A 72089-nucleotide genomic window follows, 5' to 3' on the forward strand; every position below is an offset into this window, starting at 1 on the left:
CCAAGTTAAGGCATCTACTGAAACGTTATTGTAGACCTGATTTAGATATTAAGTTAGTCTTCAATACGTTTAAGCTCAGAAACTTGTTCAGTGTGAAAGATTCAGTACCACCAGGTCTACGTTCGCGTGTCGTTTATAAATTTTCATGTGCTGGCTGTAATGCCAGTTATATTGGTGAGACCACTCGCCACATCTGTACACGGGTTCGTGAGTACCTCTTGTCTGACAAAACTTCACACATTTACAAGCACCTACAATCATCAAAGGCCTGTCTCGACTCTTGTGGTACAGAATGTTTCACCATTTTAGATTCTGCCGCTTCGAAATACAAAATTAAGATCAAAGAGGCATTGCATATTAAGTGGGACAAACCCATCCTTAATCAGCAATTGAAGCATCTAGAGTTGTCTCTTTCCTTTTGATTCTGTCATCATAATAATTTTTCTTATTATGATCATTATTTTTCTTTTCTCCTTCTTTCCCCATCTGGCGCGTGCTATGTCACGTTTTTTCGTATTTAATATTCAAATTGTAACGTAAACAATATGACGTAATTTGTAACGTAATCTCATATAAATTCAAATGTACAACCGTTAAAATCGCATTTACAACTGAAGATGACATAAGAATGTCGAAACATGTCTTGCAAACTAAAAGTTGTGGTTTCTTTATTAAGAACATAAGATATGTAGTTTTATCTTATGATGGAATAAAGACTAAAGCTTGAACAGAAGATTGCATAACATAAGAGTTCCGCTGCGAAATGATTGTCATCTAGAATCGCAAGATTGATCTCTTAAACATAAATTGACATCGCCATCCTGCACAATAAGAATCTTGTGATGAAATGTGCCATGCTACACAATGTAATAACAAAGAAAAGATGGAATTATCTGAATACAAGTGAGCGAAGAATATCTTGCTTACATTTCATTGGTGTTCTGTTCTCTGTGAGAATGTTGATCTCAAATCGAACTTGAGTGAGTTCCTTCATTATTTCTTCCAAGCAGACGACAGTGTTCTTTTGGCAATCTATTGGGGCTGCAAGCGTTGATAGAAGAATTTGAAAATTGACAGAAAGAGCCAGAAACAGCCAAGCCGAACCTGGAGGAAAGAAGTCATTATGCGGTGTGAAGTCATTCGAGCTATATAAGTGAAGTTATAAAAAGAATGCCGAGTTACAGAATGAAAAAAGCAACAGACAAACAATTTAAGAAACTATGGGTGCCTTTGATTGCGATTCTGTATTTATATTTTGAAATCCGGATTTCAGGTTTAGCAATATAACATTAAGAGGCTGAGAAATCTGTCCTCAGTCGTTTTCATTAATAAATCGAACACCAGATATCACAGGCTTCCCTGACGTGACGACAAACTTTAAATCCTGTAAGCATTGTTTACTTTGAAATCTATCTATCAGTCATTTCACTTCATGATATGATATGGTATGACGAGAAAAACCTGGAAGCATGCATGAGCGCGGTCGTTCGATTTGTTATCACTCGCGTGATTACGGACCGAATTGGACTCCACTAGGTCCTATTACCATTACAAACTTACAAACTCAAGGTGGACACAGATTGCAAAATGGACCATTGGGATTTCAAAGAGAACAATTTCTTACTTCGAGTCTGATACTGAATATCATCATTTTCAACTATGCCAGAGTGTTAGAAGTTAAACTTTAGTGGTTACACATCTCAATTTTTCTTCTCGTTAAGGAAATTCTTGTTGGAGAGGGCTTTGACACCTCTCCATTTTTTAATAACTCTTAAGAGGTCTTTTCATAGACATTACTCGGCAGCTTCTGCTAGTGTTGAACACTTGTTGAAAACACTGAGACATTGAGACAGCACTAACTGCTTTCCAAAGGACCAGAAATGTAACGCTTTGTTATACATCCAGAGGTCAAACGTAGTAAAAAGGCAAAACATAAAGCATTAACGACAGTACAGCTTTATTTCTCGTACACACTGCAGATATGCCTTTGAAGAACCGTATTTCCGGAGTCCTTTTGCTGCATAAGTTTTCGATTGGTTTTCAAAGAAATAAACAAGAGCTACTCTTTTAGCCAAAGGCTGCTTAACTACATTTCTAAGAATAAATAGCGAAATCGCTAGAAAGTCCAAATTGGAGCGTTTCAAGAATGTCACGCCTCTATCACACCATTGGCCTCAGCTACGCTCTGATCACGTACAAAACCTGAACAATGACCGCATACAATAAACGCATCCTGATCAGGACACATTTTAACTAATGAAAGTTCCTGTGATTACTAATCAGCCAATCATAATCGTCTTGGAGCAAGGGAATGTATGACAGCTAACAATCATTCCTCAGAGATGGCTATTTACTATCTCGTATCCACTAACCGCGAATATGTCAATGCCACTTGCGATCACCAAAGCGGAAAAATAATCGAGAGACGAATTCGTTCTACATAGTAAAAGTGATCAAGGGTTTTTTTTTAACCGAGCGAAGGAAGTGATCGACGAAAACCTTCGTTTTAAAATCCTGAACTGAATTTCTGCTCCGTACGTATGAATTACGAATTTCAAACTTACCGAGACACGTTTTTGTTTCGACGCTTAAAACTTTAAGCTTATCCTTAAGCATTCTGCATAATTACTAAAGGTTATGCTGTGTGTTGGGGAACAGGAGGAAACCGATATTATGGCTGCTCAAAGGGAAAATTTTCCTGTGGTCTCGAGAAATTGCAGGTAACTAGCATTTCTTTCTGTTGTGGCTCGAATTTTTGGAGAACATAAAACCCTAAGGTTGTTAGAATCTTTTTCAATACCACTTACCTCTATATTGCTACTAAATATGAAAGCTGTTGCCATGAAATCGCCGCATCTTTTTTTTTTTTTTTCTCAAAACCGAATGAACTTTCATTGCTGAAGCCTACATCGGTTTTTTTCAGATTAGAATATTACTTTTACTTCACATGCTTTTTATTCTCTTTAACATAAATTCTGATTCAAGCTGTCAAACGATTCCAACTGGAAGCACGCTAATTCAGAGTCATTTCTTCGCCGTGATGCTACTAAGAACAATTGATAAAGTCAAAACGAGTTAACTTTGTGAAATCTTTTAAGTCGGTACTGTGACGATAAATTTCTCTCCTTGCATTACTTTGGCGTTAGTTTTTCGGTCGGCGAGGTAAAGTTTCTCTTCGTTGGGCGATTTACTTCGAACTGCTTGAGTGAACGAACAACTTTGGACTTTAGACAGGCCAAGAGAAATTTTACAGGACTTACTTTCTCTTATCTTGGATGCCTCACAATATAATTATACGAATGTAATTCAGTGTTAATCCTGAGTTAAAATGTTTAAAGTGGATTTTTAAAGTAAATCGTTACTACACCTTCCAAGCTACTATCCTCGTTATAATGTTTTTACACGAACAAATCAAAAACAAGGAAAAAAGAAAAATGGGAAATATTTAAATCTTAGGCCAGGCAAAATTCGGCACGAAGGGCCAATTATTTACATGATACTTTGAAGGAAGCTATTTAGTTATACTTCACCACCAGAGTAAAATTTCGACGGACTGCCTTTCATCAGGTAAGCCATCAAAAAACTTTCTGAAATGTCTGGAGCTCGAGTTCTGTTCCAAAAAATGGATGACACATGGTGGACTTTTCAAAAGTTCTTGCTGTGTGCAAGATTAGGAGTGGTATGGGTTGAAAGTTGGTACAACCCTTTGCCTCCTCAAATTCAATGCCTTCAGCTTAAATGTCGTGAATGTACAAAAGTCCTCTATTTGAAAAAGTAAGCATTACATCTAAGCACTGATTCAGTTTTTGACAAACCTATCCATAAAAGGCAAATTGTATATCAAAAAGCAACATTTCACATACCTATTCCTTGTTGAATGCCTCTCATTGTAATTGTTCGGAGGTTGTATGCAATGTTACTCAAAAATGCTGCCAAAAAGTAATAGTTGTGATGACGTCTGAAATGAAAATTGAGCAACTTTAAAGAAAATGTACGGGTGACAAGGTTTTGTCGAAACTGACTGGACTCAACTTTCCGCTGAGTTTAAGTAGCTGACAGAGCTGCGTGCACATATGTTCTATGCACCAATTCCTTTATGAGTTGTGAAATTCAAGCACTTCTGACGATATTAATTGCATCAATCGATAGTGGTCGTCAGGGGTTCGAGAACTTACTAGTTCGTGAGAGCTGCATGTGGCATTAAGGAGAAATATATGCTCGGTTTCAAATTCGATTAGGGGATTTGTGACTAAATGTGAAAATGTCGTTAATCCTCCATACACCGGATTCTGAAACGGTCAAGACTTAGCTTGATGTAGACCGGCTTAAGAGCTACGAAATAAGTTTTAATCGTATTTATAGATAATATCTATAAATATTATTTCAGAGTAGTCGTTGCGTATCACAGCAGTGGTCTACAAATTATTGTATGAATAACTAAGAATATTGCCATGAAAATATATTCCTTCTGCTACAATAAGTAATTCCAAACGGCAGGAGTACGATAACCGTCTTCTCAATGGAGGATGACTCTAATGACGGGGTTGAAATTGCGCTAGGTACATTTTGAGATTTAACTTGTTTTTCTTAAAAAGGAGTAAAGTAAACATAAATTCCAATTCCGTACGAGTGCCAGTAAAAGACGAGATGAACTATGGTACTGAAATGCTAAAAGTTCCTTCGAATACAGTACGTTTTTATAGTGCAATAAGCATTAAAGCTACAAAGTATAACGGTTCAGCTGTCAGATAAAGTTAACTTCGGGAAATCTCATTTGTTATCATTCAGTTGTGCATCACAAACCGGGAAATCCTGTGGAACCGGAAATCTTGTGGGAGCGGCTGCTTTATTTAACACGCCTGAAATGATGGAATTGAGTTAGCAAAGTTCGATGAATCTGTGATTAAGGTCAACCCACAAACTGAAACAGTCTCCAATCTGTTTCCGTCAATGAGAAAGAATTTATGATAAGTAATCTGATTAGGTTGCCAAATAGGAAACAGAACTGGTGGTCTATTTTAATCACTTCCGCAAAAAAAAAAAACAAAAAAACAGAAAAACACAGATGACAAAACAAAACAAGGCCACCCAATTTATTCAATTTGCAAAATTCTGAAATACAGCTGTCGATTGAAATATTTACAATTGAATTACTTAAACAGCATGTCTTCATCTATCCGCTATCGAGTGGATACCTTAAGCTCTTTGCGTTCAAATTATTATTAGACGCCTTCACCTAACTGGGCTCACCAGTAACTGATGTGTAATTCCTCCTTGCTGATGTACGGCTTACATTTCAGTGCTGATTAATTTGGAAGAAAATATTGTAAAATCAATCGAATTTCTCCTATTTGATCAATTCTTGTAGTTCTCTTCATCTGTCTTCCTTGGTAATGCATTGAAATTATAAAGGGAAGTGTTATCTGGAAGGGAGTTAGAAAGTAATTCAAGAGCAAGAGCTTCTTTTTCGCGCATTAGTTATTGGTGCGGCGAAAATTTTTGCAGTTACGGCTTAAAATATCAAGAGATTGCAAACCCTTATTCAAAGTTTAGTTTCTTTATCAATTTCTTTGTTTTGCCTTTTCGTCTTATGATATTAAATAGAAAAGGAATACCGTGGTACAATGGTATAGATTCTTTTGACGCTGTTTCACTCCAAAGTTGCAATTGATCATGAACGCAAAGTTTTTTCGGCTATCGCATCATATCAATGAGTATACATGTAAGTCGATTCTCGTCTCTCCCTATTTACCCTGTCGAGCTCGAACTGCACGAACTGCACATAGTCCTTTTTTTAATCACACAGAAGGCTTCATTTATAAAGATGGACGACATTTGAAGACCGATTGTAATTGAAACGAGATGGCAGATTTCTTCCTCAAGACATGTTCCGTGGTATGTCTATGACAGCGCGTCGAATGTGTCTCATTTTCTAACGGTAAATAATGGGGTTCAAATTTGAATTAACGAGTGTTAAAGTCAGGGAGATACGATAATCTTTTTCGAAAGAAACCAGGGTTTCTGATAACAGCAGCGCATATAAAGAAAGGAAAAAGCAAACTATTAAAAAACAAAACAAAACAAAGCAAAAAACGGATATATGTAGAATATAGCGACTGCGAATTTGACAATGGCGGCAAAGTATCTCACGTCACCAGAATGAGCTTTATCATGTAATCGCATAGATTGCATCTGACTGTTGTGCCGTCGAACAGTGAAATATACCTGATGTAAACCAAAAATGTAAGAGTGAAGCCAAGGCTACTCTCACGAAAACAAAAAGACTTGCACTAGAATTATCAAAGAAACAAATGCTCTATACATCCACATGGAGATCACTACAATAATCACACACTTGTCTGTCACAAGTTCCTGTGTCTGAGACGAAGATTAACAGCTAAGAACCTGTCTAAAATAACAGCCACAACACCGAGGAACGAAGTGAGCAGAAAGAAATAGCCAGAAGTAATCAGCATTTGATGAGCGTTGCAGCTAGGGTTCTCCAGTTGAAGCCACTTGACCAGAAAGTATAAAAAGGTTGAGCAAATAAACCAGCGTCAAAATCAGAAATAGCAAGACTGAGCAACAATGTTTTAGAATTCTTTGGCAAAGATGAAGCTTTTTGCATGGAGTACATTATCGCAATGTTCAACATGATAGCGGTATAACTGAGGAAAACTTGAAGACACCCTTAACAATGAGAGCTGATCGAAGCTCGCTCAAGTCAGAAAGAGAGGAAAATTGCTGCAGAATTTCTGCACAAAACGTCCCGTTCATCATTATTAATATAAAAAAGAACTTTCCTACCCTTTGTCAGCAAATCGTATTTTGGCCAGTGCAATTTCCATATGAATTTTCACAAAAGCAAAGCTAGTATTCATGATAAGTAGCCTTTTCATTGGTTCATGGAGTTTGATATAAAGCTTTAAGATATTTGGCTCTCTCTTGTTATCAACCACTAGTGATTTTTCTGGCTGAATTGGGGTTTTCATCAAAGTTTTGAGCTTTTTTTTGGTGGAGACTTAAATACCGTTATTCTTTAACCACATAAGAATAGGTAACAAGATATTTTTCAGGCAATAAAGAGAAGAACTCATTTTTGGCAAATTAAGGAATTAATTAAAACTTAATACTGGCAATTCATTGGCATCTTTATCTTATTTCAAGGTGAACGAATAACGAATTGACCTATTTTAGCCGCAGAAACTATCGATTACGTTGTTAAGTCTGAATAACCAGCAATGGCAGAGAGGCATATGTACATAATCAACTCACTCGGTGAAACTAAATTTATCTTGTAGAATCCCCCACCGACTCAGCACAACATTGTTTCCAGAAACGTACCTCTTTAATCCATTTTTGGTTTCTCAATGTTTTGTTTTGTTTGTTTTTTTTTAGATCAGCCGCCGTTCGTAATGTCGCCGGGCTATCTCACTCATTTCCCATCAGTCTCAATAAAAATGAAATTGACGTCGCTGTTGTGAATAAGCCGGTTTATGTCGACTTTTCAAGCATGGTAATGAGTGAATTTACCAAGGTAAGAACAAGTAGAGTACCTTTTTTGGAGATTTAAATCAAATAGAATACTAAATATATCATGGGTTGGAACAATCTCAGGTGGCCCAAGCTCACGTCTCGAGAAAAAGCCAACGATTAACTCATGAAAGCGTCACGCGTTGTGTGACTCGGTGTTAAGTTGCGAGAGGAACCGATGAAAGTTTAAACAAGTTACGAATTATTTATTATATATTATGGGGAACCAAATATGGTCGATTTACAACGATAAATACTTCGACATATGAATATTTACTCGTGAAAATCAATAAAACTTACTCACATCCTACGTGTCCGTTGTAGTATGTGGCGATATCTGCCGTTTTGAGCTTGCTTTACTATTACTTTTATTTTTTGTCGAGACGTGAGCTTAGACTGTCTATGGCTCAATTAGCTGAAAAAGTTCGAATGATAGTTTGACCGTGGTGGGCATGTCCATTCTTTTGATGTGACGGAAACCGGTGTTTTGGACATCTTTATTTATTGCGTTAGCTTGCACCGTTAAACGACGACAAAAAAGGAACTTCCACCAAAAGCCTTCTTCCTAATTAATTTTGCTGTAAAAGTTGGCATGAGTTTGAAGTCATAACCTTTCTTTAGTTTTATAACAATAATCGGTTTTTCCCGACGCCGAAATGTCGATATCTACTATCCGGTGGTTTTAACACGTTCATTAATAGAGGATGTTTTGTCAAATGCAGTCTACAGGCTTTGGAGAGCCGAAAGAATCACTTGAACCACTCTGGAAACTTAAAAGTCAGTTACATTGTGGTGATTTAAGGCTGTTTATCTCTTCCTTTGTTAAAAAAAAAAAAAAAAAAGCAAAAAGTCTTCTGCTTTAATCCATGTGAACTTAAATTTTCAGTAGTCTAAGCAACCACAGCTTCTAGTATTTTACGTAAGTCCATTGCTGATATGAAACGATGGTCAACGTAACAGCTGACCGATCATGGCGTGTCACAGTATTATACACAAAAATAGGTTTCCTTCAATCTAAATTAGAAATATTCAAAATATAGTTTGTATCGTAGCCAAACGCGTAATGAAATGTGCCAAAACTATTTGGCCATTTTTCTTTCGATCCATATCAGTTTCCAGGGCAATCGACAATTGAATTCGAATCCGACAAAAATGTTTTGCGACAGACATCAAGTAAACGAAAAAGGTTGTTCTCTTGCCGCCCTTGGAGGTGATAAGCCACTTGATTTCTTTAGCAAAAAAAAAATGTTATTGGGTTAGAAACATCGCAACACTTGATAAAAATATTTTAACTCGTGAAATAACTTGAACTTCTTGTTACATAATTTAGGCGGAGCCATTGAATATCATGTTTGTGGCCTTAATGCACGTGCTATATATCTCAAGCGATCTAATAAAAGATATCAAAGGTCGCACAGTTCGTAAGCTTAAGAAATAAAACTAGTTCCTGGAATCCCTCTACATCACTAACTTTAATACTCTCAAGAAGTTCAAAAGAACATCTATGAAAATTTCGGCAAACGTTTCTGACTGCCGGCCATTTAGTCCATTCAAGACCGTACTTGGCTCCGAGCATGTGGCCACAGCATAGTGTGCACTGATTACTGCAATGTGACTGGAATTTAGATATCATTCCTACGATATTGCTGCGAACTGCCAGCTTCCATTCTTCGTCAGTGACCCAGATAATATTACACATGTTATTCTAATTATTCTATTTCCGCTCTCATCGAGCCCTTTTAAATACAGATAAGACTAGAGAACACTATGTATCTTTAACGACTTGCTGTTCCTCAAATATCATACCAGAAATATCAGTAGTACACATGATACTTAAAAAGATCAATACTATAACTCAGAGGATGATAACAGCTTCAATCAAAATGAAAGCAAATGAAGCGGTTGTAATATCGAGAAGTTGTAATAAACACTCGTAACAAACTTCACAAAACTAATTCTGACATTCATCATGGACTAAGATAAAAAGTTCAAGAAATGTCGTTTGCATTGGTGGTGATTTTAACATGTGTAGGCACCATAACTGTTCGAGGTAGATGATGGTTTGATTCATGGATTATAAAATTTATTGAAGAGGGTAAGAGGAAGGCAACTATTTTAGTTGAAATAATCCGTGCATATGGTCTGCATTCAGGAGAACTTGATCAGTAAATGGAGTAAGGACGATAATGGTGCCATCAAACACTTTTGAAGTGTCAGATATCAATGGACAACTCAGTTTTATCGCTCTTGTTTGTTGAAATAAATGTATCAGAGAGAATTTCCCAGTGCAACCTGATTTTCTCTGCAATTTCATTTCTGTTTAAGCATCTGATAAGGGGACATTTTTTTAAAGTAGCTTAAATATCACCATTTAAGAACAGATGCCATGTTAACATATCATGGAAACTGTATTTCTGAGATACAGTATCAGTAAGCTACTGGGATACAGATGCGAGTGTGTGTTGAGCTGTCTTATTCATTAACCGTAATCTATGATCTTATTTTCATTCTAATTCCGCCTTAGCGAGCCATCCTAAATGTAGATAACACGACTATTAGAATAAACTCGGTTCCTAAGCCACATTACTCAAGTAAAAGATTTCCCGCAATGAAAAGGCAAACTCATCGAATACTCTGACACAAAACAGTTTATCACTACATGTTGTTTATGGATTTATCGATTTACGATGTGATTGCTTACCCCTCTGCATTTTATGTTCTGCTCCGCTATAATATGAGTATGCCACTGATAGCACATATAGTCACAAGATATATGCGCTTTTGGTTCTTTCATAACTAACGATCAAACGAAGAGGATCGAGGGTTCTTTGGAAACAACACACCATAAGAAAAATCAATAGATTCAAAGAGAAGATCTCTAGCATCTTATGGCATCTGCTCCATGGCAGATAAGGGAAGACATTCTGTTCAACTAATTTATTTGAAACTGATTTTAAACGTATCACAAATTCTTCCTCTGAATTATACAAAGTTCGCACGAAACTTGCACGTCTTCGCACACAAGTAATCACTAAAAATTTATTGCTATCCAGTTAAGAACCTCGGTGCAATTTCATCCAGGATCCTTGGGTCATTATAGATTCAATAGACAGTTGTGTCTCTCTTAGTCATTGTATTAAGGTACTGTATCAGAAAGAATATATTTCCATATCAATATCCATAGTTATTCATGTAACTGACAAAATGAAAGCTATCACTTGTAGGCCTCTGATGTGATGAGAAATTATACTCTAGAATACCTTTAAAAATTATCATTTAACCTTATTTCGTGGTTCTTAGGCCGGACTACATGACACTAAGTTATAAAAAAAATTGTCGTTTCCGATTCCGGTATATAAAAGATTAACGCCATTTTCACCATTTAATCACAAATCCTATCAATGAAGTCGAAACCTACCACAAATTCTGCTTGAACTCTACACGCGATTCGTACGAACTCGCACGTCCTTGAACAAAGGTCGGCCTTGAGAAATTATTGTTATCCATTTAAGTATATCATCCTTCCAACAAAACATAAGTTTCCCTTGCTTACGTTTAAGAGTAGAAAATTCTTGGTAAAATCCTATAAAGTATATTTTGTGCAATTTTAACTGCGTTTGGAAACTTTTTGGACATGACTTACCAAGGATTCGCCGAAACTATAATCAGTTTAACGGTTCACGCTCGACAGTCATTCTCGAGAAAACTAATACAATTGGTGTTGTGTCTGGCGATAACGAAAGTACTCCCTCAACTAAAAGGGGCATTGATGCATAAGTGATAGCGGATGCAACACTTAAAGAAAGACAATAAGAGGTATTCAACAAGGAATGGGTATGTGAAATTTTAAAGAGACTTTCGTCGAAAACTGAGGTAGTTCTTAGATTAAATGCTTACTAGCCCTAATTTATAACCCATGGAGTTTGTATATGACTCTTAAGCTTGCAAAAAGCAACAACTTTCGAAAAGTCCACTCTGTATTATCAAACGTAATGTAACTAACGTAGGTTACAACAAAAATAGTTATACTGTTACGAACGCTCAATTTTTTTTGGTGCATTTCATTTTGTGCAAAATCCGGGTTTCAAAATCTAAATCAAGATTTCCCAATCAAAAGCACCAATAGCTTGTTAAGTTCTGACGGTTGTTCATTTCATTCTGTAACGTGCACGACACTGAACATAAAATATCATAGCTTAAATAACTTCACTCCGCACAATGTCTTCTTATCCTCAGGTGCAGCTTTGCTGCTTTTGGCACTTTTTGCGAATTCTCAGATTATACCATCAACCAGTGCAGCTCCAATAGATTTCCAGAAGAACACTGCTGTCTACTTAGAGGTAATTATGAAGGAACTGACCGTTCGATTTGAGATTAAAATTCTTACGGAGAACAGAACATTGGTGAGAAGTAAGTGAGGCTCTTTTTCTGACTGCACTGATTACTCAATTTTATCTTTATGATTATACAGTGTAGCATGAAAAACAGTGGTCTTATGCATGACGACTTCAATTCCTTTTTTGAGGGATCGTTTTTGCGAGTCTGGATGGCAAAATTTCCTGCATGCTTGGAGCTCTTATCTTCAGCAACCGTCTTTTCAAGCTGCAGTGTTGCTGAACATTGACAACTGATTAATTTTAAATGCTCTAAACTTTTCTTGAATTTAGTTATTTGTCGAGTTTTTTCAAGGTGACTGTTTTTTCAATTTTTGTACTATCACTTGATGCGCTTTTTAAAGATAAAAGATATATGAAGAATCCAAGTCCCGCCTAAAGACTGTGCTGAGCTGTACAAATCCGGTCGAAGGATCAGTGGTGTTTACACAATCGATCCAGATGGTTCAGGCGCCTTCAGTGTATATTGTGACAATCCAACAGCTGGTGGGGGATAGAGAGTGCTCCAGAAGAGAATGGCTGGCTCCGTTGATTTCAATCGCACTTGGGATGAATACAAACATGGCTTCGGTAACTTGGTCGGTGAACTTTGGCTCGGATTAGACAAGATAAACCGTCTTACAGGAAACAAGTACCAGAGTACCAGCTGTACATTAGCAATTTTATTAGTAAGTAACTCATATACTACTTCTGTCTCACCTAAATCTCAATATCAGTTTTACTCCACTTTTTCGAATAGTGGTATTACCAAATGCTAAGGTACTCCTAAGGTAAACCCGAACGTTCTTATTGGTTCCTTCTTGGTAGGAATTTTGGTCCAAATGCTACATAATAAACAACTTACTAACGTTATTTTAAATATTTTTTATCTACTTTTTCTTTTTCTCCTTTTTTTTTTAATTTTTTTTTTATATTTTTATTTTTTTGCAGAAAACAACAAGTTTAAAGCTACAAAGGCATTTTACGGATCCTAGAATTATCCAAATTTCTTTTGTTCTGTTTCAGAGCAGATGCCACAGTTCCTCTGATTCCCTCGTTCCTGACAGAGATTTCGTTTTCGTTACCTAGCATAGAGATCCCGCTGGTTGTGCTCTAAAAAGTGGTGGATGCTGGTGGTATGGCAACAGTAGTAAATGTGCTGTTTGGTCAAATCTCAGTGGTATTTATCCGCGTTGTGGAAATAAAACCTAGGCCGATATTGAGTGGGGAAATAAGTTGTTACCAGTGGCAAGAGCAGCGCTCCAACATCAACTGAAATGAAAATTAGACAATGGAATTTACGCGCGATGCCTAAAGTCTACATATATGAGGTTGTTTTTGCAACAGGAAAATGCCGATGACTTTTTTTAATCTCTTTAATTCAAGAGGTTCAGATTCTTAGAATACGCAAATTTGATTAATGACGGCATCATTGATTCGACCACATTTTTGTTGGGAATAAAATTTATCGTAGCCAATTGGTATCGGAATTGCTTCATTATTCGCAGACTTTTTAAGATTTGTTTACAATCATACGAGTAAAATGTCACAAAAAGTAATTTAAGGAAAAGAATCTTTTTATCGCACCAAATTTAATTCAGAATAATTCTAATGCATCGCCACATGTCATAAGATAGAGTTTATATATGTTTTGTTCTTAATACTATTCTTCTTATCTTTTCTAATGATTTTTTAAGCTTTGCTATTTCAGTGCTATCAATAAGGACTAGATCGCAAAAGGTACCCTTAGAATGTAGGTTTTTATTTTGTGAAGAAATAAAGTAATATGACGAGACCGTGTAAGATAGTGCCAATGCGTTAAACCAATAAAACTAACGGAACTATTGGATACCACATTGTGGTCTCGGTGCATGAGCTGCAAAATCGTGCGTATCATATGAAATATAATGATTACTGATTGATTCATTCCTACTTATACAATACTGCTACAAGTTATAGATTTTTACAAGTAAAGGTTTTTGGATGAGAAATTCAACATTATCAGAAGTGTTAAATGTTTCCGCCTAAGTTATTCGAAGAGATGTCGCAGTTATTTTCAAAACAAGTAGCTGAAGGTAATTGACACGTAATACTACTCTCACACAGTTTTGCGATTTGTGGGCTCGATGTATGTGATTTATTTCTATAGCGATCTCAGAAAGTGCACCCAATCTCGTACATCTCGCAAAACAAGAAAAAAATTTATACTTTTCAGGTTCCTTAAAATACTTGTTTTCAAAGTAAATTCGGCGAGATATTGAATATCACGTTTGTGGCCTCATTGCAATGGGAGTGCTATATTTCTATAGCGTTCTCATAAAGTAAACTCAAGCTCGTAAATTTAGTCATCTAGACAATCGATAAAACTTTTGTGAAACGCTGGAAATTATTAAACACACACACACACACACATATATATTCCCGCTGACTTGTGTCTGTTTCTTACTTTGACGGCGACAAAACAATGTTATGCGTGTTATTTTTTTAAATTATTTTTTAACTCCGTTCTCAACGAGCAAATTTGGAATGAAGACCAGTAAACAACGGGCCGTAAACAGTTCTTTCTATACCATTTCCTACGATATGAATGGACTGGGCAAAACCATAACTAGTCCGGGCCATATCCAATTGGTCTATACCATTTCCTCTGATGTGATTGGTTTAGACAAAACCAAAATGACGAGGCCGAGAGAGGATTGGGACTTTCTCTTGCTTGCTTTTCGTGGCAAAGAGGAAAACAACAAAATTGACAAGAAATTTCAAGAAAGAAAACATTCACCTAATTATTTCTGTATTACAGTATCACAAATCTAATTTTGAACAGACATGTCATCTCCATTCTTGCATCTCGCAATGTTTAGCATGCGTAATTTTCTTGTAGTGTCTTTTTCCTTTTGTTTGTTTTTTTTTAATTAATTTTTTTTTAAATAAGACTCGATCCGCTTCCGGTGAGATTTATGAACGACACCTTGTCGAAGGTAGCGACCGAAGATTCGTCGATGAAATAATATTTTTTCTACCATCTTATCTGAAAGTTACACATGAACGGTATAGGAATTGTTTCGTATCAGGATTAGATCTCTGAAAACTTCAGAGAAAACACCTCGAGCAGCTCTAGCCGCCATGTTATTTCTTTTGTTGATTTGAATGGCGCCCTCTAGCTTTTTTTTTTTCCACACAAGAGCAGCCTTGTTCAGAGTGACTAGTCCTCAAAAGAATATCGGTTTGAAGTCGAAAAAAGGTTTTTTTATTGTGAGTTTTCCGGACCTCAGACTGCATACTGAGCAGTCTCGTTTGGGATGAATACTCTTGGTGTCCTGGTCGACATCATTTAAATTAAACCAAAATCTTTTTTTTGAAGAAGCTATTGTTATTCTTACCTAACAGCAATTTGCCATCGAAAGGGTAGCATGTGCTCATAAAGGAAATATGATCGTCCATGAGCTGAAACCAAAAACGGAAGGGCCTCTGGGTGTAGGAGTTCGATAGCCAGTGGAAGCTTGACTGCTTCATTTTTGGAGCATTTGACATTTCAGTATATGTGTATTAGCGGTCTGCACCATCTTCTTTGCCCCGCCAGATACGGATATGTCTGCAAGGTAATTTCTTTTGCTTTATTAGAGCAGTCAGTTAAATAGAGAGTTGCGAGGTTTCTTTCGAAACAACTCGTGATCAAAAAATGACCGTGTTTAAAAGACGAGTTTGTTCGATAACTGACGACGTTTGCATGATGATGATGATGAAGGAAAGTTCTAGAAATGTAGTTGCAAGAATAATCTAATTTTAATGATTTTAACATTGGTAGGCATCATTGGTGAGTTTGAGTAGAATTTAATCGACGGAATCATGAGAACTGATCGAAGTAACCCACGGTTAGGGTCACCGCAAAATTCCCAACGTTGCCTTTTCTTACCTTTTCCTTTTATTATCTTGAAGGCACAAAGGCTTAGAATCTATGCATTTCATTCCTCCTATCTTTGAGGCACAATTCGCTTTATTTTCATCCGTTTCATCTCCCTTAATGACCCGAAATCGTTGCCTCCCGTTTGCTCACGATGCAGTCAAAGTACATACTTATTGAGATACGAATGTCTCAGATTTTGAGCAAACATTATTCGTGTTAAACGTGGCAACCGAGAGATAGCGAGTACATTTGTTGAAATAATCTGTACGTGTCGTCTGCCTTCAAGAGTGCCTGATGAAAGAACTCATGTACTACATCCAATTAAAATGCTAACATGCTGAATAAGAGGAAAAATCATAATTATAGTTTGTCTCGTTGCTCTTAAGATTAGCTGACGCTTCCACCACTTAACTATAAATCCCATCATTGAAATCGATGACATAGCTACATTCTTATTCTACACTATCGCAGTTCTCACGAATTCGCAGTCTTCAGACAAAGCTAGGTCGAACGGCTCTCCGCAGTTCTCCCGAGCTTAGAGTCTTTAAAAAAAGCAAGGTCGGCCGGCTGTTAAAAGTTGTTGTTGTCGAGTTAAGAATGTCGTCCTTCACTGCCACCAAAGCGATATTTCTGTTCCATCAAATCGTTCATTTTCCTTGCCAAACTTTGAGAATAGTAAGAGCATTATCAAAAACATTTTGCACAATTTTTTACAGCGTCTGACCACAATCCAGTCATTACTGACCAACGACTGGCCAAGATACTGAGCATCTAAGTTAACATGGCTTTCATCTCTTTGTAAATTTTGATAAATTCAAAACAAAGGCTCTATCTCTGGTCAAATGAACTTCTTACCTCCCCAAATTTGACGGCAAAAGAGATCCGTTTGTTGTTTTTTTATCGCAAATATACATTAAGTAGGCACATAGAGGAACATGAGACACACTTTTCTTGTAAGGAGTGAGAAGAAGGAGCTTTAAAGAACAATTAGATAAGTGAAGCCAGTGCACTCAGCATTTGATAGAGACCCATCAGTTTCGGCAAAGCATACCATAAAATATTATTAGACGAATTCCTTTCTGCTTAGTCGTCTTCTTTATCTTTATCGATCCTCACTTGTGAAAAGAATGTTCTAGAATACTTTTTTCAAGTATATGACGACCGATTGTCTGGAACGTTACACTGAGAGATGTACAGCGATATACTTCAGAGACTGAGCATTTCGAGGAGATTTAATGATTATTACACGTTGTTTAATGAAGTAGTTGAGTTTGTAGGAGTGAAGTATGCTCTCTATCCCCTAGATTATACTGCAACATTTTTGGAACTATAGAACTTTTCATACATGTAAATTAATATTGTGACATTTTGCAGAGCTATGGAACATTTCATTTGTAGCCCCTTGGAACTTTCTAGATTTCGGTACGCGTCAATAAATAATAAATACCACAATGTGACTTGAACTGAGGAATCTAATACGATGTTGAATCAAGCTTCTGTTGTATAGCTGTCTTCATCATTAATATTGATTACATGGTATTACACGTGTTTTCTTTATCTCTCAAATTTCAATCTTAACTTGAGACTAATTCCTGTTCCTCAGCAATGAAGTAAAAGATATCTCTGGATTAGAAAGTGAGTTCCTCGTACACCTAGGTTAAGAAATTTATCGGTACACGAATCATCCGAGTGATTTATACATTGTCTGGGTATGTTAAATTGCCAGTCCCGCTGACAATTATTATGGTATAATGCATTTTACTCTCGGTTCCGTCATAATGCGAGTGTACCATGACGTATATTGTCATGAGATATGCACCCCCACTTTAACGAAGCTAATGATTAAATGACGAGGAGAAAGATTTCTTTAGAAACATCTCAACGGAGGACATCTCTAGAACTTAACCGTAGGATCCTCATAGATCTTATGACATTCGCTTACTAGTGCCGAGGTCAAGATATACTGTTTAAATAATCTAGTTGTGAACCATTTTTCATTAGCGTGCAAGCTAATTGAATCGGTGAGATAATTGGTGGCCGTGTTTTCACGTCGCCAGATATAATTATAGTGGTAATTCGTATGAACAATGCAAGAGGAACACGCTCACAAACAAATCAGTTTGTAGTTATGGCGGAACTGAGATGCATACCGTAATCAAATGTTGCATGACACCGTGTATTTCCAAACTTGAAAGAAAGGAAATTCTCCTTGAAAGGTTAGCTGGTGGATAATTTTAGGTAGAGAAGATTCAAAGATCTGAAAACGCGTAATCATTAACCTTTTTTTTTACGCAAGTGATTTAAATAGACCCCCTGCTCTGTTTCTGATTTGACAGCCTTATCAGATTACTGACCGTAAATTCTTTTTCATTAAGGGAAATAAGTTGCATACTGATGCAGTTGATGGCTTGAGCTTAATTCAAATTGAATTTTACTTTGCCAATTCCCTTAATATCAGGGGAAGTTGGAAAGGCGACCTCTCTTACAAGATTCCGGATGACATATGCTGAGCCGCTAGAAAAATCGCTCCCTTGTGCTTTTTTTCCTCATGAAATAATTTTTAGTTCATAATTGAATGAAAACAAATGAGATTTCTTGAAAGGAATGCATTTTCTTCGCCATGTCATAGTTATTCGTGCGACTGACAAAAGGAAATAAATCATTTGTAGGCCAGTGACATATTATCCAATTACTACTCTAAGATATTTAAAGATAGGAATTATTTAACAATTGGAATTATCTTCATTTAGCCTTGTTTTGTGACTTTAAGACTCATTGCTTGTACTATTCAACTCAGAGCGGCCGATGAGACAAATCGCGCGTCAAGACTTTCTTGCCAACCATTTTCAGTTTGTTGAAAGAAATGAACTAATCCTTGGGCATCTGTGGGGTTTATAATAAGACAATTATTCATCTCAATGTCGGTGAAATGGTGAATTTTTAACCCCTTCAGTATATAAAAGATTATGATTTTCGCGCGATTCCATCGGCTACTTTACATCACATGATGCAAAATCGTTAGACATTCATCACGCAAGGATCCTTGACTACGTCGATATTTGTCCTCCGATTTCATCCAACTCAAGATTTTCACTTTTCGTCTTCATTACTTTGCATGATAGAAAAAACTTACTAATTTTCTTGATTCCAGCGATAGTGATATGAAAATTTATGGGAAGGTTATGAAATAAATAAACTCCTTTCTGGCTGGCGGATATGTCGGTGATATGTCAGCTTCACTTCTCGGCCAAACATTCATATCTCAGACAATATATCTCTGCCGTGGACATTGACAGCCGACATACCAGCCGCCTTAACGAGTCTATTTACTAATTAACACCACATTGAGCATCCGATCACAAATGCCATCATTTGTATCCTGTCTAAACACTATACGCTGTTTAAAGGTTGACCCGAATAATTTGTTGCTATCCAGTTATTATTTGCGACTTTCCCTGCCACGAAACTGCTATGTCCGTTCCAAAAAAACCTCAATTTCCTCTGTTAACATTTAAGAATGGAAAGTTAAATCTTTTGATATATTTTGCACGATTCTGTCCTCTTTTGAAGCATTCATGGACGTAGTTTACCAAAGACTAACTGAAACAGCAACCGATTCGATCGATCAATTTGATTAGTGCTGTCTCTGGTGATAACGGATGTACTTGACTATCACGACTTGGAAAGGCATAGGGGCATAAAACACATTTTGCACGCTGCTCCGTCAGTTTCTTTCAGAAAAGCTCAGCAGAGGGTTGAGTCCAATCATTTTTGACAAAATCCTGCAACCATGCAATATCTGTAGAGTTGCTCAACTTTCTTTTCGGTCGTCATCAAAGAGATTATCTTTTAGCAGCGTTTCTAAGTAACACTGCATAAACGCCAAAAGAAGTACACTGAGAGGTATTCGACAGGAAATAGCTTTGTTAAATCTGGCTGTCTGGTATACAATCCGGCAGTGTATAGAAACTCTCGTCAAAACTCGGGGATTAGATCTAATGCTTACTTTCTCAAATTTTGACCTTTTTTCATGTTATTTCATGCTAAACCTTATTAAGTTGAAGAGGCTGAGAGCTGTACCAACTGTTAACCCAAGGGGCTCCATTTGCGACTCCAACCAACAACAAGAACCTTTGGAAAGCCGAAGGCAAGGAACAGAAATCAAACTCCAGACGTTTCGGAGTGTTTTTAGATTGTGGTTTCATAAAATAAAGAACAGTCAAGGTTGTTAAACAGACGCTCGTGGTATCCTCTTACTTTCTATTCTGGCCTTCATCTTGCCACCAAAAATATGACAATGGCTACGACTCTGGAATCGTTTTGGGACGGGAACGGCCGTTGAAAAAAGGGGCTTTAAGCACCTTTCATTGGCAAAGCACTTTAGTTTTACCTTTAATTTACATGAAATTATTGTATTTTTTAAGTAGGAGCTATTAGTCCGGGTTTACCTCAACTCAGGGAGACAATCTTATGCATCACGTAAAACGCGCCGCTAAACCCAGGCCTTTGAATAACAGTTTTCAAAAATATGACTTCAGTAGGGCATTTCTCAAGAGAACCAAATCAGCCTGAGTCCATGGTGTAGTGCAGCCGTTCCTTGCAATTTGTGTTATCAACTGCATTTGTCGAGCTTGCCTTTGGAAGTATTTGAACTTAAGTTCGAGCTTCCAGTATGCAGTGAAATAAACAGTAAATAACCCAAACAAAGGGAAGTCTCAAATACAAACTCAGTTGAAAAAAGTGACATTAAATCCAGACTTATCACTATCCATGAACATTTCCTTGTCATCCTTCTATATCTTGATCAATTAATCACCCCTCGCAATTCTGTTCCCTGCGATCGACCAGGTTTTCGAATAGTTGTTAGTGTTTGCTATAATACTAATAATAACAAACCACATCAGTTAAAATTAGGTGCAAATTTCAAAAACTTTAAAACGGAAAAACCTATATCTGAGAAAAGGAAGCATAGGATATTAGCAAGTAAGTTTCTCAACACTGTAACTTGTATATTGAACAGTCAGATGTTACATACCTATTCCTTGTCGATTGTCTCTCATTGTGATTCGTCGGTTGTTGTTCGTAGATATTATGGTGGTGGTTTACGGAGTAGATCGCGTGTGGTAGCTCAGAGAACCCATAATGACCGACGGAAAATAACAACTGATGGTCAGCAATAGATATTAAAAGTCACGTAAATGTCATCAACGTTGATAGATTCCTTGTCTTAAAAACAGCAACGTATTATCTTAATAGACGGCTTGCTCTAAATTTTGAATCCGATTTAACAGAGATTTTTAATCCATGGTGAACTAATAGGAATTTTTATAATTCATGTTATAGTTACAAATTCCTTAGTTTCAAAAGATATTGGAAATTTCCACGAATTAAATCTGGACAGCCATGTTGCTAAAGGCAGCTGGCTTTTAATTTGTCCATTGGATCATTTGTGTCTATTGGGTTATTAGTTTCGACTAAATAATTTGTGTCTATTAGATTATTTGTGTCTGTTGGATCATTTGTCTCTATTGAAGCATTTGTGTTCATTTGATAATTCGTGTCTGTTGCATAATTTGTGTCTGTTAGATCATTTGTGTCTGTTAGAACATTTCTGTCCATTGAAGCATTTGTGTCTGTTGGATCATTTGTGTCTGTTGGATCATTTATGTCGGTTGGATCATTTGTGTCGGTTGGATCATTTTTGCCCCCAAATGGTTTTGTTAATGTGAAGTATGATGTGTGTGTTTTTGCTTTATTGTATTTACTCAGTATCACGATACCTCCATCTTCTCTCATTTTGACTGAAGTCGTTATCAGTCTCCGTGTTGTTGCATTGATCCTTTAAAGTATCGCTTATACATGTTTTTGGTATTTTTGGTATTTTTCAGAACAGCAACTCTCTAATAGCAGTCTTTTCTTGTCTCATCTGCAGTCAAAATTGCTCGATAAGAATAATTAAGATAACATGCCTAATATTTTTTGGGTTAATTTTCAATATTTATTAGAAAGAATACCTCGGTCCAAATCACATTTCAGTCATCATTTTCCATAACTCTGTTGCCAAATGCCCGGAGACGGGTACGCTTTTCAATGCACTTAATGCCAAGGAGTCAAAATTATTCTATTGCATTTTTTCAAACTTTTTGACAGTATCAAAGATATGTTATTTGATGTCGAAGGATCACAAAAAGTGATGTTCGTTCTCTAGATGAAGAAATGTGCAAGACTAAGCATCGTGGCAACTGTTCAAGGGTGTACATGCTCACTGTATTGGTTCTCTACAATCGTGCGATGATTTGTAATTTGATAAAATCATAGTCATGGTTCCAAATCGCCAAAACCCTGGTCATAATTGTTGAGACTTCTTCCCTATACTTCTTTTCGACGCTTGAAACGAGAAACATTGGGCAGTTGTTCAAACCAAACTAATGCGGAGCTGGATTTTTCAACAAAATTTGGCGAGCGTAGCGGTCGACGAGTCCCAAAAGATTCCAGCAGAAGGAATCCCAAACGTAACTGAATACGTCGCTTGGCTTTCCAAACGGTTGATATTATTTTTTAGCTGTTGATATTTCAGAAGGTATTGTCAAAATATAGTATTTTCATTTTAAAACCGTACAATTTCAGAATTTTAAAAATTTTCAAATCAAATGTGACTGCACTTTTCCTTCCTCATATCAATATCAATACGCTCTTTCGTTTGACATAATTTTTTCAAAGTTCATCCACGGTTTATTACATTTACTGGGCAATGCGATATCTTCATTTGGTCTCGTTTTGATTGAAGTCGGTTTTCATCCTCTGTGTTTTAGCATTTCTTAAACAAAAAAGGCGACACAGCAACTTTTAGAATATTTTGGGAACAGCAGTACTCTGATATTGGTGTCATTTGCATTCAAGTTTCTCGATACGATAGGGTCAGAATTAAAATTATGTAAATAAGTTACCTAATATCTCTTGGGTTAACAAAAACGTATGAGAGAGTTCTGAAAGCTTATTGATTTGTAGTTAGTAGATCTGCGACGGAGTTCCGTTTTCAAGAGCACCGTACCTCATAGAACAGTTTCCTGCATAAATTGCATTTGCATAAATACTTTTTTAAATATTATTTGGATAGAGACCGGAACAGTTCCATGAGACTATTTAAGGGCCAATACTAGAAATGTTGTCTTGTTCAAGTTTCTAACTTGCCGCAAGATTGTATCAGAAGGAATACATCACTCAGAAATCATTACATTTCATAAATTTTGCTAGTCAGGGAATCCAGAACGTGCTCCAAGGCCAGAAGTGAGATATTCAATGACTCCGTTAGATTTACCAGTTTACCGGATTAGCAATATCTTCCCTTGTTTCATCATATTCCCGACACGTAATCTATATTTAGCGATTCACTCCACGAACGAAAGTGTCTTATCAGTTATACACGTAGAGAGAAAACAGTCAGCGCTTCTCGTACTTTGCTTTCTCTGTCACAAACACTTATTCCAGTTGCAACAAATAATCAGACTCTCCTGAAAACTTGTAAAGCTTGAGGTATAAATGATAAAACAGTTTGAAAGAAATATCAACGCATTTGAGCACAATCCAAAAGAGGAGATATTTTCAGACACGATAAAAGTTATTTCGGGCACAATGGGCGATAATAAGACTGACTGAAACCTTGACATTCGTTCATGATGGGCTTACTAAAAATTAATGACAAATACCAGAAATTCTATCGCTTGCTGTAGAAAGATAAAAGTGCGAAAATAAGGCCTTTCACCTGTTTAATTTCAGTCATACATTAATTCGCTTTTTTAAATAATTTTTGTTAATTTTACTGTCACAGAATAGTCTGCCTTATAGCCCGATTGTCCCGAGAACCCTGCATGAAAAGAAACTTTCGAAAATTATAGAAAGCTTTTAAAGTATTTATATTCTAAAAATAACTAAAGTTTTAACATATATGTTTCACTGGGCACATAAAAGCTTCTAAACACAAAACTGACTATGTTTTCTACCAGCCTTTGCATACCACGTACATCCAAACAAACTGGACTGTATCACTCAAGTCCTAGTAAATTTTCGATGTGAAGGAAAACAGCAATGTGACTTTAAGAAAGAAATTTAAGAATGTTCCATTTTTCACTTTCCCTAATCAGCCGTCTCATCACTCTTTAGAACAGTGTGCAGAGAGTTAAGGGTAAACCGAGAATGTATATTCTCTTGTCTGTCAATCAAATTTTCAACCCTTGAACTTTTATGCATGTCGTCCAAGAATTCCGTAAGAGATTGATGTCAACATTTCCTACTTTGGGACATAATTGTTTTGTCATTCTGTTTACACGAAAGTAATTAACAGGAGTTATCTCCCTCGATATGCTGTAAAGACCTTTGAAACATGTTTAGCTGATACTTTTGCGCAAATGAGCGGCTACACCAGGCTCGGAAGGGTACCTCGATACTTTAACGTGTTCGTCAGATCCTCCCTGAAAATATCAAAATTGAAAACCATTGTAGGAGAGCATAGGAGAAGGTCTTCAACAAGAGAATTCCAATGGCAACTCAATCGATAGGTGTTTTATATAGAAGTAGAAATAATGTAAAGCAGTCTTTATTTTTTTCACAAATTATAAACCCACATTTTAAAGATACCTTTTTTTTATCTAATCTTTGATAGCACTGGAATAATAAAGCTTAAAAATCATTAGAAAAATAAAATTTATAGTATTAATAACAAAACATATTTAAACTCTATCTTGTGGCATGTAGCGTTCCATTGTCTATAGAATTCTTCTGAATTAACTCGGTGTACTGAATTTTTTTTTTCCTGATATTATGTTTGGTGACATTTTAGTCGTTTTATTGTAAACAAATCTTACGAAGTCTGCAAATAATGAAACATTTCTGATACCAATAGGCTATGATATATTTTCTATACAACAAAATTGTAGTCGAGTCTATGATGCCGTCATAATCTAATTTGCGCATTCTAAAAAACTGAACCTATTGAAGTGAAGAGATCGAAAAAGTTAATCCAAACAGCGTCAATTAAGCAGATGCACATTTCATATGTGTAGACTTCAAGCCACGTGCATAAATTCTACTGGTCTAATTTTCATTTCAGTTGATGTCGGAGCGCTTGTCTCGGCACTGTGAGAATCTAAGTATCCCCAGTGGATAGCGGCCAAGGTTTCTTTTCCACAACGCGGATAAATACCATTGAGATTTGACAAAACAGCACATTCAGCACTGCTGTTGTCATACCACCAGCCTCCTCCTCTATTTTGAGCACAATCAGCAGGAATCTTATCCCAGGTACCAAAAGCGAGATCTCTGAGAGGACTGAGGGAATCAGAGGAAACATTGGCATCTGTTTCAAAACAGAACAAAAGAAATCCGTATAATTCAAGGGTCCGTAAAATGTTTTTATAGCTTCAAACTTGTTGTTTTCCGCAAAAAAAGAAACAAAACAAAACAAAGGCAAAAGTATATAAATAAATAAAATAACTTTAGTAAGAAGTTTCTCAGGTGGGACTCGCACCAAACTCCCGACCGAGTAAGAAACAATCAGAACGTGCGGGTCTACCTCAGGACTACCCTGTTATTAAATAATACCATTATTCGACCAAGTGGAGTAAAATATCGAGATTGAGATGAGAGAGAATTAGTGTATAAAAATCGACAGATAAATGCTAAAAATCGGTTAACTTACTTATGATATCACCAAGGTATAGCCGGTACTTAGCTGTCTCGGTCCCAATCCCAAACCAGCCATACTCAGGGTGAACAGTTTTGCCAGTTTTTACACCTAGATCTATTCGAAGCTTGTTTTTCGTCTTGTTTCGGGTTAGGCGGTTTATCTTGTCCAGTCCGAGCCAAAATTCACCAACCAAGTTACCAAAGCCATCTTTGTAGTCATCCCAGGTGCGGTTAAAATCGACAGAGCCATCCATTCTCTTCTGGACCACTGTCCATCCCCCACCAGCGGTAGTTTGGTCACAATATACATCAAAGGCGCCTGAACCATCTGGGTCGATTGTGTAGACACCGCTGACCCTTCGACCAGATTTGTACAGCTCAGCGCAATTCTTAGCTATTGAAGATAAAATAAAGATGCTTGGTGTTGTGGGAATTTCTACAACGAGGGGTTGGTATCGATTTGCACCTGATGAAAAATGTCTAAAATTTCTAACTTGGAAAGAAGACGGAACCTACATTTTTCATAGATTTTTTTTTTCTTATTCATCGTATTGAATTAAATGGTATGAGCACAAAAGTATATTAACTTAATCTGTAGACGTACACTGGTTATTAGCGAAAGGAGTGCTACTTGATTGAGTCATTATAGTCAGTATTACATTTTTATCGTTATTTTCTTCATTTCAACAATCACAACATTTAAGTAATTACAACAAAATAGAGAAAAATGGAGATGGGCATAATGAAGCAGGCTAATTAGATACCTTTTACGCTAAATAACATTTTTCCGTACGATAAAACAAAAGCGATTCATATATAAGAGAGGGAATAGGAAGCACACTTCTAACAACATATATATCAATAGTACATGGTCAAAGTTTTTGTTTCTGTGCGTTTGTCAAACGCACACCAACAAAACCGTTCTCTCACATTCTGGAACAAGCTCCTTCATTCCTCGGTTCCTCCCTCCAGAATCGGCTCCGACCCGAACAATATACTGTTTCTTATTCTAATGTTATCGTTTGCTGCTCCTTTCAGAAAAAGTTACTGAAAAAAATTGAAAGTGTTATCCTTTTTTTCCTTTCCATGTGCAGCTACACTGCTGTTTAAAAGGGTATAGTAAAGGATAAGAGCTCCGAACAGAAAACTGTGTACTTTAGAGTTGTAAAATTGGTCCTTTGAAACACAAATTGGATTCACCATTGTGTAGAATAAGTCTCCCGTAATATAAGTAACGATTGAGAGAAGATGGAATAATGAATAGGAATAAGCGAAGGATATCTTACTTACATCTCAACGATGTTCTGTTCTCTGCGAGGATGTTAACCTGAAATCGAACTTGGGTGAGTTCCTTCATTATTTCTTCCAGGCAAACTGCAATGTTCTTTTGGCAATCTATTGGCAATGCACGCATTGGTGGTAGAATTTGGAAAGTCACAAAAAGTGCCAGAAGCAGTAGAGCAGAACCTGAAAGAGAAGTTATTTTGTTGTGTGAAGTTACTTCAGCAGCGATATATTATACTGTCACATTTCAGAATGAATTTCTGACAAAATACAGAAAGAAACTATGGGGTGCTTTCGATTGGGACATCTTGATTTAGTTTATTATATCCGGATTTCAGATTTTGCGACAAAACATGAAATCAAAAACTAGATTTTTAAGCTCAAAAATCCGTTTTTAAGGTGGATTATTATTATTAGTTATCCAACTTGAGATAAATGAGTCATGAATTTCCTTCTTTTGCATTCTTTTAAAAGATGAGTGCTATATTTTAATCCCATAAAGCATTTGTTATTTTAAAATTTTATTTCGAGCTGAACCTGAAGAGAAGAAGTGATTGTGGGGTGTGAAGTCATTCCAGCTTTGATATTCTATGATCAGTACCACGCACATTACAGAATGAAATGAACAACCGACAGAACTTAACAATCTACGGATGCTTTCAATTGGGAAATCGCGATCTAGATTTTGAAATCCGGATTTACAAAAAGTGAAAAGGCAAAAAAAAATTAAGCCTTTATAACAGTATAACACTACTGCCTAAGTAGTGCACATCACTGCGAGGATCACTTTCATTCATGTCTTTATCCGCAGTTCAAATATATGACTTTCATATATTCTTAACCGTCTATTCATCACTTCACGGGTTTATTTAGAACCACCATCATGACCAGCTCCCAGTTGGCTTGTTAGCTCAGTTGGTAGAGCGCTGCACCGGTATCGCAGAGGTCATGGGTTCAAATCCCGTTTTTTCAGGCCTTATTTTCACTACTGCCTAAGTAGCGCATATCACTGCGTGGATCACTTTCATTCATGTCTTTATCCGCAGTTCAAATATATGACTTTCATATATTCTTAACCGTCTAGTCATATGATAGTTGCATTGCTCTACGACGAAAGCTGAAAAAAAGGAAAAAACATCACCAGGCAATAAACAGCGGTATTTCAAGATATAAACAAAATGTAGTTATTTCGAATCCAAGAAAAGATTAAAGCAACAAGAAAGAATACTTTAGAGAGAAACATTGCATAGTCTTTGAGTTCCAGCTCATCGACAAACGAATACGCCATCACTTGTTTTGTTTTGCGAAGCCAAGCGAATGACGTAATCGCAGACAGCCTTCGTTTATAAAAATCTGGAATCAATTTTATGCTCTGAGCGTGCGAATTACGAGTTACCAACTGACCGAGACAAGTATTTGCTTCGAAGTTTAAAACTTCAATCTTATCCGTAGCGGTCAGATTCCCGTTGCTTCTTATGCGTTTTCTATTCCTTAACAAAACTTCTGAACCAAAATGCCAACTGATTCCACGTGGAACGACTTCAATTCAGAGTCAGTGCTACGAGGTACCGATGCTGATCAAGCCAAATCGAGCCTGTTAAATTGTCAATCTTTTAAGTCGGGATTCGGTGACGATAGATTTCCCCTTTTACATCACTTTGGCGATAAGTTTTCGGTCGGGGCGGTCAATTTTCATTCCATTGGGCGATTGATTGTAGGCTACTTGATTGAACAATATATGTGAAGAAACTTTGATAACTCGGAACACTTGTTTGGCCTAACTGAAGGGAAGAGATCCGTCGCCAATTTTACCGGAGACTTGCATCAACAGAATTTGGACATCGATGAACAAGCGGAATTTCTCATGTTTTTTTGCGCTCAGGGAACGTACCATTCATACGCTTCACATGAAATATCAAGATATACGACGGAATTTATCAACGTGGCGGTTTTACGTTTCGCCTTTATCTTTTGAGCCAGATCAACTTTTAAATTTTATGAGAAAAACCGCCGCCAAAATGAGTGCATTACTACTTTGGACAGAAAATAAAAGACGGCAGAGAGCAATATTGAATGAAAGAAGAAGAAGGCGCCTGAAGCCTGCTTCTTTGGCAAGTACACTTTAAATGAATAAAGGAATGGAAAGGACATAAACCTTAGGCCGGACGAAATTCGACGAATCAACTAACTATTTTCATGATACTTGTTATATACAGAAGTAAGAAATTAGGTTTAAATGACATAGACATGCAATAAAAATCCCATATTTGACACATATCAAGCAATGCTTAAGTTTTCGACGAGAGTTTCTTTAGAATGCGAATTGTTTATCAAAGAGCCAGATTTCACATACCCATTCCTTGTTGAATACGTCTCATTGTAATTATTTTGGCGTTGTATGCAGTATCACTCAGAAACGCTGCCAAAAAAATGGATGATGGCAAGGTTTGTCAAAACTGACTGGAATCAACCTTCTGCCGAGTTATATGTAGCTGACAGAGTTACGTGCGCACGTGTCCCAAGCATTAATGCCTCCCAAGTTATGGGAGTCAGGTACTTCCGTTATCGCCAGAGACAACACTAATTGTATTAATTTTTTTTTCCATTCCAGTTATGATGACCCTAAGATCCTGGATGAAATTTCCCTGGATGATTTTTTATTCTTAAACTTAGCTTGGGTGACTGACATTTTGTTGGAGCAGAAACCACTCTCCCGTGGATCATGTACTAATTTGGCATCCTTTATTAACTGGAGAGACTTTAGCTGAGCGATCTTTAGAGCCATGAAACAAAATAAAAATATGATTTTTCCCGTTGTTTAAAATGTCGAGCTCCGTCGGAGTTGCAAAGTACATCATTGCTCCCAAAGTGCAAGTTCGTGAGAACTGCCTATGGTGAAGAGTAAGAATTTGAGATAAGTTATTAATGGGATTCAAGATTAAACGGTGAAAATGTCAGTTAATCCTCAGAGCTATGAAGCAATGCAGAATTACGGTTTTTCCTGTTGGTTAGAATGTTGAGGTTAGTAATTGTTTAGTAAACCATTGACCCCCAGAGGGAAAAAAACAAAAAGATTTTCCCTCGGATGCACAAACAGAAATAAAATTGCAGAGGAAATCAGGTTGCATTGAGAAATTATCTCAGATAGAATTATTTTAATACACAGGAGCAATGAAACTGTGTTATCGTTTAATATTTGGATGGTACTGTTATCATTCTATTTCCGTTCCTTGACCAGGCACTCCTTAATGCAGACCACACGTGCAATTTAATTCAACCAAAGAAGTTACATTCCTTGAACTTTCTTAAATCAATTTTATCATCCATCAATCAAATCATTATCTACCTCGTACAGTTATGGTGCCTACAAATGTTAAAATCATTACAAAAGTAAACAACATTTCTCTCGTAAAGTCTATTATGAGTGTTTATTACAACGTCTCAATCACTTCATTTGCTCTCATATCGATTGAAGCCGTTATCATCATCCGTGTTATAGTTCTGATCTTTTTTTGAGTATCGCGTATACTGCAGATATTTCTGGTATGCTATTTGAGGAACGGCAAGCCGCTCATAATATATTGCGTTCTCTGGTCTTATATGCATTCAAAAGAGCTCCGTGAAAACGGAAATAGAATAATAAGAATAACAGGCCTAACATTCTTCAAGAATATTAGGCATGTTGGTGAGCCAGTGTCAATTTCTTGAGTTCACGATGTGCGATGTGCGGATATTGGATATTCTTTATTAGATCACTTAAATAGAAAGCACGCGTATTAAGGCCACAGACATGATATTCAATGGCTCCTCCCAATTTACATAACAAGAAGTTCAAGTTATTTCACGAGCAAACCTATTTTTACCTATTTTCGCGATGTTTCTAACTCAATAAAATTTTTTTTGGCTTAAGAACTCAAGTGGCTTATCACCTCCAAGCGTGGCGAGAAAACAACGACTCTTCCTATTTCTTTCATTCGATGTCTGTCATAAAGTATTTTGTCTGGTTCAAAGATATTTCTGACTCCCCTGGAAACTAATTTGGATCGAAAGGAAGTGGTCAAATAGTTTTGGTGTGTATTTTTAACGCATTTGGCTACAATACAAACGATCTTTTGAACATTTCTATTTTAGATTAAAGGAAGCCTATTTTTGTGTTCAATACTGCGACACACCATGATCGGTCAGCTGATTCATTGACCGTCGTTTCCTATCAACAATGGACATTCTTGCTTTGACCATTGAAAGTTTAAGGCTCACGTGGATTGAAGCAGAAGACGTTTTTAAACAAGATAAGAGAGAAAAAACCCTAAATCTCCACAACGCAATTGCCCATAAGTTTTGAAAGAGGTTCAAGTTATTCCGATCTTTCCGTTCAAGGCGCGCTCTAATTGGCCATTAAAACTCTGAATATCCATTGCTATTTACCCCCGAGCAACGCGCCCGGGATTTACGCCCAAAAGTTTTCTTAATGCTTCATGGATAAATGTTTTCAAACAATCCCTTTGCATCATATCATCCCACTGTCCTAGCATATACTAAAACAGCGATTCGCTTCGGTAGCTAGGAAAAGCTATTTACCAAACTGCAGCAGGGCGTGGTAAATATCCACAACTAGCGACCTTCATAACGGTGTTAAATTATTTGTAGCTCAGGCTTATCATCATTCTAAAGAAACTGTGGTGCGTCTGTCGGAGCGTGACAAGAACGGTTAACGCTCGAAACGACAGCTTTGAAAAATTTTTTATGTTGGCCAATTTATATCATCAGTCCAGCTGATGAATTCAAGTAAGCACTTAGAATAAACTTAGAAGGATATTTGATTATTTGAAAAAGAGATTATCTCATTGGTGCTGCGATTTGTTTCACGAAAGACTGATGCTTGAGAGAAATTACGCTGCAGCTGTTCCTTGGCATACTGATATTTCAGCTTGCGGTACGGGGCAGAGACTTAAGCTCTGAAAATAAGTGGCAAAGGAATCACATGCCACACCAATATGTCAACTAATTGATCGGTAACCCAGTCAGCCATTCTGTCTGTAAGTCTATCTATCGATTTTTCTGTGAAACATGCGATTGTCTCAGACAGGGATGTCCCTTTTACATGCGAGCCAGCGGTTTGAGTGAATAGCGTATGAAAGAAAATTGGAAATGAAAAACTATTTTCACTAACAGTGAACATAGGGAATTACAGACAGTCGAACCCGGCTGTATTTTAAAAGCGGCCTGTTCGAAGAATAGAGGAGCGCCCGCTAAATACAGGTTTTACAGACTAGGGGTATTATATAAAAAATATAATAATAATAAAAAATAAAAAAAATAAAAAACGATAGAAAATGCCAAATTCTGTCATAATTGATCACCTCAAGTACAAATTCGCACTTAGAAATATAACTAACCTTGTTTCGAAAGATAAAACTGGGTTGAAATGTACTTGAAAGATTATTTTTAGCGTTAATTAAGTGGTTCCGGAAATCCGGCACGCTCACTGACGCCACAAATGTGATATTCAATTTGGATAGCATACCAAATATATATTTCTTGGGTCAAAAATAAATTTTAAGACAGATATATCACAGAAGGTTGTAGCAATATTGTATCAGAAGGTATACATCCATCAGTAATCATTATATTTCAGATAATATGCTATGAAACTCAACACGTTCACAGACGCCGAAAATGTGATATTTAATGGCTCCGTTAGCTTTATAAGTTTAACGAATTAGCACTATCCTACCTTGTTTCATGGTATTTCTGACTCAAAAAAATTCTTTATTTAGTGACTCACTCTGACACCTCAAGAAGCTTATCAGTTTTACGCGTGGAGAGCAAACAGCCAGCTCTTCTCTTATTTTACTGTCCCTGCAGCCACAAATATATTCAGTCTTCCCTGAAAACTTATAAACTTTAAGATAGAAAGGTAAATTGCAAATTCCAGTGTTTTGCAACAATCTGAATATGAGATATCCTTTCAGACGATCGAAAGCTATTTTTGGGTATAGTGAACGCTAGTTAATAAACTTAAGGATACAAAGGTAAATTGTAAATTCCAGTGTTTTGCAACAATCTGAATATGGGATATCCTTTCGGACGAACGAAAGCTAATTTTGGGTACAGTGAGTGCCAATTAAGACTGGTGAAATATTGACTATCGTTTAAAATGGACTTAACCGCGAATTTAATGAAATAACAGAATAACATAGATTCTGTCGCTAGATCTGGGAAGTTAAAAGCTCGATCACTCACTGTAGTCATCATCAGCGTCTATTCAAAAAAAAAAACGTCACTCACCGCAACCGACAAAAGTCCTTCTCAGGACTGCACTCACCCGGACGATCAAACTTCACTATGACATGTTACCCCTGGGTTCAAAAAAATTACTGTAGTAGATAATAAGTTGATAAACATGACTTTAAGAGAAATGCTTTAAATCGTACTTCGATCAGTTTAATCATTGTTGTAATGTAATAGCAGTTTTAGCAGTGGGATCTTTCTGGTAAGGCTTATACTATTTGTAAACAGTTTGTAATCAAAGATAAGGTTAACATTGTTCATAAACACGAGGATTACGAACTCCAGTGCTCAAGAGATTATTATGATAAAGATTTTCTCACTCTGATGGATCGAGGATGGCGTCATATCTCGCTGTAACCACTTCACACGAGGTCATAAAAGTAAGGGTGCTTAATTTCAAAATGGCTGCCTCGGGTTTTGTAAATGCTACCGAGGGAGTGTTAAATGTGATAAAAAAATACATTAAACCGAAGAGCGCAAAATATGCTGCTCTGTTTGGCAAAGAGAAAAAGATGAGACATTAACTTATCTAGGGCATCTGTTATTGGCGAATTTGCGATTTGAGTAATCAGTGAAAAAGCACAACGAATGTTTGCGAAAGAGTCCAAATATTTGAACTTTTTAATGGAAGTGTCTTTGTCATTGTTTATCGGTGCAAACTCATTCGATAAAATTACGATGTGCAAAACACCGGTTTCTGCCACGTCAAAAGAATGGGCATTCCCAACACGGTCAAAGTATCATTCAAACATTTTGAACTAATCGTGCCAACTCGTGATATATTTAGTATTCGATTATTGCTGTGCTGCGTCAGTAGGGGATGCTACAAGATAATTTTAGTTTTATCAACTGAGTTGATTATGTAAACGTGCCTCCTTGTCATTGCTGGTAATTTAGACTTCACAATCTTATGCGGCTCGCTCTGACGAAGGGCTAACGCTCGAAACGTCAGCTTCTTTACTCTTTACGGTGGCTAATTTACGTTTTCAACCCAGTTGTTAACACTAAATTACTTGCTATACTCTCCCACCGACGCAGCACCACAGTTTCTTTAGAAACTTACCCCTTTATTATTATAAGGAGTCTATTTTTCGTTCATTTACCTTGAAATAAGAGAAAGATGCTAAGAAATTGCCAGTGTTCAGTTTCGATTAATTCCTTGATTTACCAATAATGACCAAATGTCATTCCGTCGAATTCGTCGGGTATCAAAAGCAGCTCTTGCCATTAGGGACCTTAAGAAAACCACGACGGTGACGGAGACGAGGACATGAAAAAACAAAAAATCTTATTATGAATGAAAGTGATCCTCGCAGTAATGTAATGTTGGGCAATAGTGAAAATAAGGCCTGAAAAAAATTCAGGCCTATACGGGATTTGAACGCATGACCTCTGCGATACCGGTGCAGCGCTCTACCAACTGAGCTAACAAGCCAACTGGGAGCTGGTTATGATGTTGGTTCCAAATAAACCCGTGAAGTGATGAATAAACGGTTAAGAATATATGAAAGTTATATATTTGAACTGCGGATAAAGACGTGAATGAAAGTGATCCTCGCAGTGATGTGCACTACTAGGGTAGTAGTGAAAATAAGGCCTGAAAATTTGAGGTTAAAATTTTTACGGAGAACAGAAAATTGGTGCGATGTACGCGAGACTCTCTTTTTCAATCGTACTGATTATTCCATTTTATCTTTATGATTATTTATAATAACGTTCGGATATAACGCGCGCTGTCATTGGTTGAAAGAGCGTGCTCTATGAGAGTATAGAGCATAGAGCTGAGCTAAAGCTGTCACGCTATCTTCCAAATTGTACTATGTTCTACCTTTTCCGGGACTTCTTTTTAGCTTTTTTCCGATAATCGTAAGTGAAATTTCAGAACAAGCGAGCCGGCAAGTAGCAACAGAAGAACCAAACAAAGGTTTGTGAACATACCAGGCGCCCTAATTTACGTCATTAAAACGTGAGCATATATGAGTATCCTCAAAGGAAAAACAAAATAGACATTCCGAGTTTTAAAGATTTTCACACTCAGTTAGATTGCAAGCTTACGTAAGGTAATAAAATCAAGCACAGCTAACACTCGTATAGTATATAAAGTTCAGTGTTCAAAAACAAAACAGAACAAAACAGAAATGATGAAAAATATAACCAAACTGACATAACTGTTAAAATTCATACTAATCATGGCGGTGTCAAGCCAGTTCAACAGCTTAGAACTGTGCTGAGTTGTACGAATCCGGTCGAATGATAATGATGATAATAATAATAATAATAATAATAATAATAATAACAATAATAATTATGTTAGCATCTGAATACGATCAAATGCGCCTTACAACTATAACTACCTGTAATGATTACAGCAAAGTATACTAAAGAGTGTCAAAATTTACGATCTAAAATTAATCAATCTAACTATAACAGGCAAAAGCCTCCTAAATAAGTCTTTATCTTTTGCTAGAAAACCAATAAGTAAGGTTATCGATGTCTCTGACGCTTGCAGGCAGACTGTTCCAGGGTCAGCGGAGTTTACACAATCGACCCAGATGGTTCGGGCGCCTTTAATGTATATTGTGACCAAACTATAGCTGGTGGGGGATAGACAGTGATCCGGAAAAGAGTGGATGGCTCCGTTGGTTTTCATTACACCTGGAACGACTACAAATGCGGCATCGGTAACTTGGTCGGTGAATTTTGGCTCAGATTGGACAAGATAAACCACCTGACCCGAAACATGAAAAAACAAAAACAAAAAACAAAAAAAAAACAAGCTGCGAGTAGATCTAGAAGTAAAAACTGGCGAAACTGTTCACCATGAGTATGGCTGGTTTGGGATTGGGAGACAACTAATCACCGGTTATACCTTGGTAATATCATAAATAAGTAAACCGTTTCAAGTTTTAAGCATTCATCGTTCGATTTTTTTTACGAAAACCTGACACTACTAGTGTTTTGAGACGTCACCCTAATCTATGCAAAACTATGTAACTTGATAATATTTTTTACCAAGTGGCACGTGTTAGCATGAAAAATTATCGAGATAAACAACAACACTGAAGTGAATTCATTTTCCATTTTTTCGGGTAAATTTACAATTTAGCGTCCGAGTGCAAATTTTTACTTTGCCTTAAGGATAATTAAAGGAAAAGATTATGAGCGATTTTAGCTTTAGAGTAAGAAGACGATAACATTCGATTACTAAACTAGATTTCAACGTCCACGCAGTTTCTGCTTGCATTTGTAAACACAGTCGTCGTAAAAAGTTGGATCATTTGCCGCAGAGTCTTAAGGTTTTAGCAGAGTTCTTTACAAGATATTTATACTGCAAGTGGGAAGAGAGAGCGACTGGTTTCCTCAGTCGAAAGAATTGCTGCAAGAAATGACAAGCTTTAATTTAAATGCTTCGCAGCATGCGCACCGTTCGCAAAGAGACCAAAAGTTGAAGGCGGACATTCCTTTTGGTCCAAGTCCATTAAGATAGTGCACCTGGTCTTTTAAGAGTGTGTTAACAGGCTGGTCATAAATATAGTGCCCGGTTTATTCCTGCGAAGAGAGGCGATCGATCACTAGCGCTGCTTGAAATATATTAAATCTTTTCATTAGCCAAATGATAACGAAACGGAGATACCTTTAACTTCGAAAAACATATCTATGGCTTTCTGCCGTTCTTCTTAAAATGTCTCTATCCCAAAAATTGTGCAAAATTAAAATGTCTCTATCCCAAAAGTTGTGCAAACTTTCCTTAAAACCTCGTCGTAGATCGCTGTTGTCTGAAAAGTTGACCAGGAAAGCATTCTCTTCACTCTCTTGTTTATTAGTACGAAAATATATGACCAACTCTAGGCAATCAGAATTCACGAAAGAATCGGCAAAAGGTGCCAATCAATAAAACGTCATTATATATTTTCTTGCAAAAGACTGACATTTTAGAACACGATTAGTGTCAGGTTTTCGAAGACGTTCTCTCGCTTCCGTTTGACCCTGGTGGGTACAGGATTTTTTGAGGGGATCACTTTCTGAAGGAGCTCAGAAACCAGGCTCAACCCAGTACCCAAGCCTACTGAATTTGTGCCCAAGCCTTTCCTTGCTTGCGTGACCTTTTTTGCCACTAGTTCATGTCGTCACACTGGAGAATACAAGAAACATCAGCGTGTAGTAAACACAAGCTCAAATTTTTAAAGCAGTAATCAGTATCCCTGTTTTGTTTTTTGTATCCCGAGACAGCGCTGAGTTAGAATCGATATTTAAATCTTAATTATAATCATTTAAATCCAACTTTTCCACTGACTGCCAAACCAGCAAGCCTTAAGGCATTAAACAGTGAGGACTTTTAAAAAGGCCTTGTATCATATACAAGTAGCTGCTTTGGGGGAGGGGAGTGGTAAAGTTTCAATTTTTTTTTAAGAGTATGTGACACAATGATAATAATGATAATAATGAAAAAAAATCATTTTTCCATCTTTTGTCGCAAACACATCTGACTTAGAGTAATTTGTGGAACATACCAGAATAGCCTTTCTATTAATCCAAGGCCTCAGTGGTACACAGTTACGATATTAAAATAATTTTCTCTTGTGTGAGGCATCAATCAATTTAAGAATTACCAAGTGTGAAATTTCAAGTAAATATGGTCCAGAAACTATTAATTTTTTTTAGAGGGTGGGGCCGGGGGAGGAGGAGTCAAAATATCACGTTTGTGTGCCGTTTTCACTCTTTGCATCCTGAGCACTCATACACGTACACTTCAGTTGGATGCGCAACACAACAGGGTCAACAAATAATCGAGCAAACAACTAAGACGTGTAAAGCTTCCAGGGATGATATAAATTTACTTACTCGGTGCAAAAACTTGAGACTTTCTAATAAGATTATCAAGTTGTCAAATACATATTTTAATATGAGTGATATCATGTTTTTTATTTAGTCGAAATAAACTTAATCTCAAGAATAAATAAGCGGATTACTACACTTACGACGAATTTTGTGGTTCATCAAAAAAAGTACATGGTTCAATTACGTGGTTCAACGAAAAGTTACTGTTGTTTTCCTGCTGGGATTTTATGTCTTCCAGACGAATGCCTATGTTACCGCTATTTTGACGTAGTAAAATAACACTGCATACATTTTAAACACCTATTCTCGATGAAGTGCACTTCTTGTGATTGAGCTGCAATCCAGCGACTCCTTCGGAAAAACATGGCAACGAGAGCAGAGCCTGTAAGGCACTATTCAAAAGCAAGTAATTCCAAGGTTTGAAATTCCCTTTGGTTCCATTTGACCGTGAGTAATGTTTAGAATTAACTAAGAAAGCATATTTTAGCCGAAGGCATAAGGTTCGTATATGAACGGAGCGTAGAGAGATAAGGTAATGTTCTTTCCCGCTAAAATTACAAAAAAACAAGCTAATAGTTAACTTCCCATTTTTTTTTCCCGCGCAAGTAACGAAAATGTTCCCTTCCCTTGCCCCCTCCAATCGCACTTAAACCAGTCGGGGAAGGTGATTGAAGAATTGTTAAGGTGTCATCAGAAGGTTTGGTTACCTACCTGAGTCTGGTGTCTAAGCTCCTTCAGATCCCAAAAAAATTTTACTGGCGGGGGAGGGTACGGCTACACGTTGGCTACTTCAATACAAATGTAAGTCGTGATGAAACTCAGCAAAGTTTGTTTCTCTTGGTGTCATCAATCGCAAAATGGTTCTATTTGATAGGAAAAATTTCCGGAAATTCCAGTGGAAAATCGAATGGAAAATAACTTTCCGGAAACAAATACATGTTTTTCAGACGGCAGAGAACTATTTTGGATACAATGTACGCCATGAACGGATTACTAGACCCTTGACCAACCTTTTATGTTAATGATAGTCTTGAGTAAAATACCAGGACCCATTTGTTCAAGGGCAGATAACGCAGTCCAACGGATAAATCGTTATTTGGTGCATAAGTGTTAACAAAACGTACTGCGCTATCCACCGGATAGAGATCTTTTCAGTGGATAGCGCTATTCACCCTTCGAACAACCGGAGCCAGAAATTCTTTCTTTGGCCATTAAAAGTTTAAAATTCGCATCACTGGAAAGAGACTATTTGTTTATTATAACTATTTTTTTTTTTATTTTTTTTAATTTTTTAAATTTTTTTTAATTCTTTTAATTTTTTATTTATTTTTTTATTTTTTAAAATTTTTTTTTATTTCTTTTAAGAAAATACGTTTTAACGGGTGTGTTTTCAACGGAAGCGGAAACAGCCCATTCCGTTGAAATTAATTCAAGTGACTTTTTCCGCTATCCAAAGTATGAAGAATGCATTTGACTAATCATCAGCTCTAAACTAAAATGTCGAGACCACCAGATATGGTAGACATCGACATTTTGACATGAGGGAAAACCGATTATCACCGTAAAATTTAAAGAAACGTTATGTATTGAGAACTAAAACCAGCTTTTGAAGCCACAGGTTAACAGTGAGAAGCTGGGGCTCAACTTGTTAATGATAAATAGTATATACTGAAACAGTGGATAACGTTGAAGGTGCGCTCTCTTTGGCCACACAAACTCCGAATATCTTTTGTTATTCACCTCCGAGCAATGTGCGGAGGATTTTCAACCAAAAATGTTGTAGTTGTTCAAGTGCAGGTAGAAATAAGTCACAATCACACTTAAGCGCGTAAATTATTTCACTGTTTTAGTTTATAATAAATCAACTATCTACTTCGATGTCGATGGCTAGCGATGGGCTACCGCTTCGCGGCTCGGTACATCTATAAATAGAAAACTTTTAGCAGACCACGACGGCAACAACAACGAGGAAGAGGCAAAACAAAAGATTTAATGAGCACAACAATAGCACAGCATGTGCGTTTTAAAACTGTGTGCAACAGCAACAACAACAAACTGTCCTCGGCAAAATACCAACGCCACTGTAATCATCAAGATTTGCGTGGTCCAAGAAAGGAAACCCTGACGGCAAACTATTTAAGCTTCCATTTAGAACTCAACGCCACTCTCATACGTTATGCTGGGCTTAACTTGAGGCGTCGTAAGAGATGGTAAACACATTTATTTATTTATTTTTATTAAGGGGTCATAGCGGGGTGAGTCATGTGCCAAATAGGCTGTCTTCTTGTGTTTTTTTTTTTTTTTTTTTTTTTTTTGGTTAACAAAAGATTTCGGGCCGAGATAGCTTTTAATTATATATTTGTGGTTTCATTCACTCTGTTAATCAGTATCAAACACAATGCTGTTGGCAATTCTGACTGCATTAAAAACGGCCGTCTGGCTAACCATGGAAAATGTGAATAGAGCTGATTTCCAATATTCATTATCTATGTATGATCATTTGCGAAGCTGACCCCCTGTGTTATTGTAAATCAAAGAGCACAAAGCCATTGCAACACATTGTTACCTTGACTATATGGAACTGCTATTGTTTTATTAGGCCAACATGTATCGTAGGGCCAGGAATTTTTTTCTGCCTCTACTTAATTTATAGTTGCAATAATTTGCGACGTAAGCTTCACTCTTGCAAGAACACATCAGTTCGTTACAAGACAACAATGTTAAATATCGACTGCCATGATATTTTATCTTTCTTATACTTCGTCGAATTCTTTCACGACAGTTAAACTTAAACGTCGTTTTATTTAATAGTTTTTTTTTTTTTTTAGCATTTACATAACAGTGCAATGTAGATAACATGCGTATACATGAAAGAATACGTGTATAGACAAATTCTCTAACCTTTTTGCTCTTGTTCTCTAAACTTTTCAAACTTTGTATTGGTATTCTCCATGGTTTACGATCACGTCCACATACACGATGGGATTTGCGTTTATGCTTCTCTCGTTTAACATTTGAGAGCTCAGTTGGTATAGCATATTTCTCGATGAGGTTTCACTCATCAATGTTCGCAAATTCGAATGCTGCGTGCATGTTTTCTACGCGTTTTGAGCGTATTATACACAGTATCAGTACTGATCTTGCAGGGCATAAACATCTCTTTTTTTTCCCTTATACCATGCAAGGTGCTCATCAGTCAGAACATCGTGCTTGTGTCAAAGTCAAAACGTCGTGTATGCGTGTTAAGGACTTGTCTGCGAACTGCGATTGAACGAAAAAGAAAAAAAAAGGAAGGCGGTATTTCAATTTTCACTTTGCTAAACTATGAAATGATTTGTGGTTTTGCTCAAGTCCAAGTAAGTTTTCATCACTAAGGAAAACAACTTTGTGGCTTTGAGAAAGACATTTTAGACTTTTTCATCGTTCGCTTTGATAAATCAGCAGTTTCCTAAATTCTAGGAACAGTGCGCAGAAAATTATCAATAATATTGATAATAATAATGACAATAAAGACAATTTTAAGAGGGTTACGCTGATTAAGGGTAAACTGAGTAAGAAAATTCTCTTTTTTCTTTTTTTACCTTTTTTTATCCTTTAACAATTATGAAGAGATTAATGATAACTTTTCCGTTTCCGAATATCTATCTTAGTTTTGGACATATTTGTTGTTGTTGCTGTTGTTGTTTTTTTTTTCTTTTTGTCGGTACCATATGTGAAACAGATAACGAATGATGCCGTTTACATGATCCAATTTTACATTAAAAAGTATTTAAAAGGAGCTATCTCGGTCGAGATGCTGCAACGAACAATGAATCATGGCAGACTGAGAAGTTGCGATGAAATCCTGTGTCCAAATTACACCTTTACATGTTTTTCAGATCACCCATAAAAAGCTTCATTGGCCAAAATCAAAATTAGAAACCAGTGTAGGCTTGGAAATCCTCGAGAATAAGAGAAGTTCTGCGATCTGCCGGGTTTAATATGGCAACACAATCGCAAGCTATCTAAATAAAAAAAAAAAGAAGTAATGTATAATAGTCTTTATTTGTTCACGATATAAAAGTCACATATCGATCGTAGATTATTTTTTTAACGATATAATCGGAAATGGCCTTATCGATAGCACTGAAATAGCAATGTCTAAAAATCACTAGAAAAAGTAGTAACTGTAAGGTAAGAAAAAACATGTATAAACAGCAGCTAAGGGTATAAATGCATTGCAATTGTAAGTCTTTCTGAATTAATTGAAGAAAATATTCATTTCTGAAATTAAAGTTGTTCACGTTATATGTTTATAATTTTTAAACACTCCTTATAAAGTCTGCGAAGAATCAAACATTTCTGATACAAACTAGCTAAGATATATTTCATTAAATTTGATAAAATATGGCTCAGTCTATGACGTTGCTACTTAGCTAATCTGATATTATCATAATTCGATCCACTGTAATTGAAGATACTGAAAAAAGTGAACCACAGTTTTCTTCTCGGACAAACTACTTTATCGATTGGGCAGATGCAAGTGTCGTCTTGATAGTTCTTTAAACCACTAATCCACTTTTAAAAATCACTGAGTAACACATTGGAAAAAATGGACTAAAATACAAGCGAACTTAATTTTGGAGTATAGGCGAGGGGTTGTGGGAGGCCAGCGGCACATACCCAGGAAAAATTGGCTTATGTACCACCCCTTCCCCACGGAGCATGCAAATACTGCACTTCATGTCTTGTTGTGAGGGAAACACTTTAAGATGGTATTTACTCAGTGGAATACATTCAAGCACGCGATCACTAATCAGCCAATCACAATCACAGTAGGATGAAGGGACAGTTTGGGTGTGAGACAAAATCCAATCATTGTGGCTGTCCGTAATTATTCGATCAAACCCTGCCGTCTCCATTGGCTTTACTCTTGGTTGGATCTTTGATTTTGGGGAGGTATCTCGCAGGGGCTTGCAAGGCCCGACCGGACGAAAGTAACTTCTGAACGAGTATTTACTTTCGTCTACACGTAAGGGTAAGAGAGCCTGTCCAACACACAAGCGTTACAGTACATTTTTTAGCTGTCTAAATAACTTTTTTTTCTTTCACTTTGGATGTTTGGATTTTTTTATGCTTTTATGTCTATTGTCTATACAAATACGCTCGAAAGTGGTGATAAAAAGATCTTTTTCTTCAAAGGCCTCCGGTTATTGTCGTGCCAAGAAAAAGAACCTTCTCTTTAAGCTCCACTTTTAGAGCAAAATCTACATTTCTATCAGACGTTTTAGTTGTATTAATGTTTAAAATAGGTGGACGTACCCTAAAAGGCATGCGTTTTCAAATAGAAAATCATAGGTGTGGCCTAGACCTAAGACCTGGCGCCCTTATGGAGGATATTGGGCAGCGCTTGCTCTAATAAATACGGCAATGTACGACATTTGTAAAGGAGCCGTGTGTTTTGAAGTCAAAACACGAATAGTTAGCGATTACTCACCGAAGTGTATTTACATATCCACCACCTTCATCAACACTGAGGTATATAATTTTTCTATTTTATACTAGAATGGGCATCTCCTATTACTCAAACTTGTTGTCTGTTTACTTTTCTAGGTAAACTTTAAAAAAGACAAAAAACAAAAAAAAAAAACTAATCTCAAATATTGTATTGAAAACATATTTTCTTGATCAATGAATGAAGGATGGTTGAATTAGAACAATGAAAGGTATCCTTCGACCTATGAATGCTCTACAATACCATTCAGAAACGAAAAAGAAAAAATAAAGGTTTTCAGTCTATATACCGCTAAAAAGAAGAAACGAAGTCCACTGGTCTAATTTTCATTTCTGCTGATTTGGGAATGCTTTCCTGTGGTATGTTACCTAACCTACTCCAATAGATTGCGCGCGAGGTTTTATTATCAAAGTAAAGCCCGTTTAGATTTGACAAAACAGCACAATATGCATCGATATACCACCAGCCTCCGCCTCTCTTTTCATCACAATTAAGAGGATCTCTGTCCCAGGTACCAAAAGGGAAATCCCTATGACCACCGAGGGAATCACTGATCACAGTCTCATCTGTTCCAAAACAAACCAAAAAAGAAATGAATCAGCATTAGGATCATGCTGACACCTTGGAAGTGTCAAGCTTGGTGTTTGTGGCAAAACAAACAAACGAACAAGCACCAAACAAAAACCAAAGCGAACAAAAACACAGGTAGAACAAAACTCAATTTAAACAGTAGCTACATGCTGCTTCGATTAAAAAGATTTCTCCTTACACAAACGTCATAAGTTTTCAATGGCAGATGACGATAATTAATTAACTATTATTCGAAGAGGTGGGCAAAATATCGTGATTTTGTTAATAGCGGGCAAGTCAGAGGGTAAATCAACTACGATATTTTTCTGGAGCTGAGTTCAGTAACTGTATTATCATTGAATTGCGGACTCCAAAGCAAAGTACCATTTTCAACAGAGGAGCTTGGACTCAACCCAGCGAGAGTGGAATAAATCAGACGCTTAGGGGAGCAAACCATTATTCTTGTGTTACATGTGAAAGGTGAGGAAGGGAAGGAGGGAGGGAGACAGGGCTCTCAACGGATGAAGAAAATTATAGATAAATCCAAACGATGAAAGATAAAGAAGGGTTTACGAACTAGTCGTATTGCCAATGAACAGCCGGTACTTAGCCGTTTCGTTGCCAATCCCAAACCAGTCATACTCAGCGTGAACAGTTTTGCCATTTTTTATTCCCAGATCTACTCGAAGCATGTTGTTTGTCTTGTTTCGTGTCAGGCGGTTTATTTTGTCCATTCCGAGCCAAAATTCACCGATAAAGTTACCGAAGCCATATTTGTAGTCATCCCAGGTGCGGTTGAAATCAACAGAGCCATCCATTCTCTTCTGAAAGACTGTCCATCCCCCGCCCGAAGTAGTTTGGTCACAAGATACGTTAAAGGCACCTGAACCATCTGGGTCGATTGTGTAAACACCGCTAATCCTTTGACCGGATTTGTACAGCTCAGCACAGTTTTTAGCTGTTAGAAATAATAAGGAGAAATAATAATAATAATATTAATGATAATAATAATAATAATACATGAAAATGAGTAAGGGGTGTCAATACACATACGAGAATAACGAATCTTACTTACATTTCTCGGATGTCCTGTTATATGTCACCTCTTCTGGTATTACTTCTTCCTCTGCTTCTTTCGAGTGGACAGCAGTGTTCTTTCGGGAATTTATTGGGGCTGCATGCGTTGATGGTAAAATTTCGAAAGTCACAAAAAGTGCCAGAAACAGCAGAGCAGAACCTGAAGGAGAGAAGTCATTATGTATTCTGAAGTCACTCCAGCTATGATATGTTATAATGCCAAGTTACAGACTGAAATAAGCAAGAGATTGGGGAAAAAACTACAAATATGATACGATGAAATAATGACAACAAAAGGCCGCAAAAACCTATGATTGGTGGCGAACGAGGGGGGGGGGGGTGGGAAGGGGGAAGGGGGAAGGGGGAAGGGGGAAGGGGGAAGGGATATCATGATTTTCCAAGTTAATTCTCTTAGGGTTAGGGTTAGGGTTAGGGTTGCTTAGGGTTAGGGTTAGGGTTGCTTAGGGTTAGGGTTAGGGTTGCTTAGGGTTAGGGTTAGGGTTGCTTAGGGTTAGGGTTAGGGTTGCTTAGGGTTAGGGTTAGGGTTGCTTAGGGTTAGGGTTAGGGTTGCTTAGGGTTAGGGTTAGGGTTGCTTAGGGTTAGGGTTAGGGTTCCATGATTGGTGGCGAACGAGGGGGGGGTGGGAAGGGGGAAGGGGGAAGGGGGAAGGGGGAAGGGGGAAGGGGGAAGGGGGAAGGGGGAAGGGGAGAAGGGGTAGAAGGGGGAAGGGATATCATGATTTTCCAAGATAATTCTCTTCCAATGAACTGCCAAGTAAGGGGGGCGGGGAGTCATAAGAATATTACGGAGCCTCGTGCTTGTGGCGTATATAAACTCCATGACTTAAACAGGTGGTACAACTGAAATGACTACATCACTTACAGTCCCATGTTTGTAAAAGGTAAGTATTAGATCTTAGCTCGTAAATTTCTGCACACTGTAAAATTTACACCCAACATCCAGATGTTACATACCTATTTCTTGTCGTTTTCGTTCGTCTTTCCTCATTGTAATTCTTCGGGTTTCGTTTGCAGTGTTATTCATAAAAGCTGCAGAAAAATGTAATAAATAACTAAATAAATAAAATTATAATACTAATAATAAAAAATGTTAATATAATTTGACAACTTAAACAAAATCAAAAATCAAAAATCTTCATAAAAAGTATAATGGCGAAGACTGATGGGACTTAACTTACTACTAAGTTCACCAAGTTTACTTATTCCCTTTTCTCTCACCGCACGCCTTCGTGCTCCGTCCAAAAACTGACAAAAAAACTGCGTGAATTTTCTTTTATGATATAGGCGAAGGAGACAAAAGGAGATAAACCTTTTCTGTTTCAGTTTATGAAAGCTGAGAACTTCCGTTACCACTTGACTAAAATAGAACTTATACTTCTATGTTGTTGCGAATTTCCGACAAAGGGTCGTAACAAGACGCACCTTTGTTTTATAGTTGGTCTTTCGTCAGTCTTTTGCGGAGTTTACGAGAACTTGTACGTTTATAATATTACCGGAATATAATTTGGCGTCGGTTCGGCTAGTGTTAAGAAACCAGCTAGTCTTTCAAAATTATCTGAATATCGACTTGTTTCGGCATTTCCTGTTCAACAGGAAGTATCTAACAACCGTTAACATCTTTATCTGATAAATGTTAAACATGTGCTAACATGCTATTGCAATAGAAGAAAAAGATTACCCTCACTGGTGAGCGGCAACTACAACAATTGCACAAATGAAGTTCGACTCAACTTGTACTTTCCAAATACTAGTTAAGTCCTATTACCAGCTAAACGAGCAAGCGAGATGTCGGGAGCGCTCTTTATACCTGGAATCGAGCAAAATTATAGAGTAGTCATTACATAATTGGTCCGGGGCCCAAAAGTGGTAAATATTGGTTCGTCAACTGCACCGATAATTCTCCATATTACATAGCAATATTCTTCTGATACAGTACGTTACTGAGATAATCAGGAGCAATCGAACCGTTTCATCAGTCAAAGTTGACACTTACAAATCTTATTTGCAATTGTGGGTTACAAACTCTTGACTGTGGATGACAAGCACTGGCCATGTTTTCACAAGTATTTCATCAAGTAGCTTAGCGAAGGGCTAACGCCAGATGGGAAATTTCGTGAGAACAGTTGTTTTTTAACTTGTATAAGATCAAAGAGGTGAAGTTAAGTTGTGAGTTTGCGCACTGAGTTCTTCCAGTTTGACAATTATGGGTGTCAAATACTTCTTGTTCCCCATGAGGGTAAGGCGCGAATTTGTAACCATCTTTGTCTTGTAATTTTTCCACAGATATCATGTTGCTTTCGATTCCTATGCATTTTCTTTCCTTCGTAATTTGTATCTGATAAGGTTTTTTTTAGCATGAGCAATTGTAACCGTATAGTCCGAAGTCGCTTGTTGAAACAAAATGAAGTTTTTTTTTTTTTGGCTATAACTCAAAGGCAAGTTGTAATGAAATCCGGGTTTTTTTTTCTTGGCTTCACAAATTGCAAAATAGTTCCATTCAATAACAAATTCCGGAAATTCCACTCAAATATCGAATAGGACAGAATGTTTCCGGAGTCTTGCTTTAAAAATTTTTGTCGATCCCTGGAAGTCGTCCATTATCGCGGAAATTTGGAAATTCCGACCATGAACTTAAACTTGTTATTTCGTTGGTGCTGTGGAGGACATGATACAGCTAGCATCAATATGACTTTCGGAAATGAATTCTGACACGAGCATCAGCATTGGAAAGATAGCTACGTTCGTTTGTTAGAGAAAATTCATCTCTCAGTTTGGTGGATTAACCTTTCACTCCCACGAGTGATTAGTACTGAATTTCACCTTACCAAATCAATACTGTATTTAGCAAAGTGATTAACATAGTGCAAAATATAAATTGGAGGATCATCCGTTGATCCATTACAAATTTTTTAAACTACGTTCAAAAGAATTGTATGCCAAGGAGAAACACTTATGAGATCTTGGAAGTGAATTGGTTGAAAGTGGAAGCTAAAAAATCTACGGTTCAGGTCCTTAATCTCTCGTGTTGGCTTTTTCCCAAAGTATTATCTTTTTCCGAAGAAATTTTATCTCGATCAAATCTGACCAAGAGATCACATGACGTCTTGATCAGACTGATGAAATTAAATGAAGACGACGAAGAGCATTGTTAAAATTAACTCTTGCCACTTTTCTGATTGAATTACAGGAGAAATAAAGAAGAGAATTATAACATGACAGGACGGAAAACGCGTGCACTGTAAGTACCTCCCGTCGTCCCATACAAAGCCTTAGAAAACTTTTCTAAGGCTTTGTATGGGACAACGGGAGGTACTTACAGTGCATGCATTATCCGTCCTGTCATGCAGCAAGCCATTTTGCCTGTGAAAAGGATTAGAAAGAAATGGTCAGGAATGGCGGTAGTTTAAAAGATTGGTCAAAAAGAGTAAAGAAAAAGTTGACACTGACTAAAAACTGTATAGTTTTGGACGTTTCGGTTTATTACTGTTGCCTTCTTCAGCAAAGATAAAAATGGAAATGTCTGACGGCGTTCTGCTTAGTATGTGTTCACGATGTGTGATAAAAATAAATCTCGAAGGAATTTTTAAATGTAACAATAGTCTTATGTGTTTGGTAGTGTTATGTGTTCATTTATAGCGTTTATATTTCGCAGGGAATGCCAAGCTTTAAGAATCGATCTTTGTCGCCACGCCGATAACCTGTCAACAATTTCAACATTCTCCAAATCTATTCGGTGACTGTGAAGCATATGGTGTTTGGCCAACAAAGAGTTTTCATCCAATGTTGGTATGGCCTTTGTGTGTTTTTTAGGCGTGTTTTTAGTGAGAGCGATGTCTGACCAACGTAAACAAAATCACAACCTTTCCATTTGATTTGGTACACGATTCCTCTGGAAGACCCTTTCTCGATCTTGTCTTTTGGCTTTTTAAGTATGCTCGAGATAGAACGGATAGGCCTATGAGGGACCTCGATGTTTAAACCTCAAAGAACTTTTATGACTCTCTCGGAAAATCCCTTGGTATAAGGAAGGATAACCAAGCCACGTTGGTCGATATCATTGATTTCTTGCTGTCTATTAGTTTGCCTGGCTACACACAGAATATTTTTAGTGGTAGATAAGATTTAGTATTTGTTTCGGCAACTGAGTCTGACCTTAAGACGTTCATTCCATCACCACTTGTGACATATTCCACCACGGGAAAGATAGAACCATCTATAATTGGCCTCGATCCCAACGTAGTCTTTTCTTTTTTTTTTTCATCTGAAGGGGTCTTGGCTTTATTTGATTTCCATCGACAAGTCAGATGAAATATTCTTCATTACAAATTGTTTCACATTTGCTTTGTAAATTTAGCTGGTTGCTGACAGCTTGAATTCACTTGAATTCTAAGGCCACGCAAAATGCAATAACCAGCTGCACTCCAGTTGGATTTCTTTCGATATGGCCTATAAAAGTCGTGTTTTAGAAAGCTGATAGGCAAAGGACTGAGTTTGGCGCCGTGTTCTGTGCTGCATGAAATTGTCCCCCTCAGTCAGTAGGGGCAATTCAAACTATGGGATTGTTGTATTTCTTGCAGCGGTCGATTTAACTCAGAGTCTCTTATTGAAAACTAAAGTGGAATGCCAATATGTGTCTTTGAATTATTATAGAATTATTTCCTCGTTCTATTCAGACTTTATGTTTAACCAAAAACCTAAAATTCAAAGCGCTTGACGCCCGTTTGTCCCAATGAAATAGCAGAAGATAATCCTCGGATCTAACTGCATCAAGTCAACCCCAATCAAGAAATCACGCTTTGTCTTTCCCGTTGCAAAACGATGCAACAACCGATTTCAGGATCGTAAGCATCACCATGCTTTTGGTAGCAACATGAAGGCAAGCACCTTTTTTTAGTGAAAAATGGAGTATGAAGGACTTAACAATTCGTTTTTAAATCTTAAACCAGACGATATTCGGCACGATGGACGATGAATCAGCAAAATATTCACATGATACTTATTAGGAAGGCAAATTAAATAACTGACAATAGCTGTTGACCTAACTTACCATTGACTCGACACTGGCTTGCCATTCCCGTTTCCCCAAGGATATGCGAATTCGAAACTGAAATTGCTTATTTTAAAATAATCTTTCCGATCAAACGATTGACCCAGCCGACTGAGTTTGGAAATGGAAATTCTACCAAACTTGGAAAAAATACATTAGATGCTACCACGGTCGTATCCGACAAACTGATAGTTCTTTATTCTAAATCACCACTGAATTATTCTGAAACGTCCGGAGTTGGACTTCCGCTCCTTGCAGATGTGATTATATAGACTGGATTTTTTGAAGGTTCTTTCTATTTCCAAGATTTGTGTTGCTTACAAACTCCATGGGTTAATAGTTGGTACGACATTCATCATTTTCAAATTGAAAAGCTGCAGCTTTTAAAAACGACAAAATGTTTCACGATAGGCTCTATTTTTGAAAAAGTGTCAATGAGCTTTAAGCACCGTTTATGAGTAAGTTTTATACTTTACAGCTCGTAAACCAAACGGCCAGATGTTACATACCAATTCCTTGTCGAGTGCCTCTCACTATAATGCTTTTGGTTTAGATCTTTTGGTGTAATTCTTTGGATTTATGCACTTCAAAGAAGTGGTAAGACTCTCACTTACTGTCGATGTTTTAAGTACCTAACTGAAGTGCATTCGCATGTTTTTTTTTTTTTTTTATATACATCAGTGTCGTGGAATTCAAGAACTTTCCTTGTCGCCATAAAGGCGGCACTTCTGGTCTTTTTTTATCGAGAATGATCACCACGGGGCGCCGTTAAAATGCTTATTACTTTAGCCAGTCTTTGGTGAGTCACATGCAGAGAGGACATAAACGCGGTTAAAATGGCGCGTAAAATATTTTGATATTGCTTTCCTTTTTAAAATGTTAGAAGAGAACACTGAAAGTTTGTTGGACAGACACCACGCTTCCGTGACAAGAAAAGAATGCATTAAATCTTAACTGGATATAAACAAAATTTTTGGGCCAACCTTTATTCAAAGAGGTGCGAGGTGATGAGAACTGTGTATTGTGTAGAGACAGAGGTCGAGATAGATTTAGTTCTAGATGAAGGGATTTGTCATTAAATGGCGAAAATGTCGCTTATCTTCCATGTACCGCGAGAGTCTGTTTCGATTAGTTTCGAGAGTCACGAAACTGGGTTAAAATGAAGATAAATGCTCTTATTGAGTGTTTTAAAGTACTCATCACATGGTCGACTAGAGGCCTAAAAACGACAGACTGTTTTTCGTCATTTCCATGAGTAACTGTGAATGTTGCAATGCAATTATATTTTTTTTATATACATTACAGTACGGTAATGGAAAGGAGCTATGGGAGCTAAAGGCAAAGCAATTGGAAATATTCAATGCAATTACAGGGATGCCAACCGCTGGAGATTTTTCTCTTTAGCGCTAGCCCCCACCATTGACCTTACCTGATTTGATCAACTAGCACTGATAATACCTTTAATGGCATATGTATTTTGTTACACGCAAACACCATCTGCATCTACCGCCATAACTCTAACAAATTGATTTAAATGAGCGCGTGCTCCTCTAATGAACCATAATTTAATCCGGTGACGTGAAAACACGGCCACAGATTATTCTACCGACTCAATTAACTGTGTAAAACAGCCATAGTCATACAACAAATACTCTTCGATCACCTTATATACCGTGTACAGCTGCACAAAAATCGTTTGTTTTGGGTGAGGACCAACAGAAAGAAAGAAAATATCAGAAAGTGATGAGGAAAATGTCTCTGGGTAAGCTTTTATCAAACCTGATAGGAGAATATTGATTCTACTTGTTCTTCTTATTTAATTGCCTTTTAAACCAACTCCGCCGCTCCCCCCATAAGAACGGACGAAAGTGGATGTCACTTTGCGATAAGTGAATAAGAAATGCATATGTGCGATGAAAAAACGACAAAGAAGTCTCTTTTGCTATCAAATCGTGTGACCTAAGAATTTCTTTGTACCAGAGACAGAGCTTAAAGTTTTGATTTTATCGAAAATTTCTTAGAGGAAGATTGTGCCAGCTTAGATGCTTAATGACTTAGCCAATTGTCGGTCGGCCCTTGCAAAATTAAGTGTGACGTGCAATACAACTCTAAGCCTCTCACAATTTAAAAGCCCTAGCATTAAATAACATAAATATTTCGGAAAAAAAATTAGATCGAAGTAAGTAGTTTTCCCATGATACACTGCAAATTCTATATCAAACTGCACGGCAGTTGTTACATACCTATTCCTTGTCGAGTGCCCCTCAATTTGTCATTCTTTGGAAGAACGCACCCATGTGTTACAAATATGGTTTAGTTAAGACGACCTTCGTGTCGAGGTTTTATATAGATTACGAGGACCCTACCTACCGCCGAGTTCCTGTACATATGTTTTATGCACCTATGTGATGGTGGTCGACTATTTCCCTTATCGACATAGACAGCGTTTATAGTATTAATTGCATCGAGAATTACCGTCGGCAGGGTCATCAAATTACTGCCTAAAACGTTGTAAGGGCGTTCGCTTTTGAAACTCATCTGAAAGTAAGCGTGTTAGCAAACTTCAATACAAATGAAATTAAGTTTGTTCTGTTGTCTCACGACAAGGTCACTGATGTGGAAACCTAACGTTTCGACTGCTTACTGCAATTCTTCCTCAGGCGATGGGATCGACTGATTGTGGTACGGCATTATGTATCATGGTGGTCTCTTGTCTGTTCGACATCGGGGAGACAGGACGACTCATGCAAGAAAAAATGAAAGAGCACGACAGGGATATACGAATCACACGCACTCAGAACATGCCAACGGAACCGGACACAAGCCGCTATGGAACGAAACTATATTTATTGACCGAGAAAGCCATTGGTACACAAGGAAAGGGAAAGATAGACTCAACCCAAATAACATAAACAGGGACAACGGAACCGAAATACCGGAAGCGTGGATGCCTACAATAAGAAAACATCTAAACCAACGACGCACGAAAAATCAGCGAACGCCTGAGGAAACCATGGTACATGGAATGATAGCCGGATCGAAATGCACTAATCACAACAGACCACCATGATACATAATGTCGTGCCACAACCAGTCGACCCCGTCACCGGATGAAGACATGCAGTAAGCAGTCGAAAGGTTACGTTCAACATCAAGTGACCTTGTCGTGAGACAATAGAACAAACTTATAATATCATCCAACTACCACGATCAAAAACAACCTATTTCCTAACAAATTAAATTAAGTTCATGCCACCAACTGAACAATTGTGTAATTTATATCTCCTAATAAGTGAGGATTAGCGCTAAGGGGTATAGTAGGGAATCTAATTAGGCTACCACATCGGAAACACAGCAGGTGTTCGTTGTCATCGCTTCCGCGAAACAAGACGAACAAGAGGCTATATTCTGGCCGAATTTCCGGTTCAGACGGAGCGAATAGAAGGCCTTGCGGTTTTTAGCAAAATCGCTATTGAGTCCTTTTTACGTTTTATAAATATGGAGAGTTATGTAGATTAAGACTTTTTTCCGGTAGCAAAATTCATCAAATTTTAACGCTGCGATTCAAATGTTTTTCTGCCTGCACAAGCCAAATTCCCTATTTTCCGTTCTTATGTCAATTTTCGCCTCAAAGTCACTGAATAAATATTTGCATTAGAACGCGATGATCTTTGCTTACAAAGTTTTCTCCCGCTTACATCCGATAACGAACCTCTGAATTTTTTTGCCATGGAACGATATACCACAGAAAGCATTTTATGGACCGCGAGGTTTTCGACTGATTAAAACTAAAGCTATGTGGCAGTGACTTTCACGAGCTTTTTTTGTCTGAAGAGTAGGGTTTTTGCCGTCCGCTAGAGCAATCTACTGATCTATCCCATCGACAATGTTTACATAAGATAATTAACCTAATTAATCGCATTAAATCAATGAGCCAATAAACTTTGACTGTTCCGACGGTTGTTGTTTTTAATCAGCAATTTAACAATTGAAGCGACTTACAGGATTAGATTAGTGCTTTAGATAAATATTTTAAAGTTTACTCAAAAGATAAGTGTAAACTGTAACAAGCTTGGTTATAATTTATGCGCAGCCCAGCATTTCAAGCCTGAATTCACTCGATGCCGAAATTCAACCTCGTTTCCAGGCTATGTCTGCCACATTGCTTTTCGCCAATTAAAAACTACCACGTAGCGCCTATTGTGCATTTTCCTGCGGAGGAAAAAACCAAACCGAATTTTTTATTCTGATCCGTTTATAGCCAGAATAAATATTATGCATTTTGCAATCTTAAAAGTTTTTTGGTATCATCCAAGACTAAGCATGCCATTCAAGGAAAATTTACTTTCTTCAAAACTTGAAAATGCAAAATATTATGCTATATTCAGATACCTTATACTTCTCCCGCCTCAATTACAGATTGAATTTGCTCCTCTCAAATTACTCTGACGAAAAGGTTAATATGATGTTATCTGGTGACGTTGGAAAGACCACTGTCAGTTAAACCGATTCAATTAGCTCGCACAATTAAAACGACAAATAGGTTACAACGAAAATTTTTAAACAGCTTGTCTTCACCTATCCGCCATTAGACAGACACCATTAGCTCTTTGAGGATCTTGTGTTCTATTCCAGAGAGTTGTCTCGCCATTCAATTGTTAGCTTTGATAACGTGAGAGCATAGAATTTGTCATTATGTCATGGCACATATTAAAATACCGTCACATTATTAACAAATCAATCAATCAACCAATCAATCCATATGTTGATCGATTATTGACGTCAGAGTATTTGATGAACTCACATCCGGAGTTATCTTTAACTTGACTGTTAAGGAACAGGACTGACCCTTTCTAGCGGATTTTATCAGCGTTTCAGATGGCTCGCTAATATCAGAATTAGAAGGATAAGAAAAAATAACAACAAACAAACCTCTTTTTCTGTCAAATGGTGGGACAGATTAAATTCTAAACGCCAGAGACAGAACTTAACGCTTTGATTTTATCGAAAGTCAGGATAACTTAGATGCTCAATGTCTTAGCCAGTCGTTGGTCAGTCGCGGTCAGAGTTGACCTTTCCATCCTAAAACTTAAGCAAGGAAAGCTACCAATCTGTCAGAGCAAATCAAGTGGCACTGATAATTCACTCTGATACATTTACTACAATCATTTATGATAAACAGTAGTATTATAGCTGTATCATCCACAAATATTTGACACTTTAGAAGACTGGCTTGATGGCATAGTTAACATTCCATTTCCGTTCCTGTATTTAAGAATTTGTTCATGCTTAGCGTGCGTATATCGAGTTATAGATGCACGCGGGAAGTTTGGAGAGCACGAAAAGTGAGTAAGAATAGCTCGAGGCGCAGCCGAGAGCAACTCTTGCTTTTTGAGTACTCTCCGAACTTCCCAAGTGCATCCACAACTCGATATACGCATAGCTAAAAGCATGAGCAAATTCTTTTATAACAGAACGACAACAAGGATCTGCGCGAAGAAGCCTTTTATTGTGGTAGAGTGCAGTCGTGTTTGGTTTTTATAAATTCCCAATTAACAACTGTTTACTTTGTTCCCAAGATTGAAAAAATATAAAAACAACAATAAAAGCAGAAAGTTTACCTGACTGTTTTTTTTTTTCCCAGTGAATGTCTTTCGGCCAAAATTTGAGTTTTTTTTCGGCTTTATTTTTGTTGCTTGTTGGCTCTAAAGGACTTATAGAGGGCAAGCACGCGCGCTATGTTATAACAGGCACTTCCGAATGCAGACGACGCAAAAAGATTCTTTCAACCAAAATGTTGGCTCTTTGTCAGTTACTAACTTTCGCTCCAGGAATCCCATTTGCATGCTCAAAATCTCGGAATTCGTGCCTCAGTACGCATGTATTTCCACTGCCTCTTGAGCAAAGGGTTAAGCATCCATTTCTCGCCGTTAATTATAACAAAAGAAGTGAAATGGAGACAGTCTATAGGCGATTTTGTGCGTTAAATATAAAAGAAATCAAAGCAAGGAATTGCAACACTTTGTGCCTTTAATGTAACTTGAGAAAAAGATAAGAAAATTAGTTTTTGGCAATTTATTCCCAAAAAGGATATTTCTGCTCCGTTATGCAGATGCTATTAGATCTTTGTCGATCTCGTGTTTTACACACGTCAACGTTGGGTTGTTTCGGAAGACAACTTCGTTTCATTGTTTCCTTTGGCAGGGAGGAAATAATTACCTTGCAGCTGTTTTGAAGTATATTCATGGTAAATGCACTAGACTGCTAGAGTCAGAGGCTGAGCACTCACATGCTTCAACCAATCACTTATTCAGTCCGTCAGGCAGTCAGTCTATTGATAGATCAATCAATCAATTTTTTTTCCACAGCGTGTGGCGACTTTATCCTTAATATCTCTGCCAGAAGTCCATGTATGAAGCAAATGAAAAAAGGGAAAAAGAATAATCCATTTTCATTACCACGTTATACGTGAGTCTGACATATCTCCATTGCACTTGAAGCAAACGTTGGTTTTTATTCATCTATATACATTATATCCATGGCCCAGATTCGCCATCTGTTGGAGCATTTTCCATTATCTTGATCTCAATATTGGTAACGAGTGCAGTGGAAAGAAGACTCAACCTCGATAAGGGAGCGAGGTGTTTCGATAAAACTTTACGAGGGTTGCAATTAAGGAGTGTCTCAATAAGTTTTTGACACAAGGAAAGGATATTGCAACTGGCTACATCTGAGACAAACGATGATAATGTATTGGTATTGTTTTCACCTAGCCTTTTTATGATATGGCTTGGTTATTTTAATCGCCAATTCCTGCATAAATCAATATTACCAAACAATTTAGTCTGTCGGTATGTCAAAATTCGTCTTGTGTTCTAGCTTTATGAAAAATTCTTGGCATCACGATAATTGTTGTTTATTCTTATATTTGATTGAAGCCTTCATAATTCTCTGTATTTTATCACTTATCCTTCAAATATTCTTGTATAAAACAGATATTTCGATCTTTAGCTAAAGGTAGCTTTATCTGGTCCTATGTGCTGTGACTGAAAACTTGATAACAACAGAATCATAGTAACAGTTGTTTCGGTATAATCTAACCGACAGAAAAACACTAAAATCCTATTAGCTCAACTACTTTTACTGAACAACCAGTGATATTCTAGACAAGGAGCGACTCCTAAAGGCAGTACAGTATTTATCCTTGATACACTTACCGAAGCCCACCGCACTCTATATCTTAGCTTACCACTGAGCTGAACTCACAGTTTCCTCTAAAGTTTCTTGATATCAGCAATCTTCCACTGTAGCTCCACTGTAGCTCCACTGTAGCTCTCTCTCATGCTCTCATTACCTCCTAAACATTTGGTCACTACCGCAAAACTGAGTCTTAATATATATTCACAAATTGTTCTGAAACCTTCCAGAATCTTGCAAAAGACCTATTTTCGAAGTATCACGTAATTACTGCGTAACTTGATGAAATTTTCCAGAACATTCTATGGTACGCATGAGAGGATGACTAAGCAGTCAACAACAACTACTCACAACACGAAAGAATAATATGCCTGATCTTGTTTCAATCACGATCAAAGTACGAGACAGACACGCATCAGTAGTTTGCAGCAATATTGTATTTGAAAGAACACCTCGCTGAAAATCACACTGCAGTATCAATCATTCAAGCAATCGTTAATTTATTTAAACAAGTAATGTCTAGGGGCTTTACAACCTCGTTCAAATACATTCGTGTATAGAAGTTAGAAAAGAGAGGAAAATATCACGTGCATTAACACGCAATATTGAGTGGTCTGCACAGGTTATTTATGAGAAGGTGAAGTTATTAAATAGTAGAGTATTAAATAGGTAGAACTATATTTTCTAGTTGAATCTATTTTCGTCATATAATAATTACCTTTGCGAAAGAACTCAAGTGGCTTATCACCTTCAGGCGTGGAGAGAAAACAGAATCTTCTCTTTCTTTTGTTTAACTACCCGGTGTTTGCCACAAAACAGTTTTTTCCGGTTCAAAAAATGGACTGATACCACTGAACACAATTTTGGATCAAGACGAAAATGTTCAATTAGTTTCGTGCATTTTTTCAAGTGCTTGGCCACAATCCAAAATACATCTTAAACGGCAGAAAGCTAATTTGGGTCATGCACGAAATGGATGAAATAGAAGAATTTGTCTACTTTTTCTCGTCTTTTGTTTGGAAGATAAAATCAGCCTCAGGTTGCCGCATTGTACAAGACTTTACACGTTTGAGAGCCGTTCCAGCGGACCTTTCCACTCCGCTCGCAAGAGTCTGAAGACTGCATTTGACCAAATCCAAACGAACATGTCAAAACCACCGAAAAAAGTTGACATCGACATTTTGGCTTCGGGAAAAACCAATTATCATAGTAAAATTAAAGAAACGTTATGCATTCCAAACTAAACTTTTGAAGCCCTATCAACATAATTATTGATGAGCTGAAACTAAACTTTTGAAGCTCTATCAACATAATTATTGACGAGCAGAAACCTAACTTCATTTTAATGATTAGTTGTAGCTCAAACGTACCATTCATTTCACTGGCAAAATCTTTATTCGCCATATAAGATGCAAACCTCCATTATGAGGGTGTGCAAAAATAGAACTTGCTTTTGTTTTTGTTTTTTTTCCTGCAATCAAACAACGAAGAGCGCATTTCAATCTCTGCACTATAAGTTCTACTCTGCGTGATTAATGCTGGTGTAGTGCCGCCTACGTGCGCGACCTTGACAATCCCTCTTGACAACTTCTTTCGAAGAAGTAAATTATAATGAATTTGTCTTATGATCTCTAAAAAGGAGAACAGCATATCGATAAGCAATTAAGGTGAAGAGAAAACGTAAAGCATCATCAAATTAAAATGGCATCATGGTGACAATGGAGTCCGATTTCATACGACAACCACATGGATCGACATTCATTGAGGTCTGGATGACACATATTTTGGATTTATATTCCAATCGCTCAAAAAATGCCTTTGATACATCCACAGGCACTCGATAGCTCGATAGCCGTAAGAATCTGGCACATTTACTTAAACCACAAGTGTGATCAAAATTCAGTTTTGATAACTTACCTTATAAATCTCGGATCAGCAATAGTGTAGAAGACAGGTACAACTCAGAGGGCTGTAGCAGTATCGTATGTTGAGGCACACATCAATCAATGATCATTACGTTCCATATGAAACAAACAGCATTCCGGCACGTTCTCCGACGCCACAAATGCGATACGCAATGACTTTTTCAAATTTATCAGTTTAACGGATTAGCACTCTCTTTCCTTGTTTCATCATGCTCCTCATTCATCCTCAATCTTTATTCAATTATTCATTCCAAAAAATTGAGTGGCCTTTGAAGTTTTCGCTAAGAGAGAGAACAGCCCTCTCTTCCCTTATTCTATACTACCTGCCATAAACACCAAAGATAGTCAAACTCCCCAAAATACTCGTAAAGCTTAAAATATAGTTATAAAATTGCTTAAGGGTAGTTTTCAACATGTCTAAAAATTTGAATATGGATATCTTTTTGACGTACGATAAGCTTTCGGGTACAATAAGCGCCAATCATCGTTCATGATAGACTTATAATGGACTTAATAAAATAATAACATACGAGAAATTCTGGTGATCGAAGATTGTATTTTATCCTGCAATAATCAATTTTCTGCGAGATGATAAGAGCGAGGGTGTCATCTTTTATCATTGGAAGCCCATGCAATAAAATTAGAATGTGCAAAATTGTGGTTTCCGAAAGATAACAAGATTGGGAATGCAGTCCGTGGTCACCTTATAATTTAAACGTTTTCACCTTATTGAGCTCACTAGTGACTTATTTCGATTAACATCTCAATTAGAAGGACTTCATATTTTCTTAGCTTGGTAAATTAATAGTTACTAAGCATGAAAAGTCGACTTAGACCGGCCAATTCACCACGATGAAGATAACATTCCTGTCGTTTTCACCTAGAGAGATGGCGTAGAGAGTAACGATCGAAACTTCAGTCGATCAGCTTGCCTCAATTGTGTCCCGTCTGTATCAGCGAATGAATTAGATAATTTACGTTATCAACTCAGCTGATAATACTGAATTACCCTTCTATACTCTCCCATTTTCTTCAGAAATTACCCCCTTTATCGTTGAAGACATTTCTCTTCAAAATATTTCTCTCAATCTAACTAAACAATATAGATTTATATTTACACATATTTAAAACAGCAACAAAATTAAAAACAAGAAAATCACATCACAAACATGTAGAATAACTTTTTTTCAAGCTGTACGAGCTTTCAACTTTCCAGATCCAACGACAATATTTCTGTCATTCTATAATTTCATTAAATTCATGATTTAAGATGAACGACAGTAAACATTTCACCAGTCTTAACTGGCGTTCACTGTACCAAAAAAATAGCTTTCGTGTGTCTAAAAGGATATCCCGTATTCAGTTTGTTGCTAAAAAACTGGAAGTAGCAATTTATCTTTCTATCTTAAAGTTTATGAGTTTTTAGGGGAGACTGAATATATTTTTGGTTGCAGGGACAGTAAAATAAGAGATTTAGGGCTGTTTCTCTCTTCCTTTGTTTAAAAAAAACAAATAGTGATCTGCTTTAAACTTTCAATGGTCAAAGCAATAATTTCTTTTTTTTTTTTAATTTTTTAATTTTTTTAATTTTTTAATTTTTTTATTTTTTTAATTTTTTAACTTAAGTCCAATACTGACATGAAACGATGGTCAACGTATCAGCTGACTGATCATGGTGTTCCGCAGTATTGTACACAAAAATAGAAATATTAAAAAAAATCGTTTATATCCTGGCCAAACGCGTGAAAAATGTACCAAAACTATTTGAGCAATTTCCTTTCGAGCTCTTGAGCTCTTTAACAAAAATATGCTATTGAGTTAGAAACATCCCGAAACTAGGTTAAAAATAGTTTTACCAGTAAAATAACTTGAACTTCATGTTGCATAACTTGGGAGGAGCCATTGAATATTATTTTTGTGGCCTTAATGCGCGTGCTATATATCTAAAGTTAAAGTATGTAATTATTATTATTCCACTTCCGTTCTCATCGAGCTCTTCTGAATGCAGATAAGACGAGAGAACACAGTATATTATTAACGATTTACTGTTCCTCAAACATCATACCAGAACTATCTGTAGTATGCACGATACTATAAGAGATCAATACCATAATACCGAGAACGATGACGACTTCAATTAAAATGAGAGCAAATGAAGTGATTGTGACAATGAAAAGTTGTAATAAACATTCGTAATGGACCTCACAGAACGAATTCTGATATTCTTCATGGACTGAAATATTTAGAATAGTTTGTACGTGTGGTCTGCATTCAGGAGTGCCTGATCAAGGAACGGAATGAAGACGATAACGGTGCTATCAAGCACTTTTGAAGTGTCAAATATCAGTGGATAACACAGTTTCATTGCTCCTGTTTATTGAAATAAATTTATCAGAAAGAATTCCTTAGTGTAACCGGTTTTTTTCGCTATTTCATTTCTTTTTATGCTTCTGATTAGGGGAAATCTTTTTTTTTTCCCCTGGGGGTCAATGGTGTACTATGAAATTACTAACCTCAACATTCTAACCAACAGGGAAAACCGTAATTTTATTTTGCTTCATAGCTCTGAGGATTAGGTGACATTTTCCCTTTAATATTGAATGCATTTGTAACCTTTCTCAAATTCTTACTCTTCAACATACACAGTTCCCACAACCTTGCACTTGGGGAGCAATGATAAACTTTGCAACTACTATGAAGATAGACATTTTAAACAACAGGAAAAATCATATTTTTATTTTGTTCCATGGCTCCGAAAATTAGGTAGCTAAAATGTCACCATTTAATAACGGATGCCATGTTAATACATGGTGGATACTGAAGTGTGACTTGAACCGAGGTATCTCTGATACGATACTAATGCAAGCGATTGGGATACAGATGTGAACGTGTGTTGAGCTGTAATCGTAATCCTTGAGCTTCTTTTCCATCTAATTCTGCCATAGCGAGCTATGTTATGTGGATAACAAAGACCAGCCCTAAAAATTTTTTGCTGTCAAAATAAGAATCATGCCTTTCATTTCCATGGAGGAGTGCTTTCCGTTCCAAAAAACCTCGGTTACCCCCGCTAACGTTTAAGAATAAAAAATTCCTTTAGGGCAATTTCATCAAGGATCTTAGGGTCATCATAACTTAAATAGACAGTTGTGTCTCTCCTTTCCATTGTGTTGAAGTTCTGTATCAGAAGGAAAATATTTTCATTTCAATTTTCATAGTTATTCGTGCCACTGATAAAATGGAATTTATCACTTTTAGGTCTCAGATGTAATAGACAATGATACTCTAAAATATCTATAAATATCATCATTTAACCTTACTCCGTGGCTCTTAAGCCGGACTACGGATTCCGGTATATGAAAGATTAGGACCATTTTCGTCATTATATAATAAATCCCATAACTGAAGTTGAAACCAATCACAAATTCTACCTGAACAATCAACACAGTTCTCACGAACTCGCACGTCCTCGAACAAAGGTCAGCCTTAAAAAAAAAAAAAATTGTTATTTTCCCGTTAAGTATATCATATATCCTGCAGGAAAAGCATAACTTTCCCTTGCTTACGTTTAAGAGTGAAAACTTTACGGTCAAATCCGAAGGTATATTTTGTGCAATTTTAAGTGCGTTTGAAAACTTTCTGAACATGACTTACCAAACAGAAATCAATTTAACAGGTTACTCTTGACGGTCATTCTCAAAAAAACTACCACAATTAGTATTGTCTCTGGCGATAACCACGACTTGACGAGACATTGATGTATAGAACATGTGCGCACGCAGCTCTGTCTGCTACTTATGATTCAGCAGAAGGTTGAATCCAGTTAGTATTGACAAAACTACTAATAACTGGGGAGAATTTTTTCAGGAGGCACACTACTCTGTGATAATAAACTTAACTAAAAATAATAATAATAAGAAAAAAAAGAACAAAAAAAAAAACAACTAATATCTAACTGAAACCTGTAAAAGAACCTATTTTCCCGCTTGCAACTTCCCACAGCTAGCGACAGAATTTCTGGTGTTTTGCTATTTATTTTCATGTAGTAGCGCCTATTGTGCCCGAAATAACTTTAAGTTTATCTGAGATCTCCTCTTTCAGATTGCGGTCAAACGTGTCGAGATCTCGTTAAAACTATTTTACCACGTATCCTTCAAGCTTTACAATTTTTCAGGAGAGCCTATTGTTGGACCTGAAATAAAAATGCAGAAATTAGTCAACGAGGCCAGCGGCTCAATGTATTTAAGCTGTCCTAAAGTGTTTTAATTGAAGCCAACAATTTCATTAAATTCTCCACTTCTCGATATTGCTTTCTGAGCTCATTAAATTTGTTTTACTCAAAGTTTTCAAATGCAAACGACCAGAGGTCAATTTTGCTTCCGATCTTTAAATATTCACAAAATGCAGTTATTTTGAATCTAAAAAACGTTCAAAGCCACATGGAATAATACTTCCAAAAGAAACATTGCATTATCTTTTTGTTTCAGCGAAAACGTCCCCACGTTATATTATAAAATGGCGAGTAAATCTGTCTAATCAAATTCAATTGCGTGAACGCGCTTCATATTCCTATTGTGCACGCTCATGACGTCAGGAAACAAATCCCTCGAGAAAAAAATTTTCTCCGCTATTTTTTACTGTTTCCAAATATTAATACCATAAAAGTATGTTTGAAATATTATTTGCTGTCGAAAATGTTTAGGAACCTTGGCGATGCCTTCCTAGATTTGTTTGTGAGTCGAACTTTCCGTCACACGAAGCTAGGATATGGCCAGTTGTAAATTAGCCAATGAAACAGCATCTTTGTTTTTCTTTTGGATTAGAGAATTTTGTATTCAATCAGAAAATAAAGCTCATTTACACGCGTACGCATGAATTTACCTGTCAGTTTTTTGACCAATCTAACACAAGATCGTGTACAGCGTAGCGAAATGTTTTCCTGAAACAAAATTATCAATGCGCTGAAGCGTAGCAGAGGGAATATTAACCCTTTTAAAACATTTAAACCATCAGGTTAAAAATGTTATAAAACAGTTGGTTAATACGTCAGCTGTGCGTTCATCGAGATATGAAGCACTTGGGAAGTTTGGAGAGCACTCAAGAAGCTAGAGCGTGCTTCATTTCTCGATGAACGAACGCTGACGTATGAACCAGTTCTTAAATTTATCACGTGTTTTGTTTTGTAGAACCAAGCGAAGGAAGTGATCGAAGATAGCCTTCGTTTATAAGAACCTGAAGTCAACTTCAAGCTCTAAATTCTCTTTAAGATGTGAATTGCTTATCAAAGAGCCAGAATTCACATACCCATTCCTTGTTGAATACCTCTCATTTTAATTCTTTTGGCGTTCTATGTAGTCTCACTCAGAAACGCTGCCAAAAAATGCTTGATGGCAAGGTTTTGTCAAAACTGATTGGATTCGACCTTCTGCTGAGACATAAGTAGCTGACAGAGCTGTGTGGGCACTTGTTCTATGCATCGATGATTCTTCAAGTGGGGGGAGTCAAATACTTCCGTTGACGCCAGAGACAACACTAATGGTATAAAAAATTTTTCGAGAACGACCGTCAAGAGTGACCCATTAAATTGTTTCCCGTCTCAGCGAATCCTTGGTAAATCATGTCCAAAAATTCTTCAAACGCAGTTGAAATTGCAAAAAAATATATACCTTAGAATTTTACCGTAAAGTTTCCGCTCAAGGGGCCTGTTTGCATGTGGGGTAAGCCGCCTAGCCGTTTGCACTTTAAGATGTCACAACAATGACGCGTAGTAAAACGTTGCCGAAAAAAAAAGCGATTTATTTTCCTCTAAGATTTTCGCCAATAGCTCGATGCGCCAACCGTTCTGACAATACAACGCCTTCACTTCGGCACCTCATGTGAATGTAAACATGAAAGAATACATGTATAGACACATTCTTTGACCCTTCTGCTCTTGTTCCTTAAAATTTTCAAACTTTGTATTGGTATTCTCCTTGGTTCACAATCACGTCTACATACACGATAGCATTTGCATTTATGCCTCTCTCGTTTAGCATTTGATAGCTCAGTTGATATAGCATGTTTCTTGATGAAATTTCACTTATCAATGTTCGCTCATAAAGCGATCTCTTATAAGGTTCGCGGACCGACCCGTTCCGGAAACGCTCGAAATTTTAAAGTGTGGCTCTACCGCGAACGCTGCGTGCATATTTTGTACGCGTTTTGAGCGTATTATACATAGTATCAGTGCTGATCTTGCACTGCATAAACTTCTCTTCTTTTTCCCTTATGCCATGCTACTTGGAAAAAGAAAAAAAACCAAGGCGGTATTTCAACTTTCACTTTGCAAAACTCTGAAATGAGTTCTGGTTTCGCTCAAGTCCAAGTAAGTTTTCATTACCAAGGAAAAGAACTTTGTGGCTTTGAGAAAGACATTTTAGACTTTTTCATCGTTCGCTTTGATAAATCAGCAGTTTCCTAAATTCTAGGAGAAAATTAGCAATAATATTGATAATAATAATGCAATAAAGACAATTTTAAGAGGATTATGCTTATTAAGGGTAAAATGAGTAAGCAAATTCTCTTTTTTCTGTTTTTACCTTTTTTATCCTATAAAATTATAAAGAGATTAATGATAACTTTTCCGTTTCCGAACATCTATCTTACTTTTGGACATATTTGTTGTTGTTGTTGTTGTGCTTTTTTTTTTTTTTTTTGTCGGTGCTATATGTAAAACAAATAACGAGTGATGCCGTTTACATGATCCACTTTTACATTGAAAAGTATTTAAAAAGAGCTATCTCGGTCAATATGCTGCAACGAACAATGAAACATGGCAGACTGAGAAGTTATGAGGAAATTCTGTGCCCAATTTACATCTTTACATGTTTTTCAGATCACCCATAAAAAGCTTTCTTGGCAAAAATCAAAATTAGAAACCAGTGTAGGCTTGGAAATCCTCGATAACAGGAGAAGTTCTGCGATCTGCCGGGTTTAATATGGCAACACAATCGCAAGCTATCTATATAAAAACAGAAGCAATGTATAATAGTCTTTATTTGCTCACGATATAAGTCACATATCGATCGTAGATTATATTTTTAACGATATAATCGGAAATGGCCTTATCGATAGCAATGTTTAAAAATCACTAAAAAAGTATTAACTGTAAGGTAAGAAAAAACATGTCTAAACAGCAGCTAAGGGTATAAATACATTGCAATTGTAAGTCTTTCTGAATTAATTGATGATAATATTCATTTCTGGAATTAAAGTTGTTCACGTTATATGTTTACGATTTTTAACACACCTTATAAAGTCTGGGAAGAATCAAACATTTCTAATACAAACTAGCTAAGATATATTTCATTAAATTTGATAAAATATGGTTCAGTCTATGACTTTGCTACTTAGCTAATCTGCATAATATCATAATTTGATCCACTGTAATTGAAGGTATTGAAAAAAGTGAACCACAATTTTCTTCCCGGACAAACTACTTTATCGATTGGGCAGATACAAGTGTCATCTTTATGGTACTTTAAACCAGTAATCCACTTTTAAAAATCACCGAGTAGTACATTGAAAAAAATTGGACTAAAAATACAAGCAAACTTAATTTTGGAGTATAGGCTAGGGGCTGCGGGAGGCCAGCGGTACATACCCAGCAAAAATCGGTCCATGTACCACCCCCTCCCCCACGGAGCATGCAAATACTGCACTTCATGTCTTATTGTGAGGGAAACACTCCAAAGATGGTGTTTACTCGGTGGAATACATTCAAACACGCGATCACTAATCAGCCAATCACAATCACAGAAGGATGAAGAGACAGTTTGGGTGTAAGACAAAATCCAATCACTGTGGCTGTCCGTAATTATTTGATCAAACCCTGCCGTCTCCATTGGCTTTACTTTTGGTTGGATCTTTGATTTTGGGGAGGTATCTTGCGGGGGGTTGCAAGGCCCGACTGGACGAAAGTAACTTCTGAATGAGTATTTACTTTCGTCTACACGTAAGGGTAAGAAAGTCGGTCCAACACACAAGCGTTTCAGTACATTGTTTAGTTGTCTATATAAATTCGTTTTTCTTTCACTTTGGAAGTTTGGACTTTTTTATACTTTTATGTCTATTGTCTTGACAAATACGCTCGAAAGTGGTGATAAAAGAGATCGTTTTCTTTAAAGACCCCTGTTTATTGTCACCCCAACAAACAGAACCTTTTCTTTATCCCCCACTTTTAGAGCAAAATTAGTGTTTAAAATAGGTTGACGTGCCCTCAGAGGCATACGTTTTCAAATAGAAAATCACTGGTGTGGCCTAGACTGCGGCCTGGCACCTTTACGGAGTATATTGGGCAGCGCTTGCTCTAATAAATACGGCAATGTGCGACATTTGTAAAAGAGCATTGTGTTTTGAAGTCAAAACGTAAAATAGTTAGCGATTACTCACCGGTGTAATTACATATCCACCACCTTCGTCAACACTGAGGTAAATAATTTTTCTATTTTATACTAGAATGGGCATCTCCTATTACTCAAACTTGTTGTCTGTTTACTTTTCTAGGTAAACTTAAAAAAAAAAAACAAAACAAAAAAAAAACAACTAATCTCAAATATTGTATTGAAAACATATTTTCTTGATCAATGAATGAAGGATAGTTGAATTAGACCAATGAAAGGTATCCTTTGACCTATGAATGCTCTACAATACCATTCAGAAACGAAAAAGAAAAAATAAAGGTTTTCAGTCTATATACCGCTAAAAAGAAGAAACGAAGTCCACTGGTCTAATTTTCATTTCTGCTGATTTGGGAATGCTTTCCTCTGGTATGTTACCTAACCTACTCCAATAGATTGCGCGCGAGGTTTTATTATCAAAGTAAAGCCCGTTGAGATTTGACAAAACAGCACAATATGCATCGATATACCACCAGCCTCCGCCTCTCTTTTCATCACAATTAAGAGGATCTCTGTCCCAGGTACCAAAAGGGAAATCCCTATGACCACTGAGGGAATCTCTGATCACAGTCTCATCTGTTCCAAAACAAACCAAAAAAGAAATGAATCAGCATTAGGATCATGCTGACACCTTGGAAGTGTCAAGCTTGGTGTTTGTGGCAAAACAAACAAACGAACAAGCACCAAACAAAAACCAAAGCGAACAAAAACACAGGTAGAACAAAACTCAATTTAAACAGTAGCTACATGCTGCTTCGATTAAAAAGATTTCTCCTTACACAAACGTCATAAGTTTTCAATGGCAGATGACGATAATTAATTAACTATTATTCGAAGAGGTGGGCAAAATATCGTGATTTTGTTAATAGCGGGCAAGTCAGAGGGTAAATCAACTACGATATTTTTCTGGAGCTGAGTTCAGTAACTGTACTATTGAATTGCGGACTCCAAAGCAAAGTACCATTTTCAACAGAGGAGCTTGGACTCAACCCAGCGAGAGTGGAATAAATCAGACGGTTAGAGGAGCAAACCATTATTCTTGTGTTACATGTGAAAGGTGAGGAAGGGAAGGAAGGAGGGAGACAGGGCTCTCAACGGATGAAGAAAATTATAGATAAATCCAAACGATGAAAGATAAAGAAGGGTTTACGAACTAGTCTTATTGCCAATGAACAGCCGGTACTTAGCCGTTTCGTTGCCAATCCCAAACCAGTCATACTCAGCGTGAACAGTTTTGCCAGTTTTTATTCCCAGATCTATTCGAAGCATGTTGTTTGTCTTGCTTCGTGTCAGGCGGTTTATTTTGTCCAACCCGAGCCAAAATTCACCGATAAAGTTACCGAAGCCATATTTGTAGTCATCCCAGGTGCGGTTGAAATCAACAGAGCCATCCATTCTCTTCTGAAAGACTGTCCATCCCCCACCAGAAGTAGTTTGGTCACAAGATACGTTAAAGGCACCTGAACCATCTGGGTCGATTGTGTAAACACCGCTAATCCTTTGACCGGATTTGTGCAGCTCAGCACAGTTTTTAGCTGTTAGAAATAATAAGGAGAAAATAACAATAATAATATTAATGATAATAATAATTATATTAATGATAATAATAATAATAATAATAATAATACATGAAAATGAGTAAGGGGTGTCAATACACGTACGAGAATAACGAATCTTACTTACATGTCTCGGATGTCCTGTTATATGTCACTTCTTCTGGTATTACGTCTTCCTCTGCTTCTTTCGAGTGGACAGCAGTGTTCTTTCGGGAATTTATTGGGGCTGCACGCGTTGATGGTAAAATTTCGAAAGTCACAAAAAGTGCCAGAAACAGCAGAGCAGAACCTGAAGGAGAGAAGTCACTATGTGTTCTGAAGTCACTCCAGCTATGATATGTTATAATGCCAAGTTAAAGACTGAAATAAGCAAGAGATTGGGGAAAAAACTACAAATATGATACGATGAAATAATGACAACAAAAGGTCGCAAAAACCTATGATTAGTGGCGAACGAGGGGGGGGGGCGTGGGAAGGGGGAAGGGGGAAGGGGAGAAGGGAGAAGGGGGACGGGATATCATGATTTTCCAAGATAATTCTCTTCCAATGAACTGCCAACTAAGGGGGGCGGGGAATCATAAGAATATTACGGAGTCTCGTGCTTGTGGCGCATATAAACCCCATGACTTAAACGGGTGGTACAACTGAAATGACTGCATCACTTACAGTCCCATGTTTGAAAAAGGTAAGCATTAGATCTTAGCTCGTAAATTTCTGCACACTGTAAAATTTACACCCAACATCCAGATGTTACATACCTATTTCTTGTCGTTTTCGTTCGCCTTTCCTCATTGTAATTCTTCGGGTTTCGTTTGCAGTGTTATTCATAAAAGCTGCAGAAAAATATAATAAATAACTAAATAAATAAAATTATAATACTAATAATAAAAATGTTAATATAATTTGACAACTTAAACAAAATCAAAAATCAAAAATCTTCATAAAAAGTATAATGGCGAAGACTGATGGGAATTAACTTACTACTAAGTTCATCAAGTTTACTTATTCCCTTTCTCTTACCGCACGCCTCCTTCGTGCTCCGTCCAAAAACTTACAAAAAAAACCGCGTGAATTTTCTTTTATGATATAGGCGAAGGAGACAAAAAGAGATAAACCTTTTCTGTTTCAGTTCATGAAAGCTGAGAACTTCCGTTACCACTTCATTAAAATAGAACTTATACTTCTATGTTGTTGCGAATTTCCGACAAAGGGTCGTAACAAGACGCACCTTTAATTTGTGTTATAGTTGTTCTTTCGTCAGTCTTTTGCGGAGTTCCCGAGAACTTGTATGTTTATTATATTACCGGAATATAATTTGGCGTCGGTTCGGCTAGTGTTAAGAAACCAGCTAGTCTTTCAAAATTGTCTGAATATCAACTTGTTTCGGCATTTCCTGTTCAACAGGAAGTATCTAACAACCTTTAACATCTTTATCTGATAAATGTTAAACATGTGCTAACATGATATTGCAATAGAAGAAAAAGATTACCCTCACGGGTGAGCGGCAACTACAACAAATGCACAAACGAAGTTTGACTCAACTTGTGCCTTCCAAGTACTAGTTAAGTCCTATTACCAGCTAAACGAGCAAGCGAGATGTCGGGAGCGCTCTTTATACCTGCAATCGAGCAAAATTATAGAGTAGTCATTACATAACATAGAAGTGAGGGATACCATCTTGGAGGAAGTAACATCTTTGTCTACCTAGGCAGTGTAGTCAGCATTGACGGAGGTTCCGATGAAGATATCAAGGTCAGGATAAACAAAGCCAGAGTAGCTTTCAATATGCTGAGGAAAGTGTGGTCCTCCCATGTCATCTCACGGAGAACCAAATTTAGAATTTTTAACACCAATGTCAAAGCAGTCCTCCTCTATGGCTCAGAAACGTGGAGAACAACTAAGCAAACGTCCCAGAAATTGCAGACCTTCGTCAATAAGTGCCTTAGGCGAATTTTAAAAATCAGTTGGACTGACAGGGTAACGAACGAGATGCTGTGGGAATTAGCAGGCGAGGAACCAATCATAACTCAGATCTCAAAGAGAAAGTGGAGATGGATAGGTCACATCTTAAGGAAACCGGCTAACAACATCACCCGGCAGGCACTACGTTGGAACCCCCAGGGCAAGAGAAAGAGGGGTCGTCCCAGGAACTCCTGGAGAAGAGGTGTAGAGTCCCAAATGAGAAACTGGGGCCACACTTGGGCCACTTTAGGAAGATTTGCCTAGGACAGAACCCGATGGAGGACGGAAGTGGTTAATGGCCTATGCTCCAACCGGAGCTAAGGGAGAATCATCATCATCATTACATAATTGGTCCAGGGTCCAAAAGTGGTAAATATTAGTTCGTCAACTGCACCGATAATTCTCCATATTACATAGCAATATTCTTCTGACACAGTACGTTACTGAGATAATCAGGAGCAATCGAACCGTTTCATCAGTCAAAGTTGACACTTACAAATCTTATTTGCAATTGTGGGTTACAAACTCTTGACTGTGGATGACAAGCACTGGCCATGTTTTCACAGGTATTTCTTCAAGTAGCTTAGCGAAGGGCTAACGCCAGATCGGAAATTTCGTGAGAACAGTTGTTTTTTAACTTGTATAAGATCAAAGAGGTGAAGTTAAGTTGCGAGTTTGCGCACTGAGTTCTTCCAGTTTGACAATCATGGGTGTCAAATACTTCTTGTTCCCCATCAGAGTAAGGCGCGAATTTGTAACCATCTTTGTCTTGTAATTTTTCCACAGATATCATGTTGCTTTCGATTCCTATACATTTTCTTTCCTTCGTAATTTGTATCTGATAAGGTTTTTTTTTTAGCATGAGCAATTGTAACCGTATAGTCCGAAGTCGCTTGTTGAA

At 37.1% G+C, this 72089-nt stretch overlaps 4 protein-coding genes across 7 annotated transcripts in view; all 4 read right to left on the bottom strand.

Moving 5' to 3' along the window:
• The window catches only part of LOC131783688 (angiopoietin-related protein 7), a 9653-nt gene extending 5758 nt beyond the window's left edge, over window positions 1-3895 (bottom strand). The window contains exons 1-2 of the mRNA XM_059100448.2: window positions 3864-3895; window positions 928-1104 (exon numbers count right to left, since the gene is read on the bottom strand). Coding sequence (XP_058956431.1) covers window positions 928-1104; window positions 3864-3888 — 202 coding nt within the window. The 5' untranslated portion in view covers window positions 3889-3895. The remainder of the gene's footprint in view (window positions 1-927; window positions 1105-3863) is intronic.
• A 20977-nt stretch (window positions 3896-24872) lies between these two features.
• Window positions 24873-29188, bottom strand: LOC131783684 (angiopoietin-related protein 7-like). The gene is made up of 4 exons (XM_059100445.2): window positions 29129-29188; window positions 26782-26958; window positions 25505-25885; window positions 24873-25162 (listed from the first exon to the last, which is right to left on the bottom strand). Exons 1-4 carry the CDS (start codon window positions 29151-29153, stop codon window positions 24873-24875), a joined length of 873 nt encoding a protein of 290 aa, XP_058956428.2. The 5' UTR covers window positions 29154-29188.
• Window positions 29189-41981: 12793 nt separating this feature from the next.
• LOC136276746 (angiopoietin-related protein 7-like) lies at window positions 41982-52402 on the bottom strand. Its single transcript, XM_066159269.1, has 5 exons — window positions 52357-52402; window positions 46021-46095; window positions 45045-45206; window positions 44547-44927; window positions 41982-43965 (listed from the first exon to the last, which is right to left on the bottom strand). Exons 2-5 carry the CDS (start codon window positions 46088-46090, stop codon window positions 43691-43693), a joined length of 888 nt encoding a protein of 295 aa, XP_066015366.1. The 5' UTR covers window positions 46091-46095; window positions 52357-52402; the 3' UTR covers window positions 41982-43690.
• Window positions 52403-66249: 13847 nt separating this feature from the next.
• LOC131783685 (angiopoietin-related protein 7) overlaps window positions 66250-72089 on the bottom strand; it is an 8994-nt gene continuing 3154 nt past the window's right edge. Inside the window, exons 1-6 of one of the 4 annotated variants that reach the window (XM_066159732.1) lie at window positions 70931-71442; window positions 70716-70844; window positions 69985-70059; window positions 69354-69515; window positions 68825-69205; window positions 66250-68246 (exon numbers count right to left, since the gene is read on the bottom strand). In XM_066159732.1, the coding sequence (XP_066015829.1) occupies window positions 67972-68246; window positions 68825-69205; window positions 69354-69515; window positions 69985-70054 (888 nt within the window). In that variant the 5' untranslated portion in view covers window positions 70055-70059; window positions 70716-70844; window positions 70931-71442 and the 3' untranslated portion in view covers window positions 66250-67971. Of the gene's footprint in view, window positions 68247-68824; window positions 69206-69353; window positions 69516-69984; window positions 70060-70715; window positions 70845-70930; window positions 71443-72089 lie in introns of those variants that run through there. The other 3 variants (XM_066159733.1, XM_066159731.1, XM_059100447.2) reach the window with 3 other exon arrangements.

This window comes from Pocillopora verrucosa, chromosome 12 (genome assembly GCF_036669915.1).
Source record: "Pocillopora verrucosa isolate sample1 chromosome 12, ASM3666991v2, whole genome shotgun sequence".
Classification (NCBI taxonomy): Eukaryota; Metazoa; Cnidaria; class Anthozoa; order Scleractinia; family Pocilloporidae; genus Pocillopora; species Pocillopora verrucosa.

What these genes read in the sequence shown, in the direction of transcription:
- LOC131783684 (XM_059100445.2), bottom strand. Translation starts at nt 29,153, where the DNA reads ATGAGACGTATTCAACAAGGAATGG. An exon ending in ACGTATTCAACAAGGAATGG is followed by an intron (nt 26,959 to 29,128) that starts GTATGTGAAATC and finishes CTTCTCTTTCAG; the next exon opens with GTTCTGCTCTACTGCTTCTG. An exon ending in ATACCTTGGTGATATCATAA is followed by an intron (nt 25,163 to 25,504) that starts GTAAGTTAACCG and finishes GTTTTGAAACAG; the next exon opens with ATGCCAATGTTTCCTCTGAT.
- LOC136276746 (XM_066159269.1), bottom strand. Translation starts at nt 46,090, where the DNA reads ATGAATAACACTGCAAACGAAACCCGAAGAATTACAATGAGGAAAGAC. An exon ending in ACGAAAACGACAAGAAATAG is followed by an intron (nt 45,207 to 46,020) that starts GTATGTAACATC and finishes TCTCTCCTTCAG; the next exon opens with GTTCTGCTCTGCTGTTTCTG. An exon ending in TAACAGGACATCCGAGAAAT is followed by an intron (nt 44,928 to 45,044) that starts GTAAGTAAGATT and finishes TATTTCTAACAG; the next exon opens with CTAAAAACTGTGCTGAGCTG.